Genomic DNA, 54,661 nt, shown 5'->3' with positions numbered 1-54,661 from the left:
ACTACAGTCATGTGTAGCAAGCAGTTAAATTAGAAAGTGGCCAAATACCGTATTATTATTATTACATAATAATGTGGCCAAGAGATGTGTTCTGTCCCAGTCTGGTCATGAATGCAGGTGTCTCTTCCTTCACAGGTGTCTTTGCCAGGGTCTGCCTGATCCCCAAGTAGACCTGGTAATAGCCCTGGCGAGGTCCATAAGCGGCATTGCCCTCACACTGATCATCCACGTGACCTCTTCTGGAGATCATTCCCGGATAAACCCTGTCGCCATCACTAATGACATCCTGATCAGTGTCCTGGGCTTCACAGGGTTTGTGATGGGGACTTACCGAGCACTCTGTGAGGTGGTCCAGTCAAGCATTTCTCCTCTCTTCTCCAGCTCTACCAGTGCCTTTGTATAATGATTTTACGTTATTATGTGTGTAACGAGGCAGCTGTTGGCTCAGTGGATAGGGTGTTCAACTTAGAATCAAGAAGACTTGAGTTCAAATGCAGCCTTAGGTATTTACTAGCTGTATGACCCTGGGCAAGTTATTTGACCTTATCTGCCTCGATTTCCTCATCTGTCAAATCATACATAGCACCTATCTCTTAGGAGTTTTGTGAGAATACAATGAGATAATATTTGTGCAAAATTTAAATGAAAACTGTTATTATCTGTTTCTAATTGAACACTTCTTTCACTCCACAAATGGATTTGTAATGATATTGCCTATGAGGAACACTTAGTCTGTAATTACTAGGGTCTGTGTCTTCATGATCTCCCTTTCCTCCAGCCCAAACTTAGGCGAAAGAAGTCTGATCTCCTCATATACTGACTATATGACGTCCAGTGGCTAAATAATAATAGCATATGGCACTTCAAGTTTTGTAAAGGGTTTTACATATTTTAGCACATTGAGACCTCACAACAATCTTGTGAGGTAGGTATATGATCACCCTCAATATACAAATGAGGAAAATGACGTTGAGAGAGGTTAAATGACCTTCCTGATTCTGAGTCTCCACTCTCTCCGGTTTATCATGTAGCTGCCTAATCTTGGCTCCCTTCTCCCTCTGCTTCCCTTCAATGAGGTGGCTCCTTAAAGGAATATGGAACCAACTACTGACTTGTGGAACTGAGAGTTAGATCATAGAATCTTGGAACTGGAAGGGAACTCCCAGGAAATCTAGTCTCACCCGTACCTGAACAGGAATTCTCTCCAAGCATCCTTGGTAAATGGTCATCCAGTCTCTGCATGAAGATCTCCGTGACAGGAGGAATACTACCTTCCTAGGAAGTCCGGTCCATTTTTGGACGTGTCTAGTTATTGAGAAGTTTTTCCTTACTTTGAGTTTGTCTCCTTCTTTCTGTAACTTCAAGCCATCACTCTATGATCTCCCATTGACAAGAGGTCTCTTTTTCCCTCCTTCTTATCTCATATCGCTCAGACATCTTCCACCTGTTGAAGAAAAAAATGCATACCAATGCTGTACTCTGTGATTAGGCTCAAGTCTACCTGAAACAATTTTTATTCAGTTTAAAATTATTTTATGTCCAAGCCCTTTCTAGCTTGGAAAGAGATATATCCAAACCTACATGAGTCTCAATTTTAAGTAACATCTATAGTAATCTTAAATGAGGAAAAGATCACAATATGTTAAAGTACAGAAACATTCCAGAAGAGTCACCATTCAGTTCCTCCCCAGACCACTCCCCTTAAGGATTGATACTTAAGAACTGAATATCCTTCCTGTGGTCGATTTCAGAACATTGAATTTCAAAATTCTCAAAAAGAGAGGAGATATGGTTTTTAGGTGGGGCATGGTGCCAGTCACTATAGATGTACAAACAATGGTTTTACCTAGTCCTGGACCATTAATTTTTTTTTTGGGGGGGGCTAGGCAATGGGGTTAAGTGACTTGCCCAGGGTCACGCAGCTAGTAAGTGTTATATATCTGAGGCCGGATTTGAACTCAGGTCCTCCTGATTCCAGGGCAGGTGCTCTATCCACTGCACCACCTAGCTGGCCCCAAGGACCATTAAATTTGAGTTAAATTTGGTTATCACTCTTATTCCATTTCAAACAAAGGCTTTAACTTTTGTTTTTCCTGCTTTCCTAAATGGAAAAGTCTGGGCAGGGTTCAAGGCTGAAGAAATATAATTTCTTAATATTTCCAGAGAAACTAAGAAGGAAACTTTTAAAAACATATCTGCACCCCATTTTGTCCTCCTTCAACCCTGTCTGTCATGAAGAGGAAGAAGCCCTTCTCCTTGCCAACCCCTCTATGTGCATCCTCCATCCTATCCCTTGCTATGTTCTCCAGCTTTCCTTGCCACATTCTTTCTAACATTCAGCCTCTACTTGCTGGCTCCTTAGTGGCTTTCTACAATTATACACATCTCACCCATCTTTAAAAAACCCTCACTTTGATTCTGCCATTCATGATAGCTGTTGACTTATATATCTACTCCCTTTCTTGGCTAAACTTGAGAAAACCATCTATAATTGGTGCCTCCACTTCTCTCTTTCATTTATAAACTCTCTGAAATCTGGCTTCCCACCTCATCATTGATATGAAACTTCTCTTTCCAAGGTATCCAATGATCACTTAATTTAAAAATCTAGTGGCCTTGATCTCTCTGTACCCTCTGACACTGTGGATCACCTTTTCATTGATACTCTCTCCTTTCTAGGTTTTCATGACCGTTTTCTCCTGATTCTCTTCCTCCATATCTGACTATTCCTTCTCGGTCTCTTTTAATGGATCTTCATCCAGGTCATGTCCAGTAACCAAGGATATCCATCAAGGGTCTGACCTAGGTCCCCTTATCTTCTTCTTCTATGTTACTGTCACTTAGAGATCTCATCAGCTCCCCGTGGGCTCAACTATCATTTCTATACAGATGATGCCCAGATGTATATAACCAGCCCTGACCTCTCTCCTGAGCTCACCACCTGCCTTTTGGATATCTTGAACTGGATGTCTTATAGGCATCTCAAACTTAATGTGTCCAATCAGAACTTATTATCTTTCCCCTTAAACCCTCCCCTCTTCCAAATTTCCCTGCCAAGGCAGCTTGTGGCACAGCAGATAGGGCATTGAACCTGGAGTCAGGAAGATCTGAGTTCAAATTTGGTCTCAGACATTTACTAGCTGTAAAATGGAGGTAGTAATAGCACGTATCTTGCAGGGTTGTTGTGAGGATCAAATGAGGTAATATTTGTGAAGTGCTCAGTACAGTGCCTTGCATAAAGTGGGTATTCAGTAAATGTTTATTCTCTTCCCTCCTCCCTATTCCTGTTGAAGGAACTGTCATTATCCCTCCCAATCCCTAGGCTCACAAAATCAATATAAGCCTTGACTTTTTTCTTGCACTTATTACACATATCCAATCTGTCTCCAAGTCTCGTTTTTATGTTTATAACATATCTGGTAAATGTCCCTACGCTGGTGTAGATACCCACTGCAATAACCTTCTGATTAGCCCTTCTCCTCAAGTCTCTCCCTACTCCAAGTCATCATCCACTCAGCTGCCAAAGTGATTCCCCTGAAACAAAGGTTTGACCATGTCACCCCTTCACTACCATCCCCAGCCCCATTCACTAAGCTCCCGTGGCTCCCTGGATCAAACTTAAAATACCGTTTGGCATTTAAAGCCTTTTCAACCTGACCCCTTCCTGCCTTTCTAGTCTTCTTAAATTTCATTCCCCTCCATGTACTCCAACACCCAGCAATACTAGCTTTCTTGCTATTCCTCAAACAGAATATGTCCAGAGTCTGGGCATTTTCGCTGGTGATTCCTCATGCCTGGAGTGTTCTACCCCCTCCTTCACCTCCTGTCTCCCCTGACTTCCTTCAAGACTCAGCTCACATCCTGCCTTCTGTAGGAGGCCTTTCTGGTCCTCTCCACTATCAGTGCCTCTCCTCTGAAACAACCTTTCATCTGTTCTGTGTCTGTATGTTGTCTCTCTCATTTGTCCTCCCTGAGGGCAGGGACTATGTGTTTGCCTTGCTTTGTATCCCTATGGCTTAGTACAATGTCTGGCGTATAGTAAGTGCTAAATAAATGCTTAGTGACTCACTGGCTGACTTTGGAGCCAAGTGAAGTAAGTCTAATCACTTTTCTTTTTAAAAAAAAAATGGTCAATATTTTAAAGAATATATCACTGACTGAAAATATTCCCAATGACTCTCTATCCCAATCGAATCCGGGCACAAGAAGGAAGCGCAGTTAAGCAAAGCAAACCAACACATTGGGCTGTGTCTGCCAAATATGCCTCATTCTGTACCTGGAGCTTACCACCTTTCTCCTGCATCAGGATTTTCATCCTCAGTCTTCTGGAATTGATTGAGCGTCGCCATTAATCACAAGTGCCAATATCTTTCACTGTTGTTTTACTTTACATTATTATGACCATTGCATAAGTAAATCGTTCTTTTGGTTATGCTCATTTCACAGTGTATCAGTTCATATAATTCTTCCCCAGTTTCTCTGACTTTTTTGTATTCATTTCTCCTTATGGCTATAACCCATTACATTCATTTACCCCAGTTTGTTTAGCTGTTCTCTAATTCATGGGACCCTACTAGGTTTCCAGTTTTGTTTTTGTTTTTGTTCTTACTACAAAAGCATTGCTATAAATATCTCCTTTCTGTCTTAGATATTCTTGGGATATATGCCTAGAAGTAGTATTGTTAGGTCAAAGGTTATGTTCAGTTTGCTAACTTTCTGAACATGGTTCCAAATTATTTTCCAAAATGATTGGACCAATTTATAGCTTCTCCAACTTTGCAATTTATCTACTCCCTCTTCCACATGATGATGACCTTTTGGATTCTTGAAGATAGCTATCATGTCTCACCTAGGTCTTCTTTTTCAAACCTAAACATTCTTCCCATTTTCTTCAACTAATCTCCATGTGTCACAGTCTCTGGTTCCCTCACCATTGTCGTTGCCCTCCTCCAGATGTGTTCAAATTTGCCGATGTCAGTGACACCCAGAACTGAACACAACATTCTAATTATGGTCCGAACAGGTCAGAAGACAATGGGGCTATTATTTCCCTAGCCTCTCTTAATGTAGCCTGAGTGGGCCATATCATACTGTAGATTTCTGACGAGTTTAAAATCCATTAAAATCCTCATGTATTTTTCACAAAAACTGTTCTCTAGGTACATTGCACTTGTGCATTTGATTAACTTGAATGCAAGTTTAAGACTTAACATGTACCTTTATTCAATTCCACCTTATTAGATCTGGCCCATTTCCAAGCGGTTAAGACCATCTTCATTCCTGACTCTATAATACAAGATGTTAACTATCACCCCCGGCTTCATATCATCTGCCAATTTTTTAAGCAATCTTTCTTCTTGACTTGCTTTGAGATTTGGACCAGCAATTTGCACTCCCTGAATACTTCCAACGGGAAATGATTTCTCGACTTGATCTTCAGGTACTTTATATCCCTCTTAATAGTCAGTCAATAAACATTTCTTAAGGGCCTGCTATGTGCCAGATGAGTAGCTAGGTGGCACAGTGGATACAGTGCAAAGCCTGAAGCCAAGAAGACTCATCTTCCTGAGTTCAGTTCTGGCCTCAGACACTTACTAGCTGTGTGACCATGGGCAAATTATCTAACTCTGTTCCTCATTTAAAGCACTTAATTCAGTTCCTCATCTGTAAAATGGGCTAGAGAAGGAAATGGCAAACCACTTCAGTATCCCTTGCCAAGAAAACCCCAAATGGGGTCGTGAAGAGTCAGACATGACTGAAACAATTGAACAACAACGACGACATGTACCAGGTACTTTGCTAAGCTCTGGGGATATACAAAGAGGCAAAGGCAGACAGTCCTAGCCCTCAAAGAGCTCACACTCTAATCTCTGAACCTTTCATATTCTGAGTTACGTTTATGTGTATATCGTATATGTCTCCTCTATTAGACAGTAAACCCCTTGACAGCATGTACTATGTCTTATTCATGATTATAGTCCTCTCAGCTGCTCAGCAGTTATTGAATGAATGAATGAATGAGTTTGCCAATCGGCAATGAAAATCCGTAACAGGAATATGACCTTGTCATTGTCTTAGTGGTTATTTAGCACTTTGAATTAAGTGTTAAGTACAGTATTTATCTAGTCTTCAAAGCTGGATTTTTAATATTTCATTCTCATCCTCTAGCTAAAGCATAATGGGAATATTAGAAGCGGCTGGTTTTCAAGAAAACAAAATTCTATTCCTTTTCGGAATTCCAGCTAATGCTTTGTAAGACTCTATTTGACTGCAATCACACTTTGCATCAGAAGAAATCTGGTGATGAGGTAAATATGAGGATGAGGGGGAAAGAGGAGGAAAAACTCAAGCAATCCTTGCTTTCAGCACGGATTTGGACAAACAAGTTCATCTTCAGCTGAGGGCTGAGGATGATGAGGGAGGCCAGGAGAACAGGTGAGTTGGAAGTATGTCCTGTTACTGTGTGGGAGATATACTAATTTGGTAAACCTATTTCTCCACCCCCAGAGAATTTATTAACTGGGATTGGCCCCAGGTGGAGGTGGGAAGGAGCTGGTCCTGTGTTATCTGAGGGTATTGAAATGTACCCTGGATTGACTAGGAAGATCTAGGTCCTAGTTCTTCTGACAGTATGATCCTAAACAAGTGGTTTAACCTTCTGAACTTGTTTTTGCATCTATAACGTGGCTATAATAATACTTGCCCTAAAATTATAGGATCTTAGGGGTTATGTAGTCCAACCTCTCACCCTAAGTAGGAATTTTCATTTCACAATATTCCTAATAAGTGGTCATCTAATTTGTGCTTGAATGCTTTTACTTAGAGGAAATTCACTACCTTAAAAGCAAGCCCATTTAAATTCCCAACATTTCTAATTATGAAAAATCTCATCTTTATATAATCTGGTTTTCCTCTAAATTCTACTCATTTGTCCTATTTTCCTTTTATTTTTGAAAATGTATTTTACTTTTTCCAATTACATGTAAGAAATTTTTTTAATATTTTTTTTGTTTTGAGTTCCAAATTCCCTCCCTCCCCCTCTCCCTGAGATGCAATTTGATGTTACACTTGTGTAGTCATACAAAATTTATTTCCATATTAGTCATTTTGTGAAAGAAAACCCAGACCAAAAAAAGAAAGAAAATGAAAAAATGAAGTATGCTTCAATCTGCATTCAAACTTTGTAAGTTCTTTCTCTGGAGGTGGATAGCATTTTTCATCATAAGTCTTATGGAATTGTCTCGGATCATCGTATTGCAGAGAATAGCAAAGTCATTCACAGTTGATCATCGTACAGTATTGCTGTTACTGTGTACAGTGTTCTCCTGGTTCTGTTCACTTTACTTTGTGTCAGTTCATGTAAGTCTTTCCAGATTTTTCTGAAAGCATCCTGATCATCTTTTCTTATCGCACAATAGTGTTTCTATTTTTTCCCTTTAGAGCCAGATAGGGTTCTTTCTTCTAGATGATAACATCTTAGATATTTAAGGACAGTAAATATGTCATCATCCATATTACACATCCTCAATGAAGTGTGAATGAATAGACAAGTACCCAGGATCAGGAGATATCCTTAGTCTTTTCAACAATCTCTGAGGTTTTGGGAATATATTTTTAAATGATATAATTTCTGTATGCCTTGTCTTCTTCAAGACAACTTGAAGTGTCACGTTTATCAACACTGTACCCAGAACTAAACACTAAGTATTCTAGATGAGGTCTTACTAGGATGAATTTTCCTTGACTGCCTAAGAGACTGTGGTAGCTTTTTGGCAGTCTTATCACTAATATTGACTAATATTGAGCTTGCCGCTGCTTTAAAAAAAAAAACACAAAAAACTTGTCTTTTTCTCATGATTTTTTGTCAAACCAGTTCTCTCATCTTGAATTTGTAGAACTAAGTTTTAAAATCTAAGAATAGGAATTTATATTTATTAAATTTCCTTTAAGTAGATTTAGCCAATTTTTCTAGGACTCATGGGTTCTTAACCTGGAGTCTGTGAACTTAAAAAATTTGCTGACTGTTGCAATCAAATTGGCTTCCTTTGTAATCCCATGCATTTTATTTGTTGCATTTAACAACATTATTCTGGGAGGAGGTCCTTAGATTCTTCCAGACTGCCAGAGGGCCCCATGAGACACAAAAAAGTTAAGAGTACTCATTCTAAATTGATGTCTTTTGGGACCCTGATTATATCATACAATTAATTAGCTATTCCTCGTGGCTTTGTGCCACCTGAAAATGTGCTTAAAATGTCATCAGATGAAGGCTAGATGCCCATCTGTCAGGGTATAAGGATTAGATCAGTTCTAAGATTCTATAATGTTTTATTTCTTTATCTTATAAAGTAGGCAGGGCAGGTCTTATTATCCCATTTTACAAATAAGGAAACTGATGGTCAGAGAATTTAAATGACTTTCTTTCAAGGTCACATATTACTAAGTGTCTAAACTAGGACTCAAACATATAGCCTAAGGCAGGGGTGGGCAACCTTCGGTCACACCTTAGGCCACAAATTCCCAATCCCTGGCCGAAGGGTTCAAATTTGGTGCTTTTTTTTCCACTATACTATTCTGCCTGTAACTGACTTTACCATCATAGAGACTGGATTATAGAATTGAAAACTGAAAGAGACTTCAGGGATAATCTAGACTAACTCCCTCATTTTACAGATGAGGAAATTCAGGAGTTTAGAAATTGAATCCACAAAATGAATGCTGCTAAATAGGCTTTGGGACTGAATTGTTAGGTGTGTAGGGGGTATCAGGTAGGTTGGTCCCTAGAGGTCTATGCTGATGTCCAGACTTCAGCCCCACAATGACTGATGCCTGGTGTTTGGCCCCCATTGTCTGGTGTCTCAGGATCTCTTCAACTGGCTAGGCAGGTGTGCTTTCTCCCTTTTTTAGGCCCAGTTCAAAGGAGCCTAAAAAAGGAACTTTATCCAAAATTGTTAAATTAAGTAGATAGAGGGAACTTTATCCACTACTGTTTTAGTCAATCAAATCATCTCCCAGATGCTGAGACTTAATTACTCATGCTCAGTGAGGTATGAATGAGGCACTCAGGATCAGGACAGGCCCTCAGCCTTCTCAGCCAAATACTAATGGTACATGCCATCTCCCTTTAAAGGGAGATGCCACCAGAATCCCAAATCAGGAGCTCCTTCCTAACCTCATCAAACTGATCAGGCCACCCTAATTGATCCTTTCCATTTAAAACTGATGAGAACATTGGGAAGGGAAAATTCCTATAGGATTAGTGCTGGAAGGGCCCTACAAGGCCATTCAACCCCATCATTTTACAGATGGAGAAACTGAGGCCCCAATAGAGGAAGTGACTTGCTTAAAGTTATATAAATAGTAAATGACATAGTTGAGATTCAAAACCAGTAGCTACTACCTCACATCTCAGAGGAACAATGTGAGGCCTGGGTTCTCATTTCCAACTATGGATTTCCCATAAGGGAAATAGTAACATCTAGGCTCTAGATACTCTGATGCCGTTTTGACTCCTGGGTTGATTGTTCACTTGAAATCAAGGCGTGGGTAGGCTTTCTGCTGGACTACGTGACAAATTATGGAGAGCATTTGTCTGGGGTGGGGAAGAGGGCCGGGCACCCTAGCTCATGAAGCTGAAAAATACAAAAATTAGCAAAGAAGGGAGGATACTCCTTGGCTTCTGCCACTTTCTGTCCCTTCCTGTGTGACCCTGCCAGTGGATGGAAAAGATTTGAGACACTGGCAGGGCTTTATGTGTATGGTAACTGGAATCTGCACTGGAGATGATAAAGAGATCTCAATTCTAGTGTGATCTCCTCTCTTCCCCCTCAGCCATTTAAGCTAACCCTCTTATTTTACATGTGGGGAAACTGAGGCACAAAGAAATTAAATGACTTGCTCAGTGTCACACAACTAGTAAATGGATGAGGCACGATTTGTACTCAAATCTTCCTGACTCCAAGTTCGATGCCCTAACCATTGAGGATAGACCCAGTTGCTACCCTTAGTGGACAGTTGTACACAGAAGCCTCCTCTCTCTCTCTCTCTATGTTCATTTATTATGATGAGACCTGCTCAGAGTCACAAACATAGTAATAGTTGAATCTAGGTCTCCTGACTCCGGGTCCACCTCTCTGTACCTCCTCAGGGGCAGCTAGGTGGCACAGTGGATAGAACTCCAGGCCTGGAATCAGGAAGACCTGAGTTCAAATTTGGCCTCAGACACTTTCTAGCTGTGTGACCCTGGGCAAGCACTTAACCCTGTTTGCCTCAGTTTCTTCATCTGTAAAATGAACTGGAGAAGGAAATGGCAAATGACTCCCGTATCTTTGCCAAGAAAACCCAAATAGGGTCACAAAGAGTCAAACATAACTGAACAACAACATACCACCTCAGGTATGTTCTGTATCACATGACCAGTAAGTCTGATTGAGGGCACTGGAGATAGTTAACCTGAAAAAGAAAGGATTCATGTGGAAAGAGATTAGATGTATTTTGCTGGGCCCAAGAAGGGCAGAGCTGGGTCCAAAAGGAGAAATGTCCGGGGTGGTAGATTTGTCTTCAATCTAAGTAGAATTTACCAGCATTCACAGCTATCCAACCCTGGAAATGAATTGCACAGTGAGGAAGTGCAGCCCCATCAATATAACTGCTTGTCAGAACGTTGTAGAGGGAAAGCACCTTGTCTTGATGTTTGACTCAATGTTCACCATGGTGGGGCCAGTCCATTATGGATGACACCCAGTGGTGTCAGAGGGTGGTTTTCCTCAGGTGCGTAGGAGTAATTTACTGATGTAAATTCCAACTCTATAAGCTCAGCCACAGAGAGGGGAGTGTTCTCCATCCAAGAGCTCCTTCCTGTTCAAACCCCATTGTTCAGATTTAATAGTCAAACGTTGCTCATTATACCATTCACAATGTATTTATGCAAGGCCCTGCCCTTCAAGGATTTAATTCACCCAGTTACTTACTTTCAGGATCAGTTTTATAAACACTAAAATACAATAGAAAAGAAGGCTGTTAATATTATGGGGATTTGGGTTTTTCAAGGCTATGCCAGCAGGACACAAGCTGTGGTGGGTCCTAACAATGTGGCATTTGGAGCTTTATTCTGAAAGATATCCCCGAAGGGTGGACAGTCAAGGCAGCAAGATAGGCTGTCAGCCCCTGGCCCCTAACTCCAGGCTACTGGAAAAAGGAAATGGCCCTAGGTTGGGTTGTCAGAAGCCCTTTTGGCTTTGTCCAGAGAGACTGAGCAGCTTTAAGGCCACAATGATGTTACAGAGGCGTTACAGAGGCTCTACTTTTGTTCCCAGAGCCCAGACTCTGTGACTCTCCAGCTTCCTGGGACTGTTGGACACTGCTGAGAGGGCCTGAAGCAGGTGGACAATCTGAGGAAGAGCAGAAGGTGTACATGAAATTAAAGTAGAAGCTCTGTGCTAGGCCCCAGGTTGCGTCCTGGACTTCAGTAGGAGGCAAACGGATACAGGCAAGCCTGGCAGCAACTGGGTTCTCAGGACCCTGGGGAGTTTAAGAGGAAGAGATGATATTGGAAACTAAAAATTAATTAATTAATTGATTGATTATTAAAAAAAAAAAAGAAAGAAGGGGCAGTTAGGTGGCGCAGTGGATAGAGCATCTATCCTGAAGTCATGAGGACCTGAGTTCAAATCGGACCTCAGACCAAACACTTAACACTTACTAGCTGTGTGACCCTGGGCAAGTCACTTAACTCCAATTGCCTAAAAAAAAAAAGAGCAATTCAAGTGAAGTCAACAAGCATTTAATACTATATGCTGGCACTGGGAGTACAAATATGAACAAAAAGAAAGCTGACCTCAAGAAGCTTATTTTCTTTTTTACAACCAGTATCTCTGATAAAGACCTCATTTCTAAAATTTATAGAGAACTGAGTCAAATTTATAAGAATACAAGTCATTCCCCAACTGATAAGTGGCCAAAGGATATGAACAGGCAGTTTTCAGAGGAAGAAACTAAAGCTATCTGTAGTCATATGAAAAAATGTTCTAAATCGCTATTGATAAGAGAAATGCAAATCAAAACAACTCTGTGATACCACATCACACCTATGGGATTGGCCAACATGACAAAACAGGAAAATGATAAATGTTGGAGAAGATGTGGGAAAATTGGAACATTAATGCATTGTTGGTGGAATTGTGAAATGATCCAACCATTTTGGAGAGTAGTTTAGAACTATGCCCAAAGGGCTATAAAAATGTGCATACCCTTTGAGCAATACCACTTCTAAGTCTGTGTCCCAAAGGGATCATACAATGGGAAAAGGACCCACATGCACAAAAATATTTATTTTTTTTGTGGTGATAAAGAATTGGAAATTGAGAGGATCCCTATCAATTGGGGAATGGCTGAACAAGTTGTGGTCCATGAATGCAATGGAATACTATTGTGCTATAAGAAATGATGAGCAGACACACTTCAAAAAAACCTGGAAAGACATGAGCTGATACAGAGTGAAATGAGCAGAACCAGGAGAACATTGTACATAGTAACAGCCAAGTTGTACCATGACTAACTTGATGGACTTGGCTCTTCACAAAAATGCAAGAATGGAAGACAACTCCAAAAGACTCACAATGGAAATTTCGATCCACATCCAGAGAAAGAACTATGGAGTCTGGTTTTTTTTTTCCCCTTAGGCAATTGGGATTAAGTGACTTGCCCAGGGTCACACAGCTAGTAAGTGTCAAGTGCTTGGTCTGAGGCCTCAGGTGCTCTATCCACTGCCCACCTAGCTGCCCCTATGCAGTGTAGATGGAAGCATACTATTTGCTCTCCTTTTCCTTTGTTGTTTTGTTTTGTTGCTTCATTCTCATGGTTCCTCCCATTAGTTCTAATTGTTCTTTACATCATGACTAATGGGAAAATACGCTTAATATGAATGTATAAGTACAGCCTGTCAGATTGCACACCGTCTTGGGGGAGAGGGGGAGAAAATCTGAAACTCAAAATCTTATGGAAGTAAATGTTAAAACTAAAAATAAATTCATTAATTATCAAAAACAAAAGAAGCTTATATTCTAATCAGGGAAGGCAATATTTAAAAGACAGCTGAGAGGCACGGAGAGGGGGAAGAAAAGATGGGAAGTGGCATGGAGGGAGAAGTCTAAAGAGTCAGAAGTTGGGAGAGGAGTGGAGTGAGCATGGCTGGCCTCAGCACATCCTCCAAATGGAAATCCATGGGGATGTTCATAAATCTAAGGAGGGGACCACAGAAGCAAAGAGATCTTCCAGGTAAGAAGGTGAATGAGATATAGTGAACAAGTCCAGAGAATCAGGAGTGGAGCCAGAAGAGAAATCAAGGAATGAGCACATGGTTATTGATAGGAGGGATCCTAATGAAATTGGTAGTTGGGGATCCAGTGGGTCTAGTTATACCACTGTATGAGCTCTTACTCTTCCTGTGTTTTCTTAAACAGCAGCCTCTGTATCCTCATGGTTTTGTCCAGAATGGCAGGAGACCCAGGAAAAAATAAAAGATTCCCAGTCAGTGCTTTCAAGCTCTAAGTGTGCCAGAGTCTGGTGAAAATACTGAAGAAAAAAAAAATCACACACTCCCTTGGTGAATTCCAGAAGGTAGCAATTAGTGTTGCAAGTGCCAGTAGTAAACCTTTGGGTGTGGTGAATCTAGGGATGTATTTGGGGAAATTTTGTCTTGGTTAGACCAGGGGCCTGCATTTATTGCATTTACTTTCTCCTCACTAGTAAACCAAAATCCATCTCTTCATTAAGATTAAATGCAGTAATGGCAGCAAATTTATGTAGTGTTCTAAAACATCTTTCTCACATCTTGTGGTTGTACTAGGGTCAGAGTTATCTCCATTTCACAGAAGAAGAAAGTGAATCAGAGAATAGAAGTGTTATGCAGAACATTATTTTGCCATTTAGGTAGTAGGGCCCTTTAAGCCATGGAAAGCAAAAGTTGGTGCTTAATCTTGCCCCAGACCTCTTTCCTCCTAAATCTAAACAATAGTGAATGTACTCTCTTGTAGCTCAGCACAGCCCATACCTCCAACGCAAATGGATAAGAAGCTTGCAATGTAATTGCTTTAGAAAATTATGTTTATACCAGAGACCAGGACGCCTGGTCTGGTTTGTGTGATCCCTGACCTGTAATGATGGGGTCCTCGGGTGCTGTGCTTCTACTTGTGCCCCAATTTCTCCCTAGTCTCAGAAACACTGTCTGACAACCACTCCCCAGCCCAAGGACACTGTGCCTAGCAGTTATTCATGCATGGGCCTCAGCACAACCCTTATTTCTCTCCCTGGTACAGCTACACAGAGCTGGGCTGCTCAGGCCCCAGCCCTCAGATCATGTGTCTGGAAGCCTCCCAATTCCTCAGTAAGTTCCTGTGTTGTGAGAAAGCTTTCCTTTGTTGCAGAGCATTCTCATGTCAAGACAGAGGGAGAGGGGTGTCCTTGACCAGCCCAAGAACTCTTCCTCTTGCCAAACTTCAAAGATCCATCCCCCTCCCTGTCCTGTATACTCCCTGTACTTTCCCATCCATAGCCCCCAAAGATACCTGTATCTTTGGATTACCTCATCAGTGTTCCTCGCATTTCTTTCCCATGCTCTTTTCTATATAAACCCTAGCTCGACCACTGATGGGGGCTGTTTGATTTGGATGTGCATACCCCTGGTAGCTGCGCGATAATAAATCCACATCTTAAATTTTGTCTGGGTTTGCCTCTCTGATTTCTCAGTACAACAGAAGTAATTTGCTGAATGTCACACAGCTAGTATCAAAGTCAGGATTGACCTGGCCTTCTGACTCCCAATCTAATGCTCCTTCCACTGTATCCTGGTACCTCTGAGGGTCCCTTCCTCTCTGAGGCTGGCCTTGTTTCCTCACCACTACTGGAATAGACACCAGGTAGTAACCATTCTCCTGAACTGCCTTGAGAACATGCAAATATTTGCTAAAGGGAACCTGCATGATAATAGCAGTCCTTGTACCTCTGATACAGGTTTTTGTTAGACCTAACAAGCAATGTCTGCAACTCGATGAATGCTTTTTATGTGTCTATATTATTTAAAGACTCCCTCTTTCTGAAGGGGGGAGAAACATGGACTCATATCTTCTTCCCCCTACCCTCACTGCCCTAGATCCTGTGGTAGACAGATTGAGAATTTAAAAACTGGTCTTCTAATCCCAGTTTTTTCAATAAGGAGATGCACGATCGTGAGTAAATCACTTTATAGGCTGTGGAGCTAGAAAGGACCTTAGATATTATCTCTGCAACTCCTTCATTTTACAGATTGAAGTCCAATGAAATTAAGTGGTTTGTCCACTTAAGGGCAAATGAGGAAATAAGTACAAGAGACTGGAGCTGAATCCAGGTCCTCCGATTTAAAATTCAACATTCTTTTCTACTCTACCACAATATTTCTCTGGGCCTCACTCTCCCCATCTGTAAAATCAGGTTATTGGACTCAATCTCTCGGGTCCATTGTAGTTCTAACACAACATGTTGTGGTTGGAGGCAGTGGGGTATAACAGAATGAACTTGACTTTGGATTCAGAACACTAAGGTTATAGTCCCAAATCTGCTACTTATTACCTGTGTGAATTTAGCCAAGTCACTTACTGTTTCTTGGCCTCACTTCCTCATCTGTAAAATGAAGGTTTCGATTAAATTATCTTGAAAGACTCTGCTAGTTCTAAATGTGATATTCCTTTCCAGCACTAGAATTCACTTGTTTTTTGAAGTTACAGAAGTAAGAAGTATGAATGACTGTCCTTCCTCATCACTGGCATAAAGCTCTTTGTGATTTTTTTTGGCATTTTGACTTTAGGCCAGAAAGTGGGTGGGATCTGGCCTAAGAATTATGTGGAAGAGGGACCCTCTAGTATAATGTGGATCAGATGAGTGGGGAAGAAAGCAAGATTCCCTTAAAGAGGCTGAAGGAGTTCTTCCCTTTTCCCATCGAGATCTACTTTAAATTGTAATATCCTACTGCTCTCTAATGGCCTAATCTGATGTCCCAGAGGTACAAAGCTAGGATAACTCCTCAAAGATTATTTAGAGAATCTGGACTCAAACCCAGGCCTTGGGGGTACCATTCAATCAACCAGTTAGCATTTTTAAGCACCTACCTAGTGTTAGGCTCAGAAGGAGGAGCTGGAGATAAAAAAGGGAAGGAGTCTCTCTGCCTTTAAGAACCTTAACTTCTCCTGAAAGGCATGGAATGTGTCCAGAGATATGTGTCAATATAAGATGTTTGTGAAATAGACAAAAAGTGATTGGCAGGGGTGGGGACACTAACAACCGAGGAAGTCAGGAAGGGCCTCTTGTACAAGACCTTTTGGTGCTCTTGGAATCTCTTATTTCTCTCAAGTATCATCTTCCACATAAAATCTTTCCTAATCCTTTTACCCACTGGTACTCCTCCAATTTTTGTCATTCAGTTGTTTTTCAGCCATTTCCAAATCTTTGTGACCCCATTCGGGGTTTTCTTGTCAAAGATACAGAAGTGGTTTGCCATTTTTTTCTTCAGTTCATTTTACAGATGAGGAAACCACGGCAAACAGGGTTGAGCGACTTGCCCAGGGTCACACAGTTAGTGTCTGAGGCCAGCCTCTCCCGGTAACTTTGTATCTGTTTTATATATGCCTATATACATACATATTGTTCTAGTTGTATCTCTGTCCTCTAGAACAGTGTAAAGCACATAGTAGGTCATCAATAAAATACCTGTTGATTGTTTCAGGAGAAGCAAACTCTGGGTTTGCCCCCCCCCCCAAATCCCTGTGGGATGTGGATGTGGGCTAGAACAGCTGCGAACAGACGGACTTCAGTCTCGTTTGGTTTAGGGACTTGTGGTTTCTCATTTTTAGGGCCCTGGGAGAGTCTGAAACCAAAAGTCACTTCCACTGGGCCCCTTCAGCCAAGGAGAGTAGGTGTTAGCCCAGGAGAGTTGGGCGGGGCCTTGTTTAAGCTCCTGAAGACAGCCTGTGAAGGCACAGCCAGTTGAGCTGCGATTGTCCATCTGCACTAGGCATCTGTTTGCCTCCATACCAGGCACCTTTCCCATTCTTCATCAATACTTTTAGAGCTACTTTTGGAGTCTGCAGTCATGGCTACTCCAAATAAAGATCCCACTGGGAACCTGGAGCTCAAGACCAAGGCTACTGTGACCTTCAGTTCTAATCCAGTCAGCCCACCAGACAGCACCTGGAAGTTCCACAACAAAGAATGTAACAATACCGGCTCAAAGGAGGGGAGCACCCCTGAGGGTGGGAGCAGTGGCTCTGACCCGAGCTCTTGCCAGAAGGTCGAGGGGATAACGTAAGTGGCTCATTCTGTCTTTCTCATTTTTGGCCTGGTTACTTTTCTATCTTGTGTTTGCAATAAATACTCTTGGGCTGTGCTTTGCTTCTTTGTAGGTGGTGTGTTCAGAGGCAGGTGTGTTTCATTCTCCTCATTTGACAAATGGAGAAATTGAGGTATGGGAAGATTAAGTTAGTTGCAAAGCTAAGATCAGAACTCCTTGCCACTGAGGATCCGGTCTGCTTTGTAGACTTTGTTTTACCTGGCTGTGCTATCCCTAGAAAGTCCTGAGTGCAGAGCAGAAACCCAGGCTGCTCTAAAAAAGCATCTAGGCCAAGGGTCCTTAACCTTTTTTGTGTTATAGACCCCTTTGGCATCCTAGGGAAGCCTATGAACCCCGTCTCAGAATAATGTTTTTGAATGCATAGAATAAAATGCATAGCTTTCCTGACTTTCTCCAAGTCTTAAAGTCCCATATTCCATAAGAAGACTTTTCTATACCTCCTTCATCTTATTGCCTCCTCTGTGAGAGTATCTCCAATTTATGCTGCATGTGTCTTGTTTGTAATTCTTTACCCAGTATCTTTCTCCCATTAGACTGTGAGTTCCTTGAGAACAGGGATCATTTTTATTTTTTGCCTTTCTTTGTATCCCCAGCATTTAGTACAGTGCCTGGCACATAGTAGGTGCTTAATAGATGCTTGTTGACTTGACTTTTAGAATGAGTTCATGGACCCCAGGTTAAATTCCTGATCTAGAGAAAAATGGTATCTGAATTTAGGACCATGAGAGCACTAGGGAGAGCCTGGGAATTTCCGGCATTAATACCAATAGCTCAAATAACCTCATGAAGAAGGGAGAATAAATATTATAATCACCATTTCGCCAATGACAGTAAGGCTTGACTTCCCTATTCCCTTCTCATCAAATAAAAATTGTAGAGACTCCTCTCAGGTCACTGGATTCTGGCTCCCCCTCTTCCCTTCAGACTCTGTCTCAGATCTGTCATAAGCAGAAATATAGGGTTTTTCTTGGGAAACTGTTTTTTGTTTCTTACTCAGGGATTATCCAGCAGGGTTCTCTTTGCATCTAATCCGTTTGAATTGATGCCCAGTAGATAGAAGTTTGTTTTTTCAACACCTGCATTGGCTGGTAACCTGCAAGGAAAACCCCTGGGGCTGTGGAGAGTTCAAGGACAGAGGGCACGTTCCCCAAGGCCTGACTTGAGATCTAATTTAGCTCGGGGTCCTCGAGAAGTATTTCCCAGGTAGTGCAAACTGACACTTGGATGCCAGGGTGCAGTGAACAGGGGTGAGCTAGAATCATGGATTGATAGCTCTGGAATGAACCACAGAGATCATCTAGTTGGTCCATCTCTTTACTTAACAGAGCTGGGGAGAGGAATGAGATTCACTGAGATCACACAGGAAGTGAGGGATCCATCCAGGATTAGACCCTCGGTTTCCCGGTCGCTAGTCCAGGGTTTTTTCTAATTGTTGTTGGAGAGGGATAGAATGAGTGTTTAAGATTAAGTATTCCCAAGAGAAACATATTAGCTCGTTTTGAGCTCCCAGGCTCTTAAGTAAACATCTCAAAAGTGAACCTTTTGCCCTTTCTTAGTTGCAAAAGGAACCTGTCTCCAGCATTTGGTAATGCAGGGGCTATTTGGGTGATATTTCTGCCTATGGAAATAAAAAGGGGCATCTACTTAGTTGAGATTTGTGTCCATTGCTCTCCTTAACACTTAATAAGGTGAATAATTGCTCCTCTGCCCTTAGAGGATTTAGATGTGTAACAGAGGGTCTGGGTTACTAGAATAAAAGGAATCACGAAACTGACCAAACAAATGTGTTTTCTTAGCCCGTGGTCAGAGTTCTCTACCATGTCTTCAGAAGTACTGTTTTTACACATGAACCGAAGCCCACTTCAGTTTAACTTTGCGCAAGTGGAAAAGGAGGAGACAAAGGAGGAGAGACGTGCTGGATATTTATTTTTCAGCTAACAAAGGGTAAAGGCACACTTGTTGAAATTCTGTTTGGGGCTCAATTTGTCCTTAGCACCTGTTAAACGGGTTTTCCAGGAACACTACCAGTCTTCCACCTCTTCCCCCACCATGCATGTGCGTGTGTACACTCAGGCAACAAAACTCAGGTAGCTTTCAACAGATCACTTCCTCTCTCTGGGCCTTTGGAGGACAGCATAATGGTTCATAGAGGAAAGAACATTGAATTTCAAATCGGAGGATCAAAATTCAAATATTTGTTCTCCTTACAACCTGGGTGACCATAGATATTTCATGTAAACTCCTGGCCCTCAGTTTCCTCATCTGTGAAATGAAGTGATTGGACCAGACAACCTTCAAGATTCTTTTCAGCTCTGATATTCCTTGTTCTAAGAGCCAGCTGAGTTCTCTTGTCCTACAGTATGTTCTCAGGTCTCCTGCTGTTCTGCCATGTCAACCTATACTACATGTGAGTTGGAGTGAAGCTTAACACACCAGGGTCACTCTTGGGCAGGAGGCTGGGTCTTGATTTTCACTGTTTGTAAACTATGGGAAGCCGAAAGGCCAAAAGCAGCTATTAACTTGTACCTGTCACTGTTATTTCTCAATCGCCTACTCCGTTTGTACTGGCTTGAGAACCAAGGCTCTGGGCTCTTTTTGTGGTTGTTTACAAATGCTGGGCCCCTCTGCTTCCTTCCCCACAGGGGGTCATTTCTGGAGGTTGACTTGTTCTCAGAAACTGGAAATGGATTGCATGACCCCCTCAGATCCCTGCCAACCCCAGGATTCTGGGACTCTGTACCTTTCTTGCTTCAGTGACCCTGTATCTCCCACATTCTAGAGAGATTGCTGCTTTCAAGACTATTAGAGATTTCTTTTGTTATTGGTAATAGTGGATAGCGTTTTAAGGTTTGTAAAGAGTACCGTAGGCCCTATCTCGTTTGAGTTTCATGACAAGCCTGTGAAGTAAGAGGCACAAACAGTATCTTCCTTTTTACATGGGAGGAAACTGAGGCTCATGAAAATGAAGTGATTTGCCTGAGGTCCACAGCCAGTTAAGTGGCAGAACCAGGATGCAAATGCATGGCTTCTTACTCCAGCGATCTTCTGTTTGATGTTCTCTTTTTTACCCTTCTGTACATACAGCATGTGCTAATTCATTTATATGGTCTTTGTCCTCCAGGAGCTTGCACCAGGTAAGATAAAGACACACACACACACACACACACACACAACTATGATGCAGAATAAAACACGTTCTGCTCCTGTCATGCGCCTAAGTGCTATGAAGTCTCAAAGAAGGGAGAGGTCGCTTCCAGTCCCACTCCAGTGGAAGGGAAGAAAATTCAGAGAAGGCTTCATAGACTAAACAGCTTTTGAACTAGACCTTGATGGGATAGACAGAGAAATAAGCAAGGAGAAGGTCATTACAGGGATGGAGAACTCTGGGAACAGAGATGGCAAAGCGCCGATGCATCTGGAGGAAACTGAGTTCTTTAATTTAGCTGGAGCTTGGAGAATATTAGAAGTATATGTGTGCATGTGTGTGTGGTATGATGCGAAGGATGAAGAGGTAGCATGGTACCATATGTCAAGGGCCTAAAATTTCAGACTAAGGAATTTGGATTTTATCCTCAAGCAATGCTACACCATTGAAAAGTTTGAGCAAGAGAATAACGTGGGTTTTGTGTTAGAAAGATTAATTTGCTTATGGGTGCAGAATGGGCAGAAAAGATGTCTTGTTCTTCTAAAATACCTGCAGTCCTGGGAGTGAGTGGTATAGAATATGAAGGCTATACTATATTTCTTTATGTTTGTTTTGCCTTTAGTCAACGCAGCAGGTCTAGCAGTCAGACCTGCAGTCACTCAGGTACATCTTTTTGTCCTCTTCAACCTCCTAGGGAATTGATTTATTAGGATATTCACCTGAGACCAATTCCATGGTCAGGTGATTTCCACAGGACCTTTATCCTAATAGCTCTGCCTCTTCACGGTGTCTCCACGTGATTTGCAAGTTGGAATGCAATAGGATGTTCCTTCCACAGGGCTTTAGCTGCCTGTGCTCTAGTTGTGGGGACAGAGCTCTAGTATAGTCAATGTAGTAATTGGCATCAATTCCAGATATTACAGGAGAGGACAATGGAGCTCACAGATTGCACCAGTAGGTGCCACCTAAACCAGTTCTGTCGCTTTGTCTGCAACTACAACCAGGGAGCTGAGCATGGGGCACCCCTCCCTCCACACTGATTCTCCTTGTCTTCCTTTGCAGATGGTTCCAAACTTTGATTCACCTGTTGAAAGGGAATACTGGCACAGGTCTCTTGGGACTGCCCCTGGCAGTGAAGAATGCAGGGCTCTTGGTAAGAGGTGTCTGTGCTGTGGGAGGGAGGAATACTCCATCACTCTGGGAAAGAGTTAGTAGGGGTGATATCACTTTCATTTGTTTGTTTGTTCATTCATTCATTCATTTATGATAATGAAATGGGAAAGCTTATTCTTTAATTGAACTTCCAAAGAGGAACTTGGGGCCTCGAGGCCACTCTAAGGTCCTCAAGTGCGGCCCTTTGATGAATCCACACCTCACAGAATAAATTCCCTTAATAAAAGGATTTGTTCTATAAAACTTGAACTTAGTCAAAAGGCCGCACCCAAGGGCCTAGAAGACCACACGTTCCCCACCCCTGGGTAAGACCCTTTTGGACACTGAGAGTGCCTTGGAAGGTAGACAGAACACTAAATCTTTATTAAACTAAGTTTAGAAAAAAATCATAGGGTGTATTTGGCTGGTCCCTGAAGTTATATCCTGAAGTGATACACTTAGAATCATAGAGTGTCAGAACTGAAAAAAACTTTAGAGATCATGATTATCTAGTCTACTTCCTCCTTCCCTCCCCCATTTTTTAAAAAAATGAGATGGAATTAAGGCCTGGAGAGGAGAAGATCACAATGAGTTAGAAGGATTTGAGCTAGAATCTGAGTCTCTTCCAAGTCTAAGTCTGTCTTTACTACATCACTGATATGTTATGAACGTATCCCTTTTTTTCTTCTTGAGGAGACTCAGGAACTTACCAGAGTTCATACAAGTATCCATTTCATACAGTTTCCTCTTCAATCTCACTATTTGCCCCTTCATTGGATCACTTAGATGGTTGTTTCCTAAGGATAAACTGTAACAATGTTGTCTTTGTTCAGCCTGTCCCTGCCTCTTATGGTTTTAATAACTATGTCTCCTTTTCTCTCCCCCTCCCACTGCAAACCCTTCTCTAAAGATAGGTCCTCTCAGTCTGTTGCTCATTGGCGTTGTGGCTGTGCACTGTATGGGCATCCTGGTGAAGTGTGCTCACCACTTGTGCCACAAGTAAGATACATTTGTTTCTCCCTGTTCTTGAATGAAAGGTTTTGTACTTAGGTCTATGTTCCTTGTGTGTATTGATGTAGCCATGTTTCATTTGTTTTTCTGGTCTTAATGTGACATATGTATGATTTTTTTCAGAGCTTAAATGAAACTATCTCATTACTATCTGTTTCTCAAATAGAACAAAAGTTGTTGAGCCACTCCTACTTCAAGAACTTTCTAAAACAGAGAAGACACAAAACTAGATCCCTGTCTAGTCACCAAATGTCCTCCCCTTTCAAAACTGTATCCACCTCTCTTCTACCTACTCTTACCTTCCCCTTTAGAAGTGAATAACTTATTAGACTTGGCCTAAGAAGACTTAGGTGTGAATTCTGCCTCTGACACTTAGTAGTTAGGCCTCTATTTTTTTATCTGAAAAATGGGGATAGTACCTATCTAATATAGTTGGCATTTTTCAAACCTTAAGAGCACTGACATTTATCAGCTATTATTTTTAGGTTTGTGCCAGACTACGAATCTATTCAGCCTAGAATTTAGTATCCATGAAGGAGCATAGTATGATTGAAAAAGTCCTGGCCCGGGAACCAAGAGACTTGAGTTCTAATCCCAGAACTACCACTAATTGGCTGTGTGACCTTTAGTAAATTGCTTGCTTTCTTTGGGCCTGTTTCTTACTTCTAAAATGAGGGGTTGGAATAAATAGAATATTCAAGGAGCCTTTCAGCTACTAAATTCTATGATTCCACTAGTGGAACGACATCATATTTGGCAATTTTTCTCCATAAGAATCCTGACCAGAGGTCTCACAGGCATAAACAGTGCCCTACACACCTAACTTTTGCCTGACAATTATACCTCATTATGGTGAGCGTTATTATTCATCTTTCATTCACTATACCTCTATAGTTAGTGAACTCCTACCAAGCATATTTCATAATTATAGCCCCACTTAGGAGCAAACTATCTCCAAACCCCACCCACATCCCAATACAACCCTGCCCAACCCTTCCACTGTACCCTCTGGAACTCCCATTTCATAATAAACCACAGTTTCATCCTAGACATCTTTCTCTCATGTTCCTTCCGTCTCCTAGCCTTCATTGAGACCTAGCTTTCTCCAGAGGACACTGCATCCCTGGCTGTCCTCTCCAGCATCAGCTGTACCTTCCCTCACACCTTCCAGCACAGTGGTCCAGGAAAGAGAGTTGGAATGCTCCTGCTTCCCCACTGCCACTCCAGAAGATCTCTCTGCAACCATCATTCACCAACATCTTTGAGGTTCCCCCCTCTCTCTATTAAACTCCTAGAAAAAGTCATCTACCCTCCCTCCTCTTCCTTTGCTTCTACTACCTCTACTTCCTCTCCTTCTACCTAAAACCCTGTAACTTCATCACTCAAATGAAACTTCTCTCTCCAAAGTTACCGATGATCAACCCTTGAGTGCCATATCTAGCGGTCTTTTCTCAATCCTCATCTTATTTGACTTCATTGCTGTATTTGACACAGTTGTCAACTAGCTCCTCCTGAATGTTCTCTCTCTTCTCTGGGATTTCCTCATGTTGTTCCTGATGGGTTCTCTTCCTACCTGTCTGGCCACTCTTCAGTCTTCTTTGCTAGATCATATCAGAGCCACTAATTGTAGGCTTTCTCCTACTTTGTCCAGGCCCCCTTCTCTTCTTCCTATATATATTCTTTTGGTGACCTCATCAGTTCCCATGAGTCTAATAATCATCTCTATTCAGGTCACTCCCAGACCTTTATGTGCAGCCCAGTCTCTCCCTTAGTTTCAGTCCCATGTAACCAACTGCCTGTTGGGACATTCAAACTGAATGTCCCAGAGACAGCTCCAACTCGGCATGTACAAAAGGAACTTGCTACCTTTTCTCTCAAACTTACCTGTTTTCCAGACTTCCCAAATTTTTGAAAACACCACCATTCTTCTAGTTTCCCAATGTCATCTTTGACTCTTCAGTCTCCTATATCCCACATTTTTGCCCTTTTGATGCCCATAGCATCCCTCCCATAAGGCTACTTTTACTTAAGTGAAGATCTAACTAGTAAACTACCTCTTCACTCACCTCCGGTGGCTCCCCATTGCCAGTAGGATATAGTTTTTACTTCAATTTCCTCCCCCTGTCACTGCTGTTAAATTCCCCATCCTTCACACGACTTCATCTCCATCAACTCATCCCTTCCATCTGGCCTTATCTCCCCTACCCTGCTCAATCAAAATCAATTGACAAGTATTGATTAAATGCTTACTCTGTGCCAGGCATTTAGGACACAAGTTCAAAAAATGATACAATCCCTACTTGCAAGGAGTTTACATAGCTAATCATAATGATGATGGTGATGATGATGATAATAATAATAATAATAGCTAGCATTTATATAATACTTTAAGGTTTTAGGTTTGCAAAACCCTTTTACAAATATTATCTCATTTGATCCTCAAAACAGCCCAGGGAAGTAGATGCTAATATTGTCCCCACTTTACAGATGAGGAAATTGAGACTTAGAGAAGCTAAATGACTTCTCCAGAATCACACATCTAGTAAGTGCCTGCGGCAGGATTTGGATCTGACTCCAAGCCCAAACATTCTATCCATTAGGCTGTCTAGCTGCATCTCTTTAACTGTTCTACTATTTTCCAATTTGCTAAAGAGAGATTGCTGGAAGGATGGAGCATGATCCTGGGAAGTCCATATCACCATGCTAAACAGTCTCAGTGCTCCTTTCACAAATCTAATTTTTTTTATGAATTGCAACTACTTCAGTGACCGTACTTTAGAGCTAGTCTGGTCTCTAACACCTCCAATAACAGAGAAAAGGTTCAGCTAGGGCACCTGGAGACTTGGTGCCCTCATTCTGTGGAGGTGACACACAGGAAATGAGCCAATGTTTGGCAATGCCAATTAAACTCTCTTAGTTCTTCCAGGGCCACATTGTTCCCTGTACATGCCTTCTCTGCTTATCTTGCAATGAGAACACATGCATATCTTTCTTTACTGTCTAGGGGTTCAACAGTCCCCATATCCACTTAGCCAGCTAGCAGTTATATATGGTACCTTAAGGTTTGCAAAGTGCTTTACAAAAACCATCTCATTTGATCATCACAACAATCCCTAGGAAGTAGGTTTTATTATTCTTTACATTTTTCAAATGAGGAAACTGAGTCTGTGAGAAGTTTAGAGACTTGCCCAGGGTCATATAGGAAGTAAGTGTCTGAGAGCAGGATTTGAATTCGGGTCTTCCTGACTCCAAGTGTAGCACTGTGCCACCTAGCTGACTTTGATTAGCTAAAAGGAATTATGTTCTCAAGTTTTCCTAAGACATTTTGACTGGATTTTGACTTTGTCCTCATCATAGTCTGCCTTGCATGATACTTACTGGAGTACATGTCACGCTCTGCTGGACTCATAGGATTGTAAACCCCTTGAAGTCAAGGACTCTTTTTTTATACTTGCTAGGTAACAAAGACACACACAATAGGCATTTAATACATGTCTGTTCAGTTGTTTAATTGAATATAAAAGGTTCTTTCCTGTTCTCTCATTGCTGGTTTCTGCAGCACATTAGTTTTCTAAGTCCTTGCCTCACAACAAGCCTGAGGTAGAGAATGCAAGTATTGTTGGCTCCATTGTACAGAGGCAGGTGGTACAGTGGAAAGAGCACTGAATTTGGGGTCAGAAGATTTGAGTTTAGGTTTTGGACTGCCATCACTCGTAGTGGTCTGAACCTAAGCCACACTATTTCTCCAAATAGAGTTTGTATCAACCTGAATATGACCTGTAATTGATGATATCTTAAAGTGTATCGCTATAGATTTTTCTTTTCCTTTCAAAACGACTTAATTCATATTACAGTCACATTATTCATATACTTTTATTGATCAGTTATTTCAGTCACATCCAACTCTCTGTGACCCCATTTGGAGTTTTCTTGGCAAAGATACTAGAGTGGTTTGACATTTCCTTCTCCAGATCATTTTATAAGATGAGGAAACTGAGACAAACAGGGTTAAGTAACTTGCCCAGAGTCATACAGCTAATGTGTCTGAGGTCATATTTGAACTCAGGTCTTCCTGACTCCAGACCTGGTGCTCTGTCCATTGTGCTGGCCACACATCTAGCTGCCCACATAGTCACATGTTATTTTAAACTCCTCCTAATTCAATAATAGTCACCTCATAAGAGTGTGGCTATTGGAAGGTAACTTATTTTGACTATTATGGTTTGAGCTCTGTGTCCCAGGACTAAGTCACTTCAAGAAACTGAGGCTCAGAGATAATCTGTAAAATAGGGTCAATTGTACTTCTACTATCTACTTCAGGCCTGTTATGAGGCAAGGACTTTGTAAACTCTTTTGTGCTATAAAAATGTTAGCTGACAACTAATATTTTGTATTACCGTTTCCCCTCAGGTTACAGAAGCCCTTTTTGGACTATGGAGATGCAGTGATGTATGGGCTACAGACCAGCCCCAGCTCTTGGCTCCAGAATCATGCCCTGTGGGGAAGGTAACAGCAGTCACAGTCCCCTTGCCTGGAAGGGGACAAAGTACCTTGGGGTTCTGCTGAGCCTCTTGACCTGATGGGAGAAAACATTGGGAACCCAAAGAATTGTACAGGAGTTTTCTAGCTCCTAGGTTGTAAGCTCCCTGAGAACAGGGACCATGTCTTTAAACTGTGTATCATTCTTAACACCTAACTTTGGATTTTATAAACAGTGGGCACTTAATTTTTGTTGTATGAAAATGTTTTTATGTCAATTACATATGGTTCCTAGGAAACTAAATTTGCCTAGTCTCTGCCCTTGTTCTCTAATAATAATAATAGCTAACATTTACATAGAGCTTACTACATGCCAGGCATAGTGCTAAGCATTTTATAATCACTATTTCATTTAATCTTCACAACAATTCTGGGAGGCAAGAGCTATATTATCTCCATTTTACAGATGGAGAAATTGAGACAAATAGCAATTTTTTTTTAGTGACTTTCCTAGGGTTACATAGCTAGTCAATATCTGAGGTCATATTTGAATTCAGGTCTTTCTGAATCCAGGCCCAGCACCCTACTCACTGTGCCACTTGGCTACCCTCTAAAGACTTCCAGCTCTGTGGAAATAATTACTGACTTTTTGTTTCTTGGGTACCTATTCAAACAGGGCATCATGGGAGCTTGGAACAAAGATTTTAACAGAGACATTTGCAACCAGACTATACTTCCACAGGGAGCCTGTTCCTCTTTGGATTATCAGGAAATTTTTTCTTTACATCATACCAACATTTATCCCTCTGAAATTTCCTGTGATTACTCCTAGTACTACCCTTGGGGCCAAGGAAAATAAGTTTAATTTATCTTCCACATGACATCCCTTCAAAGACTTAAGCTCAGGGGGCATCTTTTCCCCTACATCTTCTCTTTGGAAAGCTAAGCAGCCAGCCCCTTCAGTCTTCATATAGCGTGATCCCAAGGCTCTTGGTCATTCTGGTTACCTACCACCTCCTGTTTTCCAGCATACCGATTTGTTCAGTCATTTGATGTCCTACTCTTCATGACCCCATTTAGAGTTTTCTTGGCAAAGATACTGGAGTAGTTTACCATTTCCTTCCCCAGCTCACTGATATCCTTCCTAGCAACATTTTATAGAGACAAGTGTCTTTATCAGTCTCCATTCAAATGTCAGAAATGCCAGTCTCCTTCCATACACTACGGTATATTCGAATGTGTACCCAGGGAAGTGGCATAGTGGATTAAGCACTACACTTGGAATCAGAAAGACCTGAGTTTGAGTTCTGCCTCAGACACTTGCTAGTGTGAGCAAGTCACTTAACCCCTGCCACTCTTAGTTTTTCGTATCTATCAAATAGGGATCATAATAGCACTTCTTTTACAGGGTTGTTGTGAAGACTAAGTAAGATAACATGTAAGTAGCTTTACAGACCTTCAAGTACTATATAAATACTGGCCATATGTATTATAATAAAAAGAAAATTTCAGTAATCTTTCTGCCCCATCCCCAGGGAACTGAAGGTCTAGATTGGGGGTTCTTACCCTTTTTTTGTATCCTGGACCCCTTTGGCAGGCTGATGAAGTGTATGGATCCCTTTTCAGAACAATATCTTTAAATGCATAAAATAAAATACATAGAATAAAAAAGGAAACCAGTTAAAATTATTAAAATTATTTTTCAAAAAATTCATAGAGCCCAAGTTAGGAAATGTTGGTCTGCACTGTACTCTGGTGCCCAGAACTGAATGCAGTAGTCCAGATGTAGCCTGATAAGGGCAGAGTACTGAGAAATGTTTCTTCCTTATTGCTAGAAGCTTTGTCTCTCAATGTCACCTTAAATCACATATCATACTATTTCCTGCCTCTTTGTGAGATGAGCTGCACGTCCAATCCTCTATTGGAGACTGATTTATTTTTCACCCGAGAAGAAAGTTAAAATTTAATCCTATTTGATTCAACCCAGATGCTAACCTATTCAAATTTTTTAAAATCCTGACTGTCATCCAGTGTGTTTGCTCTCCCTACCAGTTTTGTGTATCTGAAAATCTGGTAAGCATCTATGCCTTTATCCAAGTCATTGACTTAAAAACATCAAACACCACAGGGTCAAACACCTATGCTCCACTGGGGACTTCTTTCTAAATTGAAATTTAACTTTTAATGACAACCCTTTCCCATTAAACAATCCATCTAAAGGTCTAGCCTTCATCTCCCCATCTTTGTCATATGAGTAGTATAAGACACTTTATTTTAAAATATGATTAAAACTCTTTTTACAACATTACTGTTTTCTACTAGTTTATTACTCCTGTCAAACGAAGGAACAAGGTTTGACTAGCATCATCTGTTTTGGATAAAGTCATGCTAGTTCTTTGTAATTGGTGTTCTCCTTTCCAGATATTCACTATCCATCTCTTAAATAATGCATTCTAGATTTTTGCAAGAATGCCACATCAGTCTTACTGACCACTAATTTACAGAGACTCTATTCTCTTCTTCTTCATCTTTTTGAAAACAACAGTTGCCAATGGTATCATTCCATTTCTCTGCAGCCTTTCAATGATGACCGATAACTGCTCAGTAATCAAATCTGCCCGTTGTTGTTGGTTTTCTTGTTTTCAGTATCAGAGGATGTGGTTCATCTGGGCCAGGTGACTTGAGCTCGTCTGGGCAGCTATTGCTCTCTTGGTTTACCACCTATCTTGGGTGTCAGCTATGTGTCACCATCTTTGTTCTTCCCAGTCCAGAGATCTTTCTCCTTCTCAGGAGTAGCTTTGCCTTCTCTCTGTCCCTCTTTATCATAGTTTCATCCACCCTGAGCAATGATCCAATATAGCTTTCTTGAAAAAGCAAAACTCTGTCATTTTTGTTGTCCATACTCTTCTTCACTGGCCTCAGCTCATTCAGAATTTTAGCACTCATTACAATTCTTACAAGACTAGGTTTTGCTTTTTCTTCATCCTGTTACTTGTTAGAATGTAAGCCCCTTGAAGGTAGGGATTATTTCATTCTTTGTATTTGTATCCTGAGTACCTAACATCTAGTAAGTGCTTAATAAATGCTTCCTGAGTGATTACTTGCCCTTGCTTCCAACTTCTTTATGTGTTTCTACAGCTTTCTTATAATATTTTCTCCTTGACCTGGGAATTCTGGAATTTGGCTACAATATTCCTAGGAGTTTTCCTTTGGGGATCTCTTTCAGGAGGAGATCTGTGGATTCTTTCAATTTCTATTTTTCCCTCTGGTTCTACTCTATCAGGGCAGTTTTCCTTGATAATTTCTTGAAAGATGATGTCTAGGCTCTTTTTTTTGATCATGGCTTTCAGATAGTCCAATAATTTTTAAATTTTCTCTCCCGGATCTATTTTCCAGGTCAGTTGTTTTTCCAATGAGATATTTCACATTGTTTTATAATTCTGCAGCTTTCTACAGCTTCCATTTTCCTTTTTCGTTGGAACTATTTCTCTTTGTGGCCTCAGAATTTGATCCTTGAGAACTTCTCTTCCCTCCTAGGCTAACTTGTCCTTTTGGATTTTAGCCAGTGACATACTATCCTTCCTTTAAACCTTTTGAAATCAGTTCTCCCAAACTCTGGGACGTATGTCAAATTGTAGATTTTTTTTCCCTCTCCTCTATCACAAACTCTAAGATAGAAGTAACTTCCCCCATTCCATGTTTCCAACTCCTCACAGTCTGGCCAGCTCCAATCAGCCTCCTAACCTCTTCTAGTTGCCCACAGACCAGTAGGTCCCACTAGAAAGGACCCCCGTGGTCCCTGTTCTTCCTTGTCCCAAGCTACAAAGGATTCGGAAGTCAAAACTCAGACAGCCAATTAAAGTAAAAATGCCAAATTCTGTGGAGATGGAACTTCCTAGGGTACAGTCATCCTACCTCCAGAATTCTGTGGTCTTCCTTCTGAGATAATCCCCATCAGAAGGCTTGGAAAGGTAACACTATCAGATGCCCAACATTAGGGTCTTCCTTGAAGCTGGTCAGATTAGACCTAGCCTGTCTCCAGGCAAACCATGGTGATTAATTGGCTTCATGGGTTTAGGCCACTGCTTTCCTGTCTCACCTCTTTAATCATCCTTCCCTGGGTTGATAACTAGAGCTATTAACAGTTGACAACTGGGCAGGCATGGCTTTGGCCAAATGCATGGCTATTGCCCTATGAGAGACACCGCACTGAACACAACAATACTGGTGTTGCTGATCATTTGTTGGGGGTGGGGGGGCAGGGTACAAGAAGTGCCACCTGATCATAAGGAATGTATTGTCTCAATCTTTTAAAAATGTACTTTTGGCAGGCCTTTTCTTATTGCAACATTTGCATTATTAATGATCCCTGAAGACGGTTAATATGGCATTATCTTGGTGGTTAGAGTGGTGGGGGCTTTAGTGAAGGACTTGGGTGTGAAATTTGTGTAAGAAAATCTAAATGGACATGACAGCTTTTAAAAGCAGCTATGTTTTTCTGTCTTCTTCCTAGGCATGTTGTAGTCTTTTTCCTGATTCTCACTCAACTGGGATTCTGCTCTGTGTATTTTGTTTTCCTGGCTGATAATTTAAAACAGGTAGGATTTTTCTTGCTCTTGGTTTGATGAAATAGAGAAACAGAGCTGCTTAGATTTAGACTTCTTGACAAATGCAAGGCCTCTGAGGCATGCAGCTACCCAGAGCACTTGTCTAATCTTGGTCAGTATGGCCCTATGTCAAAGCTAAAACTAGGTTGGTTGGGGCCTAGAATTTTAGAGTTGGGATGAGTAAATCTTAAGAGGCGTAAGCCAAGGGTAGGAGACCCATGGCTTTCAGGCCTTGTGCAGACATTCACTGCGGTCTTTTGGCATAATACCTAAATAAACACAAATTAGGATGCAATTTCAGAACATTTTGAATTTAGAGTGAATAGTTCTGATTTTCTAGGATTTTATATAACTTTTTAACATTGCATTAGTCATTGCTATGGTAGTAGCAAGACAAAGCTGTTTCACTGTTATTTAATAACAGTAACAGCTCACATTTTGTGTAACTTTTTTGTATTTATAATTATACTTGATCCTAACAACTAACCTGTGATGTGGTATGAACAATAGTATTCCTATTTCTTATGTGAGGAAACTGGGTGTCTCTGAGTGGTATTGCTAAGTGGGAGAAGCTGAAGCTTAGCCCTAGGTCTTTTAACCACAGATGTAAGTATTCTTTTTTATACCATAGCCACCCAAAGAGACTCTAGGAACTCAACATTTGTGCCACTTTTGAGGAATTCTCTTGGTCTGTTAGGACAAGTATATGCATGGGTTGGGGTTGGATAACTATGGGTCAAAAATAAGAGGCCAAACTGAAAGAAAAGAGATTTATTAGCATGCTAGGGAATCTACTGTAGCTGATGACAAATTTGGATTCCTAGGATACAGATCTGGTTTCTATTAACCTTTCAGGTCCAGTTAGTATACATAGTCAATCAGCATTCTGTGGCGACTTGAGATAGAAAATTAAAACATTTGACAGGAGAGGAAAGGGTAGAGAAATAGGAGGATCTGTGAAGGAAGAAAAGGGAAGGATTTGGAATGCAAGTGGAAGGATTTATTATCAGAAAAAGAAACCTTTGTTCAAGGATAGGAGACAAGGGTGAAGAGAACAAATATTTTTACACTTATGAAAGCAGTCCTTTTAGAGAAAACTGTAGAGTACCTTCTCCAAGGCCAGCAGTTAGTTGTTACTACAGTGGATGAGACCATCTACCTTGCTGTGTTGTTGCACAGAGGTTGGGGATTTTCTAATATTAGGCCACTGTATAGCTGAAGGGTTTCTATATTGTTAGTCCATCAAAATGTTGCAAAAATAATTGTGGTACTTCCCCACCCCTATCCCTACCTCCCTTATACGCTCTAAATTCTGCAGCTCATGGATCACGGATAACACAGGCTTACCAGCAAAACCAAAGTCAGATGACAACAGTGATATCGGAATCACTGATCAAGTTCCTGATTGGCAGAACTACCTGCATTTCCTTGGATGAATCATTTAACCTCTCTAGAAGTCCGGTTCTTATCTGCAAAAGGACAGGGTTAGGGTAGACAACCTCTAAGTTCTCCTCCAGCTGTTAAATCCTGTAATCCTATGAATAAGTGGACACATTAAAAGTAACTAAGTTGTACTTGATTCCTTGACAATTTTTTTTTGATAAATCATGGAATTAAGAACAAAAAAGAACCTTAGCAATTACTTGGTCTATAGATTTAAGGGAGGCTATATAGTACAGTGGATGAGCACTGACATTGGAATCAGAGGGCCTGGGTTCAAATCCCTTCTGACACTGACCTTGAGCAAGTCATTAGATGGACCTTGACCTTAACCTTGATAGACTTCAGTTCTTCAACTGTAAAATGAGAGGTTAAACAAGATGACCGCTAAGATCCCTTCCGACTCTAGATGTATGATCTCATTTTGTGAAGCTCAGGGAGGCTGTAACTTGCCCCAGGTCATACAAGTAATAAGTGTCAGAAAAGGGATTTAAACCCAGGCCTTCTGACTTCAAAGCCACTGCTGCTGTGCTAGGAGAGGTAGCCTTAAAATCTGGGTCCTTTGACTTCAAATACAGAGCTTCCATCGCTAAACCCAATCAACAAATTTATTGAGAATATAAATTGGTCAGAGTGTGATTTTTGTGTAGTAAACTCCGTGAGAGCAGAGACTGTTTGCAATTTGCCTTTATATCTCTAGCATAGTGTCTTACATAGAACACATAGTTCTACATCTACTTCTACTTAATATGTTAAGCATCTACTTCTTACTCAGCCCTTCCCTAATAGCTGTGGGCAATATTAAGCAATATAATCCACAATTCCTGACTTGAAGGAGCTTACAATTGAGTTCATATTAATATGAAAAGTTGAATAACAATGTAAGAGTTCAGAAACAGCTCAGGGTATTGTTAGATGTCACAAAGTGATATGTAATTAATTGTCCAGTGAATAGGACAGATAGTAAGGAAGTTCAGAAGAACTCTATGTGTTAGAAGTCTTACAGAAGTCTACCTAGAATAGGCCAGATGGGACTTGAGCTAGACCATGAGGCCACATGTGGCCCTCTAGGTCCTCAATTGCAGCCCTTTGACTGAATCCAAACACAGAAATTCCCCACCCCTGAGCTAGACTTTGAATGATGGATATGAAGGGACTCAAAAGGGTAGGTAGAGTATTGGAGGTAGTAGAATTCAGAGCAGCAAGAATATGGAGGTAGGAAAGCATGAGTCACTATTGGAGAATAGTGCATATACTAGTTTGACTGGAGCAAATCTGGAAGGGTAGGCCAGACGCAGATAATGGAAGACCAAAATACCAGACTGAGGAGTTTGAACTTTGTTGGTAATGGAGAGCCTTGAAAGAGTTTTGACCAATTTTTGACCTGGTCAGAGGGTTATTTGGGGGATATGTATAACTTCCTATTCCTCTTATCAGGTGATAGAAGCAGTCAATACAACTACCACCAACTGCTATAGTAATGAGACTGTGACTTTGACACCTTCCATTGACTCACGACTCTACATGCTCAGCTTCCTGCCCTTCTTGGTGTTGCTGGTATTTATCCGTAACCTCAGAATCCTGTCTGTCTTCTCCATGTTGGCCAACATAAGTATGTTCGTCAGCCTGGTTGTGATCTACCAACACATTGTTCAGGTACATACACAGACCATGGCCATAACCTCGCTGGGGCCTTTAACACCTAAGCTTCCAGATGGAGGCTCTCTCCATTGTCACCATCCCAATTATTTACAAAGTGATAAGAAAGATCCCTAATGGCTTTGGTAGTATCTAGAATTTCAGGAAAAGCAATGCATCTTGGCATCGTCAGATGACTGTCTGAGACCTTTTTTCATTTGTTGATCAAAGAAAGAAGAGTAGAAGGGAAGAATATCTTCTGAAATTCCTGTGTCCCCATTACTGGATGACTGAGCAATCAATCACATCAAATCAGTCAGTGCCAGGTTTAATTGATTGTTATTCCAGCTTTCATGGGGTGGTATAACATGCTGGCTTAGTCTGATGTGACATGGAGGGAAAGAGAGGCCTGACTTTATGGTGCAGGATTTCAATAGAAGGCACCACATCTATCTGTAGAGTGCTATTCTCTCTTGAATTCCAATCCATGATAAACAACTGCCTCGTGGACATCTCCACTCTACTATGGCGCTTGGAACACAGTATGTCCAGAACAGAATTCATATTTTCCTCAAAACCCATACCTCTTCCAACCCCTCCCCTTTTCACTGGACGCCACTTCTACCAGCCATCAAGGTTACTACCTCTAGAGCCATCCTTTCTGTCACTCCACATATCCAATCCACTGCCAAATATCTTCACAGTATCTCTTCCAACCATTCCTGTCTCTTCACCCACACAACTTAAATAACTGAGGCCCTCATTATTGTACACCTGAACTTTTACAATATACTCTCACTTAGACTCTCTGCTTCTAGCCTTTCACCTCTCCAATCTATCACAAAGCCACCAAGCTGATATTACTAACAGATCTGTCCATGTCTCTCCCCTACTCAAATCTTCAGTGGCTCCTGGTTGTTTCTAAAATAAAATGCAAACTCTTCAGCCTGGCATTTAAAACTATCTACACTCTATCTCCCATCTACCTCCAGTCTTTTTTTTTTCATATTATACCCTTCTCTCACTGTTCTAGTCAAACTGGCCTGTTAACTATTGCCTGTAGATGACATCATCTCCTGCCTCCATCCCTTTGCATAGGTGAGCCCCTATCAAGAACGTATTTCCTCCACCTCAGGAAATCCCTGTCTTCTTTCAAAGCACAGATCAGCTATCACATCCTACATAGAGCTTCTTAATTTTACTCCTCCCGTGTCCTTCCACCTCACACCAATATTAAATATTCTTTCCCTCTTTAAATAACTTCCTTCTAAAAATAACTTTAAATAAGTTTGCTTCTTTATAGCTTATATTTACTGACTTGTGAGCAGATTTGTAGAATGTCACTTCCTTGAGGATAAGGACTGCTGTATATTCCCAGGGGGTAGCACAGTGCCTTGCACATTAATGAATGTTTTCCTTGAAGTGAATTTAGAGATAGCAAGTGTTAAAAGTATCCTGCAAAACAAATTTGGAAAGGAAGCAGTTGCTCACATTTCCTCTGTGCATCATTTCCACAGGCAGCCCCAGCTAACGAAATGCTACCTCTTTCTTCTCCATGAGGCAATTGTAACGCTACTTCTGGATGAAGTGATAATATCTAACATAATAATAACTACTGTCCATAGTGTTCTATAGTTTGTAAAACACTTTGTATAAGCAATAGCCTCATTTTCATTTTGTGAACGTAGAAACCAATGCTCAGACTGATCAAGAAGCTTATCCAAAGGCCCACAGGTGGAAAATGGCAGAGGTGGGGCTTGAATCCAGATTTATTGAACCCTGGTTCAGTGCCATTTATACAACACCCCAAAGTCTTTGAGAGCTTGAGCCTTAAAAACTCCCTAAAGCAGAGGAGGACTCCTCCATGGCTCTCTGAGATTCCCTGAAGGTCCCCTTCATCCCAGTACTTCTCTAATCTCCTCCTCTGTCAGCACTGTTGTTTAGGACTGTCCTCTTACTCCTGATTTATGTCTGTCTTTTTCTTTCCTCTCCAGAGGAACCTGTTGAACTTTCCTTCACAAATCAGTAAAGAGTGGTGGCCAGGAACTTCATAATCTTATTTAGTTAGACACGCATTTATTAAACACCTCTACCTACAAACCTCTGTCCTGGGCATAGAAAAAAAAATTAATACAATAATTCCTAACCTCAAGGAACTTCCATTCTATTGGAGGATACAACATGTGTACAGAGAAGCAAATATAAAATGATGCTAGGAGGAGAGAAACCACCACCAACTGCTCGAAAACAATACTGAGGTCAAGTTAACTTGTGCCATCTTCTCCTAGAGTTTCACAGGACTATTCACAGGGGTTATCTGCTTTGGGAGTCATAGAGCTTCTTCTCATTCTAGTCTCATGTTTTTATTTTTCAGGATATCCCCAGATCCCAAAAACCTCCCTCTTGTAGCTGAGTGGAAGACCTACCCTTTGTTCTTTGGAACTACTCTTTTTGCATTTGAGAGCATTGGTGTGGTAAGGTTTGAAGTGATTAGCAACTTCCTGGGGCCGTTGATGGATGCTTGGGGAGGAGGCTGGGACTCACTGTGCTTCCTGTCCTGACTGTTGTTTGTCTGTCATTCTCATTACATGACCATGACAGCAGGGAGGTGATGCCATGACAGGCAAGTGAATTGGATTTAAGTGAGGGAGGGCTGGGCAAGGTCACCAGCCACACTTTCTCCTCCAGAGCCATCTGGGTCCAGTGGCTAGATATAGGTCAGGATGCCTGGAAATGGCCCAGGATACAGGCCTTTTCAAGCTAAGATCTTTAAGAGGTCTCAGTTTGACTGAGGCAATGCCTATTTAGTGATTAAGGTTTAAGAATAAATGAGGCAGAGAATGGGCTCTTTACCTAGTCAAAAAAAAAAATGATCTGAGAGAGGAAGACCCTCTGGGTTTCTGGCCAGAATAGAAACAATTGCTATTTACATTCATTCTGAGCCAATCAGGGCCCAAACCAGGCCCAAGTTGTTGACCAGTCAATGAGAGCCGGGCCTTTTAGGGAAGGCTAGAATAATGCAGTCATGAGACAGAAATGTTGACCTATGGTAAAACTGAGGTAGTGGAGCTGGGGAGGGGCTGGAGTGTGTCAAATAAGATAGTTTCATACATTTAGAACCAGAAGAGACCTTAGACCAGGCCTGCACAACTTGTAGCCCAGGAGTAGCTTGCATCCTGCCAAAGGATTTCAGGTAGCTCACGAAAAATGTAGAGGATATAAAAGAAAGCAAGGATGTCATGAGTGCTTTGTCCGTGCCCCACTTAACCCACCTTCCACTAGTCGCTGTTGTGCCCTTCATGTAACTTGGTGGGTGGGTTGCCACTGTGCACGCTCTCCTGTTTGTCACATGACCGGTGCAGCCAACCATTGTCATACCTTTATTGGAAAGTGAGCTGCTTAAAAACCTGTCTGCAGCCTGGAGAAATTTCGCCTGTTTTAGTTGTGGCCCCCACTGCTGTCCAGTTGTGCAGTTCTGCCTTAGACCAAGGGTTCTTATCCGGGGAGCCAGGAACTCGATTTTTAATATCTTGATAATTGTATTTCAGTGCATTTGTTTCCTTTGGAGTATTACATATTTTATTTTTGCTTTTAAAAACATTACTGTGAGAAAGAGTCCAAAGCTTCACAAGACTGCCGAAGGGTCCATGATGTAGAAGGACTAAGAACCCCCTCTTAGTTTATGGATGAGGAAACTGATGCTTAGATATGTTACATAGGTAGAGTAGAACAAGGATTTTAACCCGAATCACAGAATTAGAAAGTTGGAAGGGATCTCAGGGGCCTTCTGATTTTAACCCATTCCTGGACAAGGTATGATCCCTGGGGACCTTTACCTTCTGATAGCCCATTCCCCTCCTTTGATAGCTTCAACTGATATGAAGATCGTAGGGCTTGAGCTGAAAGGGATAGTAAAGGCCGTTCTGTCCAACTCTTTCATTTCAAATAGAAGATAACTGAGGCCTCTGGAGGCTAAGTGACTTGCCCCAAGTTCACATCCAAGGCAAGATTTGAACCAGGTCCTCAGAGCCTCTTTACAACTTCAACTTATCTTTCCTAGCTCTACTGTGTAAGAAGGAGCTGAAGTCCAGTCCTTCATCTATATACCAACCACAGATGTAAAATTATTCTGTTAACTAGTATTAGAGAATCTTGGATCTGAAAGGGACCCCATAGGCTATTTATTCTCCAAAGCCCTCATTTTACCTAAGTGGGAAACTGAGACCCCAAAAGGCAGAAGATATCTGCCCCATGGCCCCAACACATGGTCCTCTAACCCCAAGCCCAGCACACTGCCTCACTTCTGACTGGTCGTGTGACCCTCAAGGTAGGCCTATTATCTTGGATGAGTGAGATGACTGCATCTTCCAAAATGGCTAAACAGGAATTTCCAGGGTAGCCTTGGGGAGGAAACTGAGGAGAATAGCATGAAGCATTTCATGAGTGGTAGAGCTCTCATGTGGTGGTTCATGACATTATTATTGATAGTATTTTATAGTTTACAAAGCACTTCAACTTGTTCAGTCATTCAGTCGTGTCCAATTCTTCATAACCCCATGGACCTCAGCGGGCCAATACTGTCCATGCAGTTTTCTTGGCAAAGATACTGGAGTGGTTTGCCATTTCCTTCTCCAGTGGATTAAGGTGAATAGAGGTTAAGTGATTTGTCCAAGGTAACACAGCTAGTAAGTGAGGCCAGATTTGAGCTCAGGTCTTCCTGACTCTAGGCCCAGCACTATATCCACTGAGCCATCTAGCTGACCCTTTAATATATCTTATTTTGTTTAATCCTTACAATGACCCAAGAGGTAGATAGTGTGAAAGTGATAGCAATTTTACAAATAAGAAAACAAAGTCAGAGGAATTAAGAGACTGGTAATAGGCAGGATTGGGATTTGAATGCAACTGTTCCGCTTGGGAGTAGAGATTGCACCTTTCCTTTTCCTATCATCTCGCCAATTGTTCTCTTTAACACTTTTCAGTATGCCTTACTTCAGAGTATTAAGCACATGCTGTATGTAGAGGACTGGGAGGAGATACACAATTCAGATAAGATTTGGGATTTGAACCCAGGTCATCTGGCTCCAGAGCCAGTAACCTATTTTTTTGAAATTGTTTATTTTTAGTTTTAACATTCACTTCCATAAGATTTTGAGTTTCAAATTTTCTCCCCATCTCTACCCTCCCCCACCCCAAGACGGCATGCAATTTGATATAGATTCTACATATGCATTCATATTGAACCCATTTTCACATTAGTCATGTCATGTTCTAAAGAAGAATTAGAACTAATGGGAGAAACCACAAGAAAGAAAAAAAAAGAGGGAGAGAGAGCAAATAATATGCTTTGACCTGCATTCAGACTCCATAGTTCTTTTTCTGGATGTGGGCAGCATTTTCCATCATGAATCCTTTGGAGTTGTCTTGGATCCTTGCATTGCTGTGAAGAGATGAGTCTATCAAAGTTAATCATCACACACTGTGGCTGTTACTGTGAACAGTGTTCTGGTTCTGCTCGCTTCACTCAGCATCAGTTCATATAAGTCTTTCCAGGTTTTCTGAAGTCTGCTTGTTCATCATTTCTTATAGCCCAATAGTATTCCATTGCATTCACATACCACAACTTGTTCAGCCATTCCCAAACTGATGGGCATCCTTTCAATTTCCAATTCTTTGCCACCACAAAAAGAGCTACTATAAATATTTTTGTACATGTGGGTCCTTTTCCCATTGTATGATCCCTTTGGGACACAGACTTAGAAGTGGTGTTGCTCAAACGGTATGCACATTTTTATAGCCCTTTGGGCATAGTTCCGAATTACTCTCCAGAATGGTTGGATCAATTCACAACTCCACCAACAATGCATTAGTGTTGCAATTTTCCCACATCTTCTCCAGAATTTATCATTTTCCTATTTTGTCATGGTAGCCAATTTGCTAGATGTGATGTGGTACCTCAGAGCTATTTTGATTTGCATTTCTCTAATCAATCGTGATTTAGAGCATTTTTTCATGTGACTATAATTTCATCTAAAAGTTAACTTTGTATCATTTCACCATCTATCAGTTGGGAAATGACTCGTATTCTTATAAATTTGACTCAGGTCTCTATTTATTTTAGAAAAGAAGCCTTTATCAGAGACACTGGTTGTAAAATTCTTTCCCAGTTTTCTGCTTGTCTCCTAATCTTGGTTGCATTGGCTTTGTTTGTGTAAAAACTTTTCAATTTAATGTAATCAAAATTATCTATTTTGCATTTCATAATGTTCTCTATCTCTTGTTTGGTTATAAATTCTCCATTCTCCAAAACTCTGACAGTTAAACTATTCCTTGCTCTCCCAGTTTGCTTATAGTATCAGCCTTAATATCTAAATCATGTACCCATTTTGACTTTATTTTGGCATATGGTGTAAGATTTGGGTCTATGCCTAGTTTCTGACATGCTCTTTTCCAGTTTTCCCAGCAGTTTTTCTCAAATAGTGAGTTCTTATCCCAGAATCTGGGGTCTTTGGGTTTATCAAACAGTAAGATAACTATAGTCATTGACTACTATGTCTTATGTACCCAACCTGTTCCATTGATCGACCGCTCTATTTCTTAGCCAGTACCAAGTAGTTTTGATGATTGCTGCTTTATAATACAATTTAAGATCAGGTATGGCTAGGCCACCTTCCCTTGCATTTCTTTTCATTGGTTCTCTTGATATTCTGAATCTTTTATTCTTCCAGATGAATCTTGTTATTATTTTTTAAGCTCTATAAAATAATTTTTGGTAGTTTCATTGGTATGGCACTGAATACGTAAATTAATTTAGATAGAATTGTCATTTTTATTATATTAACTCAGCCTACCCATGAGCAACTGATGTTTTCCCAGTTATTTAGATCTGACTTTGTTTGTGTGAAAAGTGTTTTGTAATTGTGTTCATGTAGTTCCTGGTTTGTTTTAGCAGATAGACTCCTAAATATTTTGTAATGTCTACAGTAACTTTAAATGGAATTTCTCTTTCTATCTCTTGCTGTTGGGCTTTGTTGGTAATATATGGAAATGCCCGATGATTTATGTGGGTTTATTTTATAGCCTGCAACTTTGCTGAAGTTGTTTATTATTTCAAGTAGTTTTCTACTTGATTCAGAGCCAGTAGTCTTGCTGCTACTAGACCACACTGCTTCTGCTGTGAGTCTGGAAATCAGAAAAAAGATCAAAGTCGAAGGTACAGACAGGTTTGGGAGTTATTTGTGCTTTGCACTTGGTTAGTTAACACCAATCAGTGCTGAGTGTTGCATTGGAAGGGCCGTCAGGAGTCTAGCCTTAGCTCTACCTAACTGAATATGTAACCACGGGTAAATCATTGTCCCTGCTGAGGCTTCAGGTTCCTTGCCAACCAAATGGAGGATTGGGAATGATTGTATTCCAGGTCCTAACGCCTCTAATATTTGGGGGGAGGGTCTTAATCTACCATTGCCACAGGCTTGACAGACAGGGACCTATACTGGGTGGTCTGGCTGAGCACGAGAGATGTTAAGTGAGCTTGAAACCTCTGCGGGGGTCAGGAGTTATGTATGAATAGACAGGCCACAAAAGTGAAGAGATTCCAAATAGAGGAGTCCAGCCATAGGTTTAGTCACAAGCTAGGTGGCACAGCAGATAGAGAATTGGACCTAGAGTCAAAGTTCAAATCCTACCTTAGATACTTGTTAGCTGTGTGACCTTGGGTAAATCACTTAACCTGTTGGTCTCAGTTTCCTCAATTGTAAAATGCAGATAATAATAGCACCTACCTCTCAGAGCTGTTGTGAGAATAAAATGAGATAATGTTTGCAAAGTATTTAGCATAGTGCTTGGAACATAATAGGCACTAATAAAATGCTTGTTTTCCCTTCTTGTTACCCATTAGCAAAGCTTTCTGATGCTGAGATAGGGTTCTAAACCAGAGGTTCCCAAACTTATTTGACCTGTCTCCCCCTTTCAAAAAAATTACTCAGAGTCCCCCTGGAAATCTACTTTCTTTAACCTCTTCATGTTTTTTTTTTAATTTGGGTCATTTCAATAAAAATAAAATATTTTTTTTAAAAACTGACACATCTGAAATTTAATAATTTATTGTAAATTTTTGGGTTTTTCCTGCATTGAAATTTTGATGACGCAATATTGCATCAGCATCATATTGTATCATATTGTAAAGAAGTCATTACATGCACATATTCCTGCTGATGCATGCCGGACTTGCCAATAATGCACTACATGCTCACCTGCTGACACTTGCTTGTTAAGACCTGTCAGTGGACTTGACCACTGATAGGTTATAACTTGCATTTTGTGTGTTTATTTGGAAAATAATGTAATCACTACGACTTTAACTCTGTTACACAACAAATGAAACATGTACAAATGGTTTTTCAAAATTTTCTTATCTTCTCTTCTTTCCTTATACTTCCACTGCCCGCTTATTTTTATTCAATGCCCCCCAGTTGCACCTGAGGCTTCTACCACCCCCCTAAATGCACCTTCCTAGATCATTCCAGCATCCTCCAGGGGGCGGTATCACCCACTTTGGGAACTTCTGTAAGCCTTTTCACCAACCATTATCAAGTTGTCAGCCTAAGATTTTGATTAGTGGAGGAAGGTCACATATGTGACACCATATCCAGATGTGGTGGTTTCCCCAACCTCTCAAAAGCAAAGTCAGGGAAGCACGATCTCTGATAGTTCACCCAAGCTGGGAAAGTTTTGAGCAGAAGCTGGGGATGGATGCTAAATCTGTCACCTGAGGACCAGTGGAACTTCCTTGCAGAAAGGCTCACCACCAGAGACCTGGCTGTCCACTAGGGGATACATTTTGTGGCTCCAGCAACTCGTGAAGACCAACCAATAAGGGCTGGAGCTCTTCTGATCTGCTGGGTAGAAGGAACGACCAACTGCCATGACCAAATAATCGATGCGTTGAAAAGTGTGTTTCCATGTTAATACCTACTGAGGCTCACAGAACAAGAAAGCCAGCTCGTCCTGAGCTGAGGGTTGCAAGGAAGAAAAGGGAGGACCTACATTCTGTAGGGTCCCAGAAGCAGAATAGAAATCCTCTTGGCCATGAAGGTGTTGTCTCCCTTCCTGATGATTAACATTTTTTTTTTGTTTTTCCCTTGCCTTCTTTTCCAATAGGTTCTTCCCATAGAAAACAAGATGAAGAAGAAAGACCATTTCCTAGTCATCTTGTATGGAGGGATGACCATGATTATACTTCTCTACATCAGCCTGGCGTGCCTGGGCTACTTGAAGTTTGGAGCAGCCATACAAGCCAGCATAACCCTCAACCTGCCCAACTGCTGGTATGTTTATGGTTTGGGGAGGTGGAAATCCGTGCAGTTGGGAAGACTTGGGAAGGTACAGTTCTAATAGAGCAGGAAGAATACTCCTGGCTCTGCTACTAATTGAAAGTCACTCACTATCTGTTTTGCCTTGGGAAAGTCCTCTTTCTGTGCCTTTATTTCCTCATCTGTAAAATGAGGACAATATCCATTATTCTCTTCCTCAAAGGCTTTTAGGAAAAAACGAGATAATGTATACAGAGCCCTTTGTAAACTGTAATGGAAGTTATATTTTCCATCATAGACTGAGTACTGTATTCAGCACCGGGAAAAGATGTGAAGTCTAGAAAAGTTAATATTGTGATTATCATTCATTTTTATTTTTATTTAAATAAAGTAGGAGGATTATAGAGTTTTTTGTAGGCCGGGGCAAGAGTGAACTTGATACCTCCATGCTGATCTCATCATGAATTTAGTTCCTAGACTGAATCATAGAATATGATCACTGGAGTGTTTGATTATCTATCTAGTCAACTCTTCATTTTACTGAGGAGAAAACTCTGAGGCCCAGAGTGTCTTTCCCAAAGTCGTCCAATGAGTCAGGATTCCAACCTAAGCCTTTGGGTTCTAAATCTACTGTTTTTTTCTCTTCATGGTTCCTAACTAAATGTGTTGGATACCACTATTATTAAACCAAAAGCATGATACCTGAAACTATTCTGCACTAGAAAAGATATTTCAGTTGAGGATAACATACGACAGCATTGGCAGCAAGGAATGAGATAGAAGCCAAACTGGCTGCCTTGTGTGTTTGGGTCCTTTTTTGTCTTCTCTCTGATCCCTTCAGAGCTATGGCCAGTGATGCACCTAGAATTTCCTAGAATCTAGTCCCAGCTCTGGTCTCTACTGCCTGTATTACCTTAGACCAGTCACTTCCTCATTTTCTTCCTCTGTAAAATCAGAGTGGGGATAGAGGAGGTCTGACTAGATAATCTAAAGCAGGGATTCTGAATCCTTTTTTATGTCATAGATCCTTTTGGCAGTCTGATGAAGCCTATGGACTGCTTTTGGAATAGTTTCTAAAGGCATAAAATACATAAGATTAAAAAGGGAAGCAACTATTGAAATACAGTTATCAAAATATTTCAAAAACTGTGTCGCAGACCCCAGGTTTAGAAACCCTGGTCTAACACTCTACCGTTTTTAACTCACTTATGACAAGCCCATTTATATTACCATCATACACAGTTGTTACTTCTACTGATGGACATAGGGAGCTTCAAAACATACTCTTAGACCCAGCTCTGGGGACTAGCCCAAACTCAGTTGTGAACAATGACCACCAAACCTGATAATGTGACCAGCTCAGGGCCCATACCTACATCTCTACCATTATAGAAACTTATAGTCTTGCTCCTGACACTACCTGTGTCAAGTACAAGCCACTTAAACTTCTTGGGCCTCAGTTTTTTCATCTGTAAAATGAAGGGGATGAATTAAGTGGTGGTTTTCAATATCTCTTCCATCTAGAACTTCAGCTTAGAATCAAATACTGCTTCTGACACGAATGAGCTATGTGACACGAATGAGCTATGTGACAACACACAAGTCAGTCAGTCTCTCCAAATCCCAGGTTCCACGCCTATAATTTAGGGATGTTGATACCTGTAATACCTTTTCCAACCCTTTTCCACAGGCTTGTTGTTAGGCTTAAAGCAGATAATGCATGTAAGATGCTCTGCCAACTTAAAAGTATTAAATACAGGCCAGCTGTAGCTTTTGTCATCACTGACCACTATTGTGGTAATGCTGCACAATTTTCTGGCTCCTTGGTTCAGTGTGATCAAGTATTGGGTCCTAAGGAGGTAGGAGGTTTGGGAGAAGAGAATGTACTTGAGCTTCCTCAGCCGAACTGGCAACTTCTGACCCACCAGGTAGAGTTTAGCCTCTTCTTGCCGTGTGATCATTTGCATTTACTTTGGTGCTGAGAGCTAAGATCTTGGGTGGATTTTCCCACGTGAGATTATCAATCAGCTGGGTTCTGTCTACAGGTTATTTCACTCTGTGAAGCTGCTCTACTCTTTCGGAATCTTTATCACCTATGCCCTGCAATTCTACGTCCCAGCTGAGATCATCATCCCTTCTGCTGTCTCCCGTGTGCCAAAAAAGTGGAATTTGGTGGTAGACTTATCCGTCCGCACAGGCCTGGTCTGTGTGACATGTAAGTAGGAAGCAGGATGACTTAACTTTGATGTGATACTTGGGCACCCACGAACTAGGAGCATGGCATGGGGGCAGGAATTTCTAAGTTCACTGGCATGATTCAGCAAGCTTGTGACAGGGTAGACTAAAGAGAGCCTTGATCCAAGTGTCAGGGCACTCAGGTGTTATTCGTGGCCTTGCTACTCGTTATGACATCGGGTGGGTCACTTCACCTGTAGGGCAGCTTTACTGTTGTTGAACTGTTTTCAGTCACATCCAGTTCTTTGTGACCTCTTTTAGGGTTTTTCTTGGCAGAGATACTGGAGTGATTTGCCATTTCCTTCTCCAGCTCACTTTACAGATGAGGAAATTGAGGCCAATGAGGTTAAGTGACTTGCCCAAGGTCACACAGCTAGTAAGTGTCCGAGGCCAGATTTGAACTCGGAAGATGAATCTTCCTTTCTCCAGGCCCAGTGCTCTATCCGCTGTGCTAGGTGGCGCCATAGTGCACAGAGTGCATGACCTGGAGTCTGGAAGACCTGAGTTCAAATCTGACTTCGGGCAACACCTGTGTGACCTGTGTAAGTGACTTAACCTCAGCCTGCATCAGTTTCCTCAACTGTAAAATGGGAGCAATAATAGGACCCATCTCCCAGGTTTGTTGTGAGGATCAAATGAGGTGATATTGATAAAACACTTAGCACAGTACTTGGAAAATAATAGGCTCTTAATAAATGCTCCTTTCCTTTTCTCTCTTTTCTCAATGTCATTTGAGATTCAAGGATAATTAAAATCAGCTTCTAACAATTTTCCCTACTCTCTTATTCTGAGCCGTAATAGTCTTCATTTCTCCCAGCCATAAACATTCGGATCACTTTCCAAAAGAAAGAACTAGAGAATGTCCCCTCCCATAGCAGCTCTTGACTAAGAAGCAAAAGAGATTCACTGAGCTTGTTTTGATAACCCCCTGGTGTTTTGGTGGCACTTGTCAGTTTACAGAAGCTTTCAGGTACACTCTTCCACTAAAGTCCTCCCCCTAGGGCCTTATCTCAATGTGAAGAGGATCCTGGTTCTCCCAGATTAGGACAACAAAGTAGACCCCTGCAGCACCTGCCAAGCTGGACAGGTTTCTGGAGGGAACCCGTCCCTTCTCATCTGACCCAGGCTCCCCAGGCTGCTAATCCAGAAGCACAGGGAGATGGGTACCTTGGCCAAGGTCGCTCTTTGAAATGACTCTCCCTCAATGGAATGATGGTATAAGAGGAGAGCCCTATCTGGTCCAGGGTTGGAGGGAAAGAGAGAGCTCCCCTAAGGCTGGGGCCTATGATCTTCCTCTTCCTTAGAAAGGAGACTCTAGATTGAGCCCACCCAAAGGCAAGGGCCCAGGGAGCAAGAATTCCTACTCGCTGGCATTTTGAACAATTTTATTTCAGAAAATTCACCTTGTGTGTGTGCATGCATCCCCACACACACACACACACACACACATACCCCAACAGTCAAAAGATTTTGAGTATGGGCTCAGGGAAATACCAACCTAGCTAAATGTAGTAAGAGTGACCAGGTGTTGGATTTTTTTTTTCCAGTTACAGCAATTCATGAAAACCTCTACTTTCCCACTAAAGCAGAGAAAGATTGTGATTTGCATCTGTAGAGTTTATAATTACCCTGACAAAAGCACAGATCTTTTCAAGTACTGAAATGAGCTTCCATTAAAAAGTGTCCTATGCTGAACTACCTATTGGGAAAGAAACGTTACGATGCAACGTTGAGAGTCCAGGACTTTGAATCCAAGGACGCTGCTTTAAGGTTCAGCTTTGTCCCTCCTCTGCTAGGTGACTGTTTAAAGAATGTAACTTAAATTCCTTGACCCTTGAACAATGGACATTTCATCCATCCATTTCAGGCTGGTCATAAATGCAAGTGTCTTTTCCTTCACAGGTGCCTTGGCCATTCTGATCCCCAGGTTAGACCTGGTATTAGCCCTGGTGGGCTCCATGAGCAGCTCTGCCCTGGCTATGATCATCCCACCACTCCTGGAGATCGTCATCTATTACTCAGAGGGCATGAGCCCTATCACCATCGTTACGGACATCCTGATCAGTTTCCTGGGTTTCTCTGGGTCTGTGGTGGGCACCTACCAAGCACTCTATGAGCTGGCCCAGCCATCTGTTTCTCCCACCTTTTCCAACTTGACCAGCGCCTTTGTACAGTGATCTACTTCCAAGTGGAACACCTTCCCTGCCTCTCCTCACCCCTCCACTCCCTGTGGAAGGTGAACTCCCTGTTGTGAGGACTAAGTGAGAAAATTTATATAAATGTCATTTATTTTGGGGGCAGCTAGGTGGCATCATGGATAGAGTGCTGGACCTGGAGTCAGGAAGTCTCATCTTCCTGAGTTCAAATCTGCCCTCAGACACTTACTAGCTGTGTGACCCTGGGCGAGTCACTTAACTTCTGCCTGCCTCAGTTTCCTCTTCTGTAAAATGACCTGGAGAAGGAAATGGCAAAGCACTGCAGTATCTTTGTCAAGAAAACCCCAAATGGGGTCACAGAGTCAGACACGACTGAAAAGTGACTAAGCAACATTCATTTTTCTCCATTACTTTGGATCTTTCCTCTTTCCACCTTAACTTGGTGTACCCATTTGGACCCGTCTCATACCCTATCTAGATCACCAGGTCCTAGAGGACAAACCTTAGCAGGAAGGGTCTGACGAGGGCAAGCCCACATCCCAGTGTGCCGGTGACAAGTACAAGCCCATCCCTTCATGATCTGCACTACCTGTTGGCTTTCATTTTTGTGCTTCCCACAATGAGCACAGGACCACGAACTGGGAGTCAGAAAGACCTGGCTTCAAATCCTGCCTCTGGAACTTAGTAGCTTTGTGACTTCAGGCTTTCATTTCCTTCTCTATCTGCAAAATCAGGATAAAGCCCTACATCACAGGGCTGTGGTAAGGCTCAAATGCTATCACGTATGTAAAACCCTTTGCAAAACTTAATACAGTACATGTGTATAAACTGTCTCAGAATGCTTCCCCTCTTGCGGAGGGCGAAGGAGAAAAATTTGGAACTCAGAATCTGTCAGAACATGAATGTTGAAAATTGTCTTTAAATGTAATTAGAAAAAGTTAAACACTATAATAAAAAAAATCCTGATAGGGGGAAATGTGATAAATGTCAGTTATTATCATTATAGTAGGCATTTAATAATTTTAATAGGGCAACTACATGGTACAGTGATACAGTACTGGGCCTAGAGTTAGGAAGACCTGAGTACAAATTTGGCCTCGGACTAGCTGTGTGACCTTGGCATGTCACTTAACCCTATTTACCTCAGTTTCCTCATCTGTAAAGATGAGCTAGAGAAGGAAATGGCAAACTACTCCAGAATCTTTGCTAAGAAGACCCCCAAAAAGGGGTCGCTAAGAGTCAGACACGACCGAAAGGCATTTAATGAAGGCCTGTGGCATTGATTGAAATAAGGTCCCTTTCAGCTCCGCCAGTCTAGATCTACATACGTAGCCAGTACGAGGTGCTGTTAAATAAAGGAGACTGGAAGAAATGAGGCACAGGCTGGCTGAGTCTGCAGGTTTCCAAGTAATTACTTTTTATTCTGAAACTTGTCAGATTGCTCACACCACGTGGCAAGACTGTAGAGGATTAATGAGAAGCAGCAGCACATGGAACACTGGAGGTGAAAGGGTCCTCAATCTCCTGAGAGAGTTGACATCCCTTTCACAGTGAAGATCTTATCTTCATTAAAAACAAACAAACAAAAACCCCTCACACACCCTCACACACACAGGCACACACACACACACACAGGCGCACACACACACACACACACACACACACACACACACACACACACACACACACAGAACAGACAGAAGCTAGGAAAGCCCCTCCAGGGATCAGCCACAGCAGTGGAACAGCGAGCTCCACTGGGCATAGGGTGTTTTTTTGGTCCTTTGTCCGAAACAGCATACAAATTTGGGGCTTCCCTGAGGGGGGCAAGAATTTAAAGATAAGAGATACAAGAGTAGAAACAAGCTTCTAGAGCAAGGGGGTAGTGTGCCTTGAGGGAGGTAGCGGGGGTCCTACTAAGCAGAAGCAGAAGAAACAGCCCAATGTTAGAGCAATGGGACAGAAATAACAGTGGAGAGCATTTTCTTCAGTTTATGTTTTGTGGGGTGAGGGGGAGGGAGGGCCTGGGTGTGTGTGATGGTTTCTGAATTTACAGTCTCTGCTTTTCTTTGTCTTTCTTTTTCTGTGCTTTTGTTTTGACAAATTATTGTTCAATTGAAGTACGTCTGGATTTTTTTTTTTTGCTTTCCTTTACACTGGTTTCTCCTTCTCTGGGGAAGACCCCAGGAAATCTCCACCCAGGACCATTCCACTACTTTCTTAAATTCACCACCATTTCCAACATCCTCTGCTCATCCCCTTCCTCTCCCTCGCCCATGGGCCAGGGGCTGATGCCCTGGAGTTAAAAGAACTGCAGAACCTGACTGTGAGTTATTCGGTTTTAAAAATTAGAGTGTGGATCTGAACCAAAAAGGAGGGCCGCCACGTAGGGTGGATCAAAGTGGATTGGAATTGCTCCCCGTACACCATGGAATCAGTAAGCATTGCTGCAGAAGAAAGAAGAAGAAGAAGAAGACTAGCAGAAGTAATTGAGTGAGTGAGCGGCCCTCAGATAGGGTAGGTTAGACAGCCAGAAAGTCACGGCTTCATTTTCCGTTTGGTTTTTAGCACCGTTAATACACACATCTTAGACCTATATTAGCATCTCATTCCCAGGGAGAAAGAACAAACCAACCACACACATTAATTATAAAAGAAAATAGGAAGTCGGGAGGTAAGGAAAGAAAACTTGGGCCACCAGGAAAGAGGCTTCTGGCTTAGATCACCAGGTCCTTGTCGATATCCTCTGCAAAGACAGAAAAAAAGACAGACAGAGTTACGGACAAAAACTGGCATTGATGTGGTCCCTTTCTTTCCAAGAACATGTCTGGGGTTAAGATGAGCCAGGTAAGCTAAAAAAACTTTCCAGTGCATTGAATCTGAAGTTAGGCCCCCAGGTTCATACCCCAGCTCTGCCATTTACTACCTGTGTGACCTTAGGCAAGTTGCTTGACCTTTTAGGGGCTCACTTTCTTTACCTGCATAATGGGAGGCACTAGACCACCTCTAAGGCCATTCCAGCAGTAAATCTATGATCCCAGTATTTTAAATTGGGAGAAAAAAATCCAAGAGAGTTTCAGAGATCAGCCCAAGGTTACAGTAGAAGGCAGGGAGGAGTGCAGACTCAATGGCCTGGGAACACAACGGTACCCACTGCGCAGCTATCTCACAGATTGAGGTTCAGGAGGAAGGTCTGTAGTGTTTTGAATGATTTCTCAGAAAGCTTCCTCAGTGCTCAATGAACAGTCATGGAATGAGGTGTTTCAGGCTCTCTTGGCACTTGGGAAAGCTTCTATGCCCTTCCACCTGATGTGGTGCTTGGGTGCTTGTGCTTGTACTTGGACCGCAATTACTCCGTGGTCTCAGAAACACTGTCTCTGACAACCACTCCCCAGCCCAAGGACACTGGGCCTAGCAGTTATTCATGCATGGGCCATAGCATAACCCTTATCTCTCTCCCTGGTGCAGCTACACAAAGCTGTGTGAGAGAGTGCTGGGCTGCTCAGGCCCCAGCCCTCAGGTCATGTCTCTGGAAGCCTCCCAGTTCTTTAGTAAGTTCCTGTCTTGTGAGAAAGCTTTCCCTTGTTGCAGAATATTCTCTCACCAAGACAGAGGGAGAGGGGTGCCTTGCCCAGCCCAAGGAGTTTTGTCCTTGGCCAGCCCAAGGACTCTTCTTCCTGCCAGACTCCAAAGATCCATACCTCTGTCATCTCCCTCTCTGTCCGGTATACTCCCTGTACTTTCTCATCCATAGCTCCCAAAGACACCTGCACCTTTGGATTACCTCATAAATGTCCCTGGCATTTCCCGTGCTCATTTCCATATAAACCCTAGCTCCATCCTCAGTCTCTCACAGGATCTTTAAGAATCCTTGCCCACTGAAAAGCGTAACAATAAATCTTTGCCACCTTGACTTAAAGAATGCTTGAGTCTGTGAATTCATTCCAGACAATCCTGTGTACTTCAGTCTTTGAGGGGTCACAACCTCTCAACCTCTCACACCGCAACACACCTACCCCAAAAGGCTGTTATAATGTAGGAAATTCTAAAGTAGAAAGTTAGGGCTGTTCATCTAGTTCAACACCTTCCTTTTAAAGATGAGGAAACAGGTGCAGGTGAGGAAAGTGGCTTGCTCAAGGTCACACCAAGTTAAGGGCAAAAACAGGAAGAGAACACGGGTCTCCTGACCTCCAAACCAAAGCTTTTTCCCCTAAACTATTTCTGCCTCAAGGCAGGTTTTCCATGGAGTGTGGGATGCAACCACCCTCCTCTTCATCCTCAGAGGTTTCCCCAGGTGTGGAAGGTGAGCCAGGGGAAGTCAAGCCTGGTCTGAGGCAGCCTCTATGATGGGTGTGGGGGAAAGGGGCTGGTGGCCTAGTGTCACTCACGATCCTTGATGCCAAAACAGCCGGCCCATTCATCCAGGGCAATGTACTTGTCATTGTCCAGGTCACAGGCTTCAAAGAAGCGAGTGGTACAATGCTCCATGGGAATGAGCAGGGCCCGAAGTGGGGCCAGTTCAGTGTGGGAGAGGAACCTAGGAGGGAATTGGAAAGGAGAGAAGAGTCAGATGCTGAGGTTCTTTGACCTCAGAAAGGGGGACAAGTGGCAATTTAAGCAAGAAGGTGACTTGTCCGTTAAAGCAGAAAATCATTTGTTTCCCGTATCCTGAGCCATATCACTAGGCTTCACTCCCAGTCTCCCATGCTGTACATCCAAGTCGTCCAGCTCCACTCCCTTGGAGAATACAGGTAACTGCACTCCACAGAGTGTTCAGAAGTTGCACTTCAGCCAGCAGTTCCTCAGCTTGGGGCAGTGGGATTTGGGGATGACTAGAGAACTCTGACCCCAGCCAAACTAAGAAATGAATTCTAGAAAGCCCTAAGGGGAAGGGAACTAAGACCTGAAAACAAAGGAAGCCAGAGCTGGAAGGACATTTTAATGAACCCCTTTATTTTACAAAGCAGGAAACTGAAGCCCAGAGAGAAGGGAAAATGATGCTTCCCAACTCCAAATCCAGGGCTCCTTCCACTGCACTACACTGTCTCTGGTCTGCTATGGATGAGCAACTTACCCATCAATGGGGTGCTGGTCCAGCTGGCCGAACTGCCAGTGCACGGGGAAGATGTACATTTGGTAGTTCTTCTCAAAGTCCCGGGCCAGCAGCTCTACTGGGTGGTCACCAGCTTCCAGGCGCTTCTCGTTCTCATGGATCTTCTTGACCTGTGGAAGCAGGGCTGGGCAGAGGCCTGGGGCTCAGCTGTGGGTATGGTAAGGACTATTATCCCCACTTTACAAATGAGGAAACTGAGGTGAGGTGAATCACTCATGGTCACGTATCAGATTTGAACCCAGCTCTCTCTTGATTCTAGGCCCAGTGTTCTTTTCCCTGATGTTGTTTTCTCTCCAAAGAAGTGAGATGGTTAGGAAGCCTCCCTCTACCCTCCTTCAGAAAGCCAGGGGGACTATCCTGTGTGTAGGGGTGGGGTTGGGGGGGTGTCCCTGGGTTCCAGTGTGGAGAGGGCATCAGTATGAAGAGGCCATTCCCTTGCACATGCACTGAAGTCTAAGCAGAGTGCACTGGAAGCTGGGGCATTTTCATGCCCTCCCATGCCCACGTTCTGGGGGCTCACTCACTTTGAGTTTCTGCTTCTCAGTCAGCAGGTTGTTGTCCTCGTCACGCTCATAAAGGGTGACCAACACGTTCTTCAGCCAGTCACGCATGCGCAGGGGAAACTCGCTCAGCTCAGAGTCCAGGCATGGGGCAATGTCTAGAGTCCAAAAGCAGGGCTGTCAGTCCAAAGCCCAAATCTCCTCAGGTTGCCAGGGATCGTAGATTTCTTGAACACCAGACTCTAGAGCTTCGGTTGCCCTCTTCCATGGCTAACTGGCCCTACATGCCTTGGGCAAGGAGTTTCCTCCTCTATTCAATCTGCTCTAACTCAGAGGATCCCAAAGGTAAAATTACTTAAAAAAAAAAAACAACCCAGAAAGTCCCATCCAAAAGCCCTCTCCTAAAGTCTCCACTGAACTTCCCAGAGGAGAATGGTTGGCCCCTAGTATGTAGTCTGTATGCTGTGCATGAAAAAGCAGACAGCAGGTATGGTCTTGGC

The 54,661-nt window shown here is 42.1% G+C and overlaps 2 protein-coding genes across 2 annotated transcripts; one reads left to right on the top strand and one right to left on the bottom strand.

Moving 5' to 3' along the window:
- Nucleotides 1-12,774: 12,774 nt before the first annotated feature.
- On the top strand, nt 12,775-49,515 carry LOC110192862 (proton-coupled amino acid transporter 1-like). The gene is made up of 11 exons (XM_020964263.2): nt 12,775-17,331; nt 21,585-21,675; nt 22,585-22,673; nt 27,096-27,191; nt 31,678-31,762; nt 34,649-34,867; nt 35,166-35,175; nt 37,235-37,323; nt 44,009-44,175; nt 46,206-46,375; nt 48,298-49,515. The coding sequence occupies exons 1-11, from the start codon at nt 17,120-17,122 to the stop codon at nt 48,570-48,572; spliced, it is 1,503 nt and encodes a 500-aa protein (XP_020819922.1). The 5' UTR covers nt 12,775-17,119; the 3' UTR covers nt 48,573-49,515.
- Nucleotides 49,516-49,945: 430 nt separating this feature from the next.
- LOC110192882 (SPARC-like) lies at nt 49,946-54,350 on the bottom strand. Its single transcript, XM_020964290.2, has 4 exons — nt 54,186-54,350; nt 53,623-53,771; nt 52,937-53,085; nt 49,946-51,294 (listed from the first exon to the last, which is right to left on the bottom strand). The coding sequence occupies exons 1-4, from the start codon at nt 54,270-54,272 to the stop codon at nt 51,266-51,268; spliced, it is 414 nt and encodes a 137-aa protein (XP_020819949.1). The 5' UTR covers nt 54,273-54,350; the 3' UTR covers nt 49,946-51,265.
- Between the last annotated feature and the right edge of the window lie 311 nt (nt 54,351-54,661).

Source organism: Phascolarctos cinereus, unplaced genomic scaffold, assembly GCF_003287225.1.
Source record: "Phascolarctos cinereus isolate Bilbo 61053 unplaced genomic scaffold, phaCin_HiC Scaffold_2;HRSCAF=192, whole genome shotgun sequence".
In the NCBI taxonomy this organism is placed as follows: Eukaryota; Metazoa; Chordata; class Mammalia; order Diprotodontia; family Phascolarctidae; genus Phascolarctos; species Phascolarctos cinereus.
The sequence above is the reverse complement of the archived record's forward strand: the minus strand, read 5'-3'. Positions and strand labels throughout refer to the sequence as shown.

Excerpts from the sequence above, each read along its gene's own strand:
- LOC110192862 (XM_020964263.2), top strand. The coding sequence starts at position 17,120 with ATGGCTACTCCAAATAAAGATCCCACTGGGAACCTGGAGCTCAAGACC. Across the intron at positions 17,332-21,584 it reads CAGAAGGTCGAGGGGATAAC|ATGGTTCCAAACTTTGATTC; the intron begins GTAAGTGGCTCA and ends CTTCCTTTGCAG. Across the intron at positions 27,192-31,677 it reads AATCATGCCCTGTGGGGAAG|GCATGTTGTAGTCTTTTTCC; the intron begins GTAACAGCAGTC and ends TCTTCTTCCTAG.
- LOC110192882 (XM_020964290.2), bottom strand. The coding sequence starts at position 54,272 with ATGCGTGACTGGCTGAAGAACGTGTTGGTCACCCTTTATGAGCGTGAC. Across the intron at positions 53,772-54,185 it reads CTGAGAAGCAGAAACTCAAA|GTCAAGAAGATCCATGAGAA; the intron begins GTGAGTGAGCCC and ends CTGCTTCCACAG. Across the intron at positions 53,086-53,622 it reads GACCAGCACCCCATTGATGG|GTTCCTCTCCCACACTGAAC; the intron begins GTAAGTTGCTCA and ends ATTCCCTCCTAG.